This window comes from Camelus bactrianus, chromosome 3, assembly GCF_048773025.1.
Source record: "Camelus bactrianus isolate YW-2024 breed Bactrian camel chromosome 3, ASM4877302v1, whole genome shotgun sequence".
NCBI classification, from domain to species: Eukaryota; Metazoa; Chordata; class Mammalia; order Artiodactyla; family Camelidae; genus Camelus; species Camelus bactrianus.
The window spans coordinates 7,423,445-7,490,556 of record NC_133541.1 but is presented as its reverse complement, the minus strand read 5'-3'; the positions used below and the strand labels follow the sequence as shown (position 1 = coordinate 7,490,556).

At 42.5% G+C, this 67,112-nt stretch overlaps 1 long non-coding RNA gene across 1 annotated transcript; it reads left to right on the top strand.

Moving 5' to 3' along the window:
• Positions 1–8,508: 8,508 nt before the first annotated feature.
• LOC141575785 (uncharacterized) lies at positions 8,509–25,655 on the top strand. The gene is made up of 4 exons (XR_012503600.1): positions 8,509–8,622; positions 18,233–18,293; positions 18,387–18,622; positions 22,064–25,655. It is a non-coding gene; the product is annotated as an uncharacterized LOC141575785 (long non-coding RNA).
• Positions 25,656–67,112: the final 41,457 nt, after the last annotated feature.

Here is a 67,112-nt window from a genome sequence, read left to right as displayed (position 1 = left end):
GGGAGTTCAAAATTTGTAGATACAGACAGCTATATGTAGAATAGATAAACAAGATTATACTGTATAGCACAGGGAAATATATATAAAATCTTGTGGTGGCTCACAGCAAAATGCAATGAGAAGGTTGATATGATTGGAGGTCTGGGAAATCTTTCTGAGGGAGTCACAGAGACTGGGTGAGAAGTCAGTAGTAAATAGGATTTCAGCAGGCAAAGCGGGAATGGGAAGACATTTTCAGTAGGAGGAACGGCACGTGTAAATGCCCTGCACCTGGCACACTGAGAACCCCAGAGAGCCCAGGAAGCAGGGACCTGGAGAAGGACATCAGGCGATGCCCTGGGGCCTCTTTAGGGATTTTTGTCTTTATTCCAAGAATATTGAGAGAGAGTGGAAGTATCTTAGAAAAAGATGTAACACGAGTGTTTAGAGAGGACAGCAGAGAGATTAAGAGCAAGCACTTTGTAGGCACATATACCTGGTGGGTATCCGATCAGATACAACGCTTGACAAGTTCACCACCTTTAGCCTCAGTTTTCTCATTTGTTTAATAATACCAATGGTACCTCCCTCATTTGGTTGTTAATGAAAGGAAAACAATTTGTGTATAGTTCTAAAACAGTGCTGATCACAGTAAGCACCTGATAAACATTAACAAAATTATTATTTCCAGAAAAGGTCCCCCACTAAGTATAAATCCAGTGCTCGTATGGCATAGACACAAGGCTGCTTTCTTTCTGTGTAGACCCTAAGATAGCTAAGAATAGTTTAAATCTCCCATTTCTATCTGGTATAGAAATAGTTGATAGCAAACCAAATACTCTTAACGTATTCCTTCTTTTAAATCAGAATTAAAATAAATTTACCATATTATGGTAAGCAATCAATCTTATCCCATCACTTCACTGTAACTGGTTGATTTGAAATATGTTGGCTAAAATCAAAACAAACAACAAAGATTCTTGCTGTGGATGAGACATGTCAAGTTGGACCTTGTGATGGCCGTGTGCCTGAGAAAAGCCACATCATAACTCCTGAACCATGAGCTCAGTAGTTGGCAAAGACGAGTTGGCAAACAAACTGGATTTTTTGCTCAGTTTTATCACATAAAAAAGAATGTAATATTTGGGGTGAGTAGGTACTTTAAGTATTAGGGGACTATCTGCTAATATATTTGTGTTCTTTGTCTATACATTTTTATTTGCTTAATTTTGGTATCTCAGAGGAATTCTAACTTGAATAAAATTACCCAAAGTATTTTTCAACCTAATAATAAATGACTCACTTCAATTCCAGCTTATATTCTTGAGTAATGAACAAAGAATAACTTATAATAATTCATAATTAATTACATACATGTTGGAGTAGAAGTTTTAGCTTTTTAAAATACTCACCTATTATTGAACATATTCCCAATTTAAAGGCAACTGTTTTATCTTTACTCCCTCACACTTTCCACTTTCTGACTTATAACACTTTTACACCTCTGTCCCCTGGATCGAATCTTAAGGAAAGTGTGGACAGGAGATGTTGCCTGCCATTCCAGTAAATACAGAACTTGCCGTCATCCCAGTTCTAATAAAGATCAAGCCATTAGCCACTGCAGCCTCCCACCAATGGTGAGCCCTGAGGGGAATTCAGGATGGAGAAAAAAGGAAGTAGTCTCTGCTTTAGATACTCAGCCCTGGGTAGCTAACATGCATACTAAGGAATCATTTCAATGAACCCAGATCCTTGCATCCTCCCATGTATAGAAAAGCACTAAAATCATTACCTTGAGATATCTGTTCTTTGTGATTAGCAGTAGTCTTTTGTTGTTCAACTACATGTTTGTTTGATTTTTTTCCCCAGCAAAAAAACTCCTATATATCCTGGCTCCTCCCTTAACCTCTTTGAAGCAGTTTCTTAGAGTTATCTGAGAGGCTGTCTGCCAGGCTATAGTCTGCAGTGAGATCTTTGAAAAAAACTAACTCTCAGGTTTAAGTTGTGTATTTTTCTTCAGTCAACAAATGCATCGTAGTCTCATTGACCATTCTTGTCTGTTGCAGTGTTACCCCAAAAGGAGGAAGGACAAGACCCCAGTTCTTGTCATATCCGAAAGATAAGAATTCAGACGGGAGACAGAGCGTTGTGTAGTGAAAGAGTTTAAAGGATTTATTAGCAAGGGGAAAGCACAACTCCAAGAGCGGAGGCGGGCTGAGCCAAGGGAGGAGAGCAGTGGTCTTTGTTTGCCCTTGTCTCACACCCTTGCTTGGAGGGGGTCTTTTGATTGATCGATGGCTCTTGCCCCTGGAGGGCTTAGTCATTTTTGTCCCTTTTGCACATGTCCTTACCCATGACACACACAGAAAAACCCATGGCAGAGTGCTAAACTGCAATGCTAATTATATTACAATGAGCATTGGGTCATGTCCAGTTTATTCCTTTCTGTTACTGCGCAGTTGCGGCCATCAGGTTCTAACTGGTTTCTTGCTGGCGCTCATTTAGAGGAAGTAAAGCCCCTTAATGCTGAAGGTGGGCATACCAACATCTTGCAGACCATCCTCCCTCTCCTCCACCTTATCTGCCCGGTTTCCCCACTTATTACCTACCTAACAATGGTATTTATTTTTAATGGCAAATAAAAAAATAAACTTTTTTTGTCCTTTGACTTATTCACAAAACTACTGTAATGATAATATTCCAGAATTTTAAGTGTAGAATGTCGTGTGTTTGCCTCAAGTCTTTCCTTTGAGTCACCTTATGGGACTCTGTTAAAATTAAAATGTCAGCATAGATATTCATAGATGTTACTCTAGAGGCATCCGTCTTTGACTTTCTTTGTTGTCCTTTTTATATAACACCATGTTCTGTGATTTGAGCAAAGTCACAAACTGCTTCAGTCAAGGGCAAGAGTCTGATAGACGTGAAAAAGGACCAAAACTTTGAGTCTGGAACATTTATTAATTCAGTACCATCAATAAGCACTCGAAGTGAGATAAGATATACTTTTATTTTTTAAAATCTCATTTAAGAAAATCTTTATGGAAAATAGCTACAATATATGGCTCTATTGCATAAGCACAGTGCTGTGCGCATGACGTAAACTTAGTAACTATTTGATAAACATTTAATAAACATTGGCGTGGCAGAGAGCTAAAGTGCTCACATTACTGAACCGAACTTGGGTCCACTCACCAGCCATGCAGCAAAGCCGATCTTCTGACACCGGGTTGTGGCGAAGGGAAGTACAGCCCCATACAAGGAGTATGCAAGGGCAGCTTGTGCTCAAAAGATCTGAACTCCTCAGTGGTTTTCCGGGAAGGATTGTTAAAGCAACATTTGGGGTGAGGGTTGCAGGGTTCATGACTTTCTTCTGATTGGTTGGTGATGAGGTAACAGGTGATGTTTCAGGGATCTTAATCATCAGCCTTCTGGTTCCAACCAGTCTGGAGCCTACGTGCTTGTGCTCAGCATGTAGTCACCATCGTCCACATGGGTGGGGGTCTTAGTTCCTGCAGAACACCTCAGAGACGTGTGTCAGAATGTTATGTACATTCCTAGGGCTCTGTTTTATCGCTGAACTGTTGTTATTACTTTCCATCTTTCACTGCTTTTGCTTTGTTTCTGCACCCTCCCACTTCCCTAATTAGTAACTGCTTGTGTCTGCTCTCTGGAACTCAGCAAAGGCCTAGGAGTCAAATAAGAAATGGGGACAGTAAAGGGATTTTGTTATCAGGAGGACCCCACAGGGTCCTGCTTCATTTCAGTCCCCCCCCCATTTCTCTGATACTCATAAATCTTGAAGGAAACAAGGAGAGAAAAAGAAAGGGAATAAAGTTTTGGATAGAGAGATTAATCATAAACTTGCAGGGGAACCTGGTTTTGGGGGGACTTGGTTCCAACCACAGGAAGGAGGGGTAAGTAGAGAATGTTCTATGTAAGGCAGCATCAGAGCTGAGCCCCGCCAGGAGAGAGTGTTGGTGTTTTCCTACCTAGAGCTGGGCACAGGGATGTTTCAGAAAGAGGAAGGGATGGCATCCATCAAACATTCTTTCATTACTGATTGTCCCATGGATCCATTCAATCAAGCATATTAGTTACTTGGCTACTATGTCCTAAATACTGTGCTTGAGTTGGGGAAACAGAGTCCTGTGAAATGACCCCAGGCCTCATGTTGCAAATTAACTGGCTCAAGTGGTCTACGGCCATTCCACTAACTTCCCTGATCGCACCTGGCCCACCCATGGGCGGTGATTGGACGACGGGCAGCAGGCCCGGGTGCCAAGGAGAGACTGGAAGCAGCAGGTGCAGGGAGTGGCTTGGCTTGCACTCTTCGCCCTGGTTCTCCAATAAGTCTGATCGTATTGCCTTTTAAACGTTACCCAAAAAAAAGCTCAAAAATTCTCAGCACCTTACAGCCTCATTTCTTATTTTCCCCAGTATGGTTGTGAATTTTACACACACACACCCCTTATCATCTCAGTGGCATTTTGTGTAGGAAGAGCCATGTTTCCCACCTACTAGCTTGAACTAGAAGGAAACTATTGATTTTGGAATGTGTTTTGAAGTCTTCTGTCTCACTCAGTTCACTTCTTGTCTGCAATAGTTTTACATTTAAATATTTTGCTTATTTCAGATTACCAAAATATTATGTGTATACACTAATAACCTCACTATATTTCTTCCAATATAATACTTCAAGATGTGTTTTATTTTTAATCATATTGGCTAACATTTCCAGAGAAGCATATTAGTGATGTTAGTTTGAGAGGGAAACTTAAAATCCTAGTAAGATCTCATTCTATTCTGATTTTGCATAAAAACAGAAAACAGAAATGGATATCAAGTCTCCAAGTGGACTTTGTAGATGATCTCTTAGATTTGCTCCTTTTCCCTGATAAAATGTTATTATACCATTATATTCCTGGAATAGACACTAGTTAGGTGTTGTAAATTATTGTTCGCTGTATATACAAGTTCATTTGCTAGAATTTTATTTAACATTCTTATCTCTGTTAATAAATGAGATTGTAAGTTTATTTTGTGCTATCTTTGCAAAATTTTTATTGCATTTATTGTAGTTAAAAGAATTAACTAATGTTATGATTTATGTTATAATGCCAGATACCTCCTTATAGATGAAAACTGGAGAAGAATGGAGAGAAAAGGCATTCTTAGGAGTCCACGAATTTCACTCATGTGGGCAACGCCATGAACAGGCTGATAAAACTGCTCACTGCAGCTCACTGCGACCACACACTATCTTTTATAAGAAAGAAGGCTTATTCACGAGGCAGAACCAAGAACACAAAAAGCAGGGCTCAGGTTCACAGAGCAATAGTCCCAGGCTTTGAAACCTAATCAAGAAACTGCTGACATTTGCCTGCCTGGGTTTCAGACCTGCTGTAGCCTGGTGGTTGCCTTAACCTCCCGTTTGCCCTGTGGGAATTGTCCTGTCTGTAACAGCGTAGGACTGTTGCCCTAAACTCTTCCCACTACCGCAGTTCACAGGTCCACGCAGGGGGAGGGGCTTTGCCCCAGGAGCTGTATTTAGCACATTATATATTAAAACATTGTTTTAAAGCAACTGACTCATTCACTTATGAGGTCTTCTGGCTTTGATGGATGGATGCAAAAGCTGCTGTAATTTCAATACATTTAGACCGTGCAGACCAGTGCTGAGTGGAGGCTCCCGGATGCCAGAGCACTGTGTCCCCTCTAGAAAAGCATCTCTTACCCTCTAGGTATTTAAAGAAAAGAACTCCCTGGTTTTATTTCAACTAGTGTTTTTCTTTCTTTATGGTATAATTTAAGGTGAAGTCAGGAAAGATTACTTTACTGGAAATAACATGCTATGGAAAACAAACAAAACATTTAGTTACATTGAAGCATCAGACACAAAGCCACAGTTCATGACATTTCAGGCTTATTAGGGTTTGAAGAACCGTCTGTACAGATGCCTCCCTCTGCATTGCGGTCATTCAGTAATATAGCTGGAAGATACTGCCCAGAGGGGAAGGATCAGCCTTTTTATTAAAAACTACTTTTTCTCCAGCCACATATGATCACTGCATTTGTCAAGAGAATATGTCATCATAAAGATATACCTCAAAGGGTAAACATTTGAATTGCAAATCCTTAAAGCAAAAAAGTCTAGATTCTGCATGACATTTCAAACATTTTGGTGAGCAGCCAGTGACTTTAACTAACAAATGATTCCCAAAAGTGTTGATGAGCAATCGTTGAGAAAAAAATAAAGGTGTCCATTTTAAAATCAGATCACTTTATGTTTGAAAGAGTTTCATGGAAAAAAAATTTACTTTAAGACAAGTGTTTTTAACTGCAAAGAAAAAAGTGAGTGATGGTACTGAGTATGTTTAGTGGCTTAATCATTTTACGTTGGGTGATTAGCACTTCGTAATCAATTTCTGTCACTTAGGTGTTAGTTGTTGGGTTAATTGCGGTTTATATTTACATGACATGTGTATTACTTAAAACTTGACATGTAAACATTTATATAATTTAAAATACCATTCTAGATTATTGCAATCCCACACTAACCCTTTGTGGTGGCCCAGGGGTACCTTGCTCAGATCTCACTCCTTGACAGCAAGCTCTAAGGAGCACGGTTGGCAGATGTAGCCTCCAGCTTCTAAACCGTGAGAGGCACCACTGAGCTCACACCGAGGCCTCACTCCCTCAGGCTGCTCCTGGCTAGTAAGCGTGGTGGGGCTCCTAGGACAGGGCCCCTGCTGCCTGATGAGGGACTGCTGTCAGCTGTAATCCCTTCTTTCCAATTTTTAAAAAATTTTGTTTGTATGTGTGTATATATATATATCAAATTGCAGAGCCCCGTGATTGAAGCTTCATAGGGGAACTTCAAGACTGGGTTTACTGGAAAATAAATTTTTAAAAAGAGGAGAAAGGGACGACTTAAATTATTCCCATTACTAGAGAGAAAAAAGATGCTCCTAGTTCTACGAGGGAGGGGTGGAAATCAAAGATTTTCCTGGACCTGAATTATCGATAAAGCTTCTCCCCTGATACTTTACTCAGCGGTGTAGCAGTCATCATCGCTGTTACCAGTATCCTAAGTTCTCCTCCTTCTAAAAAGAGTCGCCCTCCTTTCTGGGACCAGGAACTGGGTGTCACTTGCTTTGAGCAGCCAAACGTGAGCAGAAGTGGCCTGCCACCCCTACGAGCAAGCCTCCGGTTGTCAGGGCTTATTCCAGCTCCCGTGGTGGAGGCTTCGTCAGCTGCAGGGCGTGAGGACAGCAGAGGTCAGGGAACTCACCTAACACACAGTGGTCCACTCCAAACAAAAGATAAACTACTGTGGTTTTAGGACACTTAGATTTGAACATTGTTGACTACAGCAGCCTAGCCAGATTTCTCCTGACCGACACAAGGTTCCTGAATAAGGTCAGAGCAATCTTACCTGCACTAACATTTGTCCTAAACAACGCTGTCTGCACTGACATTGGCCAGAAATAACTCTTTCTGAACTGATCCTAGCTAGTAAGGTAAAAACCCTAATAAATATTATATGCTGTCTCTTAATAGCATCATTTGATAACTGAGAGCCTATCTTTGCCACGTTACTTAGGGAAAGAGACTTTTTTAAAAAAGAAGGTAATTTAATTCAGGTACATATGATTTTGTTACTTGTCTTGACTGATTGGTAGAGTGACAATATGTAAGCAGTTAGGCAGACTGCTTACCCTATCTTCATAAAAATTACTTAATTAAGTCAGGTTTTGACATGTGTTTAATAGCACAGACCAAGACTGTCATAGACAAGAAGTACTCATTTTCTGTTCTAAAAGTCTCAAAAGGACAGTGCCCTGTGAATTTTATTTATGTGTAGGCATATGTGTTCTTTACATTGATGATATTCAGAGATGGACAGAGCCAGGAAATTTTCATATCATCCCTGAATTATACTTGTTTTTATGATTCTCGTCAAGTAAGCACTTCGTAGTTTACATTTGAACTGAAATACTTTATCAGAAGAAGAGATTAAAGGAAGTGTCTGCAAAGCAAATTATGAATAAGGCTTTAGATATTTGAAGGTAGGACAGGAAACCAATTACTGTTGAATCTTAACTAGATCCTGAAGTCATGTGGCGTAGTGAATACAAGGGATAATCACCAGCCACGCAAGGTAAGCACATTGTAGTCCGTCTGGAGCACCTATTATTTGTTTCTGAGGGTTTAGGATTCCTCCCCAGGGCTAACCTTCCTCATGTAGTAACTGCCACAGGTAAATGGAAGGAAAAGATCTAATTTCTGAATTGCACTGGAGCAATTTCTTCTATATTTAACTCCACTCAATTTGCATCCAAATCACTGTGTCAGGCTTTGAAAAATGGATCCTGTTCATTTCAGAGCTATAACCATATGCATTATGTGACATTTTCTAACATTACAAAGCACACTCTTTAAGGTAAAGAATAGCTAGCCAAGATAATAGGATTCTCAACGGTGATTTCTGTTTCGTGTTACTTTTAACCTGTTTGTTTTCTCACTAGTTATGTTTTCATCAGACCATCCCTTGTGTATATTTACAGAACGGTAAAGAAAGTCATCCATCTTAAAATACTGCCAAAGAGGCCTGGATTATTTTCCACAATTTTCAGCACTGTAAGTGATGTATTCACAGCTATAGTACTTGTGTGAGTTGATTTTATTGTACTTTTTTTATACGCATTACTTTTCAGCTGATAAAATCACTAGGTGAAAATTTCCCCGATTTGACATGCCATGAAGTTTGTTGAGTGTCTTGACGTTCTACACTTTGCAGATCGTACAATCTACACATTAGGTAAATTTTCAAAAACCCCTGGTAAAGAAATGGGTCCTGAAAATGTATGTATAGACATGTGTGACACACTGAAGATTCTTGGAAGAAAAACATTACATAAATCCATTTTCTTAACTATACTGTATGTAAACTTTAGTGGTTGAACTATGTTATTTTAAGGATTTTTATTGGATAAAATAAGAGAAAATGCAAGCATATTTGAAGTAAAAGGAATATTATGTAACTAGTACACTTTTCTAATAGGCTTGAAAAGTTTCGAGTATATTATGCTCTTAAAACTGGCCAAATCATAAAGTCTATCTAAGTATATTATTTTTATGGAAAACAAGGTAAAAAGATAAACCAAAGCTTTATAAATGGAAAAAAAATTACATATTATCCTACACTATGAGTTGATGGGAAAAAAAAAACTTTTTAAAGCCTCTTGCAGTAAGTAATATGTGAGCAAGCTTATTAAAATTTAAGGCGCACACACTCCACGCATGAAATATATCACTCTTTCAGGAATATGATTAAATTCTGTCTCCTGGATCATTGGGAATTGAGGGTATGAATCTTTCAGTAGCATACAGGTGGATGATCTTTTGTTTCCTGGATTCTTATTCCTCTTCAAGTTAAAATTTGGCACAAGAGTCATAGAAGTTGTCTCTCTTTTATAAGTTTACCTAACTTCCAGGACATAACAAAGCTGTCCTCCTAAATCATCACAAATAAAATTCAGTCGTAGAGAAGTTAATAGTCAAGTTTAATGTGCAAGGTTATAGAGTATTAAACTCTGACTTTTCACTTCTAATACAGTTTTTGACCAAATCAGCAGATTATAAAGGGAGATATCTGGAACATAATGTAAACTTCCAGGGAGGTGACACTCAGACATCATTAAAGTTTGGAGGTGACCACCTGATGTTCCAGTCCCTACACACAGCTCCACTAGATGCAAAGAGCGGAGCACGTGGCACTGAAGGCATGTATGTAACAAAGATGTAGGTCAAGACATACTCATGAACTTGACTCTTCTCATTTGAAAAAGTGCCCCTAAATTTATTTTCATCCTGTTTTTGTATGCCTTTTTATGAAGGCTACCATATTTTAGTAAAATACATGTGTTTCTTCCTTTTGGAGAAATGGCACACCCCCCAGGAAAACAGTCCAGACCTTGAAGTTTCAGCTGAAGCCCAGATGATTGGAAAGCAAAGAGGAGCTCAGAAACGCTTCTTTGTGGAGTCAGGCTATTAAGTATTCTTCTCTTAAGTATTCCAAATTATTTTTTGGTGACATTACTTTAGAATATTTATAAATATCTGAAAAAGTAAGGCCCAGTCATTTTTAGAGAGAATTATCTTTGCACTTGTTTTTTGGCAATGATTTTTGCCAGATTTGAAATGAATAATTTTTTCACTTCTTTTAAATTTGACAAATGTGTTTGCTTTTAGATTTTTTGTAATTCCATTGAAACTGGAATTGCCTCAAGCTATTTTTAGAACCTCCTCTTGGAAAGAATCTCAGGTCCCAATTCTAAAGCATATGGATTTTTTAACTGATTGATAAAGTAATTTATCCTGTTATCCGTTTTGGCAATTAGTGGGTCACTAACAAAAAAAGAAAACCCTTTATCTTTTAGACCCAAGGGTGTTTATTATTGACATTATTTTAAATGCATTAAGATCCAATCAAACAGTTCCATTTTGATATAGGAAAGCCTAACATTGGAGATGAGACAACACAAAAGATCATTTGTCTTATAAAATATAGCAATATTTGTATTCTAATGCTGAGAAAAGTGCAATTATTGCTGGCAGACGTAACCAGTGTCCAGGTTCTTGTCCCATCCCAGAAAGAATTCAGAGAAAAGACACAGAGGTTAAGAAAGTAAAGTGAGGATTTATTAAGGGTTGGATGGTACACTCTCAAGGGGAGGTGGTCAGGCTCAGGTGAGCAGCTGCCCTGAGTTCCTTTGGCAAGTAGGTTGCATAGGGTGTAAAAATGAATGGACAGAATATTCACTGGGGAGGGGAGGGTTTAGGGTCATATTCGCTGATTTTCATCCCAGCTCCACCTTCCCGAGGGGAGGAGGGACTTTTGTCCTTATTTAGTCTTGATTTGGCCTCAGTAAATGATGGGTACTTCCAATCTGCAAGGCTAATTTTATTGAAATGAGGGCATAATGTGCAAGAGGTTACATTTGGACACTGGATTCCTGCCTTTTCCCATCTTTCTTTGTCTGCCTCCAGGCCTCTCATCACCCCAAAAGGTGTGACCCCTTATCAGACCAGAGGTTCCTGCTTTTCTTTCTCTGCCCAGGGACCCCTGGTGCTTACATGATCTATGGTTTTCCTGCATTTGGCCTGAGCCCCTCCTTTCTGTCCAATGTCTGCTGCTTGGCCTGCATCCCCCTTTCTCTGCTCATATCTAGCTATCTGCCTGCTCTAACAAGATCAACTACCCATTATAAGTTGGTATTTATTTGACCTTTAAAAATGTATTAAAATTAAAACTGTTTCAATAGAAATTGATATATCCCTTTGGGAGATAAACTACTGGTTCTTTAGTCTTTTTCTTTTCTTTCCTTCTGCTTTAGATTTTTTTCTTTTGTTTGTTTATTGTATTTTCTCTGTGGGCAGTGGGAATGTTGAGAAAAGGAGGCTTTCCCTTGACCAATCTGATTGGTCTTCCGCGTTTTCCCTGGGGTCCTGTCCTCAGGGACTGCTCAGCAGAGCAGAAAGAACAGGAGCCGAGAGGCCAGCTTCAGCCCACTCCAAATCTAAGCTTGACCACTGCAGGACACTTGTTTGGGCCACTTATCCTTTATGCTCAGATTTGTGCCTATGAAATGTCTGTGATAATGACTCCCTGGCAAGTTGTTTTAAGGAACAAGCTGAAACTCTGTGCAAAGATATTAAACCCAGTGTTTGAAGCAAACTAAGTCTTAGTAAATGGTGGCTCTCATTTCTATGGTTGGTACCAGCTAACTCAGTTCTGCTGGACCATTGAGAACTCCCAGCTACACAAATGAAGGCAAGACTTTTGATAAGATCTGGAGCCTCTGACTAGACCACCGTTTCCATGGCCTGCTTAAAAACCTTTGCAAATATTTTGTGCTTCTGAAAAATGTCCATTCAGAATAGAAAGACCTGATTTTTCCTTTCTGCATTTTTTGACTTGCTGTGTTGAGATCACATGATTTAAAGAAAAATTTTAAAAGAACACTTGCCTTGAGAATAGAGAGTAGTCTTCTGACAAACTGAACCAGGTCTGAGATTGACCAAGGCCAGGCACTTGAGAATGCCACTAGAGCTGGGGAATTACTATCATGACCATCATCAATAACGGGGAGTGAAATGCCTTCTGGAGCCTAAGAAAGCCCACCCGTGCGCAGACGGCACTGGGGCCACCGCTGCCAAGCTTGCTTCTGTCCAGGCTCTTCTCATCTGCGACCATGTCATTCGCGCCTGAGAGCACAGACATTGTGGGAGGGGAAGAAGCGACAGTGGTGGCTGCTACAGGGGTAAAGTGTCACAGTGTGTTCTGATGGAAAGAAAGATGTCAGGGGGTGTTTTTGGTTGGTACACCCCATGAGTGCTCTGCAGGATTTTGTTGGTAATTCCTCCTTTTTTCACAAGGCCAACGGGAGCAGAGTGTCTCGAAGCCCCTTGGGTCATTCCTCCCCCAGCCACTGGTAGTGGGGACACATTAAGGAAGGAGGGAGAACAGGTGGAAGGACTGTGATCATCTTGACTGTGTTCCAAACAGTGATTTAATAGCTGCACTGAGTTGTGATGATTGACCCGTCGCAAGGCTGACAGTCTCTACGTGCTCAGAAGTAAGAAGCCTGAAGTGGGACGGAAAGTAGCGGAGTGGGAGTGCGGAAATGGCGGGTGCTTTTTATTCAATGGAAAAAATGGGACCTGTCGCTATTGGAGGGTTCTTACTGGCCGTAGTCCAGTATCTGTGGCCCCGATACATCTACCTCTGACCTCTATCAATTCCATTCATGGATTTCCTCTGCCTGTCCACCTCTTGATTAGGGCTAGATTAGGACTAAGGCAAATTTTAATTTTGAAATAAATGTGTTCGTAGTGGCTTCATTTCATTTAAAAAAGGGGGGAATAATTTTTCAACAAAAATTTTCTACAATATTTCTTGATACAAAGAAGTTTTACTCTTAAAAATTGGTTTCTTACCACAATATAAAACTAGGATAATGCAGAAATTGCTTTAAGTCATTCAAGTGTGTCTTAACAAGGCAATTGGTTCCATTGTTTGACATTTACATTTTCATAACTTTTCTATTTCCTTTTACCACTGTGATCGAGTAGTGGAATTTCTCATGTGTTCTGAAAGATTCTGATATCCCGATAGACGTCAGCCTCGCACATTTAATTGTGTGAAAAGCCTCTTCATATTGACTGATATTTTTGTGTAAAGTGAATACTACATATGATGGATGGCACATAAAAATATCAATAACCCAACCGTGAAGCACATTTTAATGACTGCAATTAGGGAGGAAGGAGTGTACAAGGTTGCTCCCAGTGTGTTCTTAAAACACTCTGGGCTCTAGGCTAAGATTTTAAATCTCTTGCGTCTGGTTGTCTACCTGCTGCCGCCCACCCAGTTTTGAAAAATAGAGAGGCTAATTCCTTACAGGGTGTTGTGCTGTTACTCACGTAATGTTGCTACCATCCCTTTTCCTGGCCTGTAGTCAAGTGCACCCTAGAAATCAGAATTCAAAACATCGACACCTTGGGACTTAATCAACTGAGGAACAACATTTTAAAGAGGGCAAGTGAAGTTTCTGGGAGTGTGTCAGAGGATGAGTCAGGGAGAAAAAGTTGGGAAAATAAAGAATAAAATGACTGCTTTTAGGAATCCCTGTCCTTTACGTTCCCTCAGCTGTGATCCTCCAGGGGGCCCCCCACTTGTGAGCGCACCGGCCCCCTCCCCTAGCCTGACATCGCCGCTCCAGCTCGTTGAGGTCAGCACGTTGAAAGTGCATTTCAAACACGCCTGAGCAATGTGCCCAGATGGTTAACGCCATCGGAAGTGAATTTGTATGTGGACTGAAGCTTCAGGGGAAGAGAAATTCTCATGCATGATTATGAAACTGTACACAGACTTCCTTGTCTCAGGGATGGGTAATTATACATATAGCATGATGTGTGCCACTCAGATCTGGTTTTCAACTCAGCAGCTACTGCAGTCATGCATCAATCCAGTGAAAATAAGGGAGACTCAAAGAAAGAAGGAGAAGCATGTGAAGAAGGCTGCACCTTCCCTGTGGCTCCTCTGCCTGCTGGTCAGCCTCACCCTCCATGGTTCCAACGTCGACTACGTGGTCTCCATAAGGTGGTTCTCGCTTTCGGGTTCTGGATACTCCTCTCCTCCCCTTTCCTCTGTCAGCCCCACGAATGGCAGCAGCTCTCAAGTATTTATCAACACCTGGGTTGCCTTTCATTTGGCTTCTCACTCTCCCATCTCACATATAATAAATCCCTGTATTGAATTTCCTCATTTGAAATTTCTGCAGTGGTTTCTATTGCTTGTCTGACAGATATAGATAAAGCCTATTGGGGCTCACGTAAGTCACTCAAGTGGAGGAGGCAAAGAGCAGTAAACTGGGCCAGTCACTCTGAATAATGTTAAGGCTAGAAAACCTCAAATTACGCATTGCAAACCTCAGTGACCGAGAACACTGATGTGCTCCAAACTGCAGTTTGACCAGAGCTCAGTGGGGACAGCTGCACTCTGCTCCACACGGCGTCAGTTGAGTGGCCCAGCTAGGGTTAGACGTTCCATTTCCAAAATGGCCTCAGTCCTGTGGCTCACTCCTGGCTGCTGGCTAGGAGTCCAGCGGAGGTTGTGGGTCAGGCCCTTGATTCTGCCCCATGTGGTGTCTTCATATGGCTACGTTGGTCTTCTCCTAATAGGACCATCTTAGTTTAGTCCAATTTTTACATGATGGTCAACTTCCTAAAGAATACAAAAGGAGGAGTTTCCAGGTCTGCTTAAAGCCTGAGCTCAGATGCCCCAGATTACGGCTTACATCACTGTCAGTTATTCAAATAATCACAGAGTAACCAGCTTGGAGGCAAGAGGAATTTGACCTCATCTCTACAGGAGAGGTGGCAAGATAACATTACAAAAAAGCATGTGGGACTGGAGATATTTTTCTACCATCTTTGGAAATGTGATCTTCTACGCCTAGTCAGTTGGATTTCATGCAGTTATTCGTCCTAGTTTCCTTACCAGTAGGGCAACACTGCATCAGATTCAGCTCAGCCAGGACACAGGAACTTATTCTCCACCTGCACCCAGATTCTTTCTAATTCTTTCTTCCACCATGCATGTGAACATTTTTCCAACATGTCTTTCTTATATCCTTTTCTCTTCCCTCCACCATTTGTGTTTAGTCATCATTGTCTTTTCTATCTATGCACTGAAATGTCGGCTTTTTATAACTTAACATGCATCTGTAATATTACTTCTCCCCTCTCAGTTGTAGGGGAGAACTTCCTCATCCTCTTTGATACATTCCTCCCTTTCTTTTTGCTGAGGCTTACTTCTCCTTTCCTGATTCATGCCTCAAGTATTTCCCTTCTAAAAGGAGATTCCTTCTTTATACTGTACAAATACTGTATTTACTCTAAAGCCAAATATTAAATGTTGTTTTGGGTGCAGGGAAAGTAATGGGCTAAGGTCTCTACAATATTGTGTGCATTATTTAATGAAGCTAAAAGTCATCAATTAGAATGTTTGCAAACACCATCAAAATGTCTTCAGGCTCAACCATAATCCCAAGATTACAACCAACTTCATTAACTCACCTTCATATGAGTTGACAAAGATAATCATGGTGTCTGCTTACATCCAAGCTCCCTCAAATATTTCCTACACACACAAATTGTGTTCACTGTTGTATGTATCCCAACCATAATTTGAAAGAAAATATATACACCCAGTGATTCCTTTCTCCTTATTGGGAACGGTGATATCTGTTGGCACTTGGGCAGAGGTTTCAAACTCTTTTGGTTCACAGTACATGTAGTACCTCAATTATTTGTTCATGGGACCCACAGGCTAAAAGAAATGCCTTGTGTGAACTTACACAACAGAAGGGGGTGTTCTAAGAAAATTCCCGGTACTGGTGATAGCACCACTTTTAACCCCATTCTAAGTGACTTCATTGTCACTCTGGTTTCTCTCCACACCTGGAGAATGTATTCGTTCGGGAGGACTTCGGGGTGACTTCGGGGTGCGCTCGTGGAACTGCCGTTTTCCGGAGACCCCACAAAGCTGGAGAAAAGCTCTGCCTGCTTGGCCACCTCTTGGCCTGCAGACCTTCCTCTGTGGTCTTCTCGGGCCTTCCAGTCAGCATCAGCTGCCTGCGCTGTGGTTCTGGTTTTCAACGCCGTTGTGGTGATGGAACCCTGTCCCGACAGCGCGGTTTGCCTGGAAGCAGCGTCTGGGAAGGAAAAAGGCCCGGACCTGCTGTGGGAGCTACGGGGAGCCGCGCTCACAGATGTGTCCCTAGGCGTGCTCTTCCTGCCCTGCGAGCGCAGGCCCTTTGAGAAAAGGCCCCACTCACAGGCGAGCCGCCTGCCAAGTCAGCTTTGGTGAAGCAGCCGGTTTGCCTCTCACGCCTGGCTGGCGGTGTGGAGGCTGGTCTCTACCGGGGATGCATCCGCAGCCAGCCGCCGGTGCACAGAGCCATGGCCTCCATGACCCTCCGAGGCGGGTCCCGACTCACTGGCCGGGCCTGGATTCCAAACTTTTTGATCAGAAGTTTTGGGTTCTGTCCTCCCTTCTCCACCTCCAACTCGTTTTGTCCTTGGATTTTCAAGTCACAGAAGTAAATCATTTTGATGCAAATTCACTGACTGCATTTTGGCGTGCTTTCATTTAGCCACTTCATAGGCTGTGAAACTTCACATTCCTTCTGGTCCTTGAGACCATCTCCCAGGCACACGCTTAGGGCGGGGCAAGCTCCTGAAGCCTGGCCCTGTGAGTTAGCGCGCTGCCTTCCTGCCTTCCCCAGTTCTCCAAGCTGCTCTTTGACTCTCTGTCACCTAGCTTCCTCCCAGCGCTCCCTTTAATCTTCATGCTAACTGAACTACATGCCCCCTTTCTCCCATAAAAAGAAACGTAAGAGTCCAAGGGACTCCCTGGAAAATTCCATTCTCTACCCCAGCTACGGATGAACTCTCTTCCCGCCCCCTAGGTGTCTGATGAAGCACTAATCCTGAGTCTGTAGTCCCCCAGATAGGTTGCACGAGGGTATAGCTTTAATGTGGTCTCACATTGCCTTGTATGAGAATGGAAATGTGTCTATTGAGGGACTTTTTTCATGTCTTTGGGGACTGGTAGTTGAAATGATCTTTGGAGTGGAAGACTCCGCAATTGCTTTCAGACAGCCCGCGGGCGGGGGAGTCCACAGTCAGTCACGTGGTAAGGAGGCAGGCGTGTAAACCTGGGACACACGGCGGAGTTCAGTAGATGGATTAGAGACTACAGCTTCTGCCAGCAGCCCCTCTGGTGATTTTTCTTTTCAGCCTTCATTTCTTGACAATTAATTAATCAACTATCATGCACTTATTAAGCTCTCGTTATTAAATATCTATTATATTTCTATCTGTGTGAGGGTTCCATAGAAAACAGAAGATCTACTGATTAGAAATATAATCATGATTACAAAATACTCACCGCCTCCTTTTATTAATTACCCCCACGTGCTATGAAGGGGTCCAGTGCTCACACATGTCATCTTCAGTTCTCACGAAGACACTACACAGCGGGAATGCCAGCCCGATTTTAAATATGAAGAAGTCAAGGCTTAAAGTAGTCAAACTTACCCAAAGCTTTTAGATAAATAGTGAGGGAATAAGACAATATCACTATGACATAAATTATGATAATGATATTATAGTGATCTCTCATTATCTGTGGTGGATTGGTTCCAGGACCCCTACGGATACTAGAATTCAAGGATGATCAAGTCCCTTATGTAAAAATGGTTTAGTCTCTGCGTATAGCCTACACATATCCTCCTGTACACTTTAAATCATCTCTAGATCACTTTTAATACCGAATGCAGTGTAAATGCTACGTAGAGACAGCTGACCCTTGAACAACACAGGTTTGAACTTAGCGGGCCCACTTACAGTGAATTTTTTTCACTAAACACATAGCACAGTACTACCTGGTCTGCAGTTAGTTGAATCCAGGGATGTGGAGTCCTGGAGACAGAGGGCTGACTGTAAAGTTATACTGGGATTTGCCACTGTATGGGGGTTAGGGAACTTCATTGTTCAAGGGTCAATTTGTAGTTGTAAATGCAATGTAAATGTTATGTAAATAGTTACCAGTGGGTGGCAAATTCAAGTTTTGCCTTTTGGAATTCTCCAGAATTTTTTTTTTTTTTCCTATCTGCAGTTGGTTGAATCCTAGGATGCAGAACATATGGACGCGGAGGACAGACTGTAATTACCATCAGGTAAGTAATAAGGGCCTATTATGTGCGAGACAGACCTTATGCCATTAAATGCTTAGAAAACTTAAAGTGTAAGATTCGATCTTTGTCCTCCAGGGAATCAAACTCATCATCAGTTGGAATCACAAAGTATGCATATTCTCAGGCCCCATCTTCAGTTTAATAATGGTCTCCAGCACGAGGGGCACATGAGACTGTGAGGAGACAAGGATGACCCTAAAAGGCCAACTCTGTGGAGACTGCCCTGGACTGGTTAAAAGAGCTCTGCCCAAGCACACAGGCCTCCGTTCCAGATGCTCTTACTGGATGTGGGGCTGAATGCGGGTCCTCAGGTAAGTGCTTTCGCCTCTGTGAGCCTCGGCCTCCCTGTCTGTGAGTGGGGAGGGGCAGGCTCTGCCTCCCTCCCAAATCTGAACGACTCGGTAATATCCAGTGTGTTCTGAGGCTGCAGATGTTAGGCCTGTGCTGTGTATAGCAGTTCTGGGAGCATCTGGTGTTCAACTGTGTCATTTAGAAGAAAGCCAACTGGGTTGCCTTCTGGTTTTTGAGCTCTGCCTCTTGCTGGTGCCCAGGGACATTGGGCTGCAAAGGACTAACGCATGCCTCCTAAGTGAACGCATCCTCAGAGGACAGCAGAATGCCTGTCTGCGCCTCTTGGGGCCACATGATTCCTGTGCAGCCTGGAAACTGTGTCTCGTACTCACTCAGCATGTTTTCTCTTTATTCAGGCTGCGTGAGAAACAGTATCATAGCCAGAAGCTATTCGCTGATACAATAGAGGGTCACAATAGTCAGTTTATTAGACTTTTAAAAGATCTCTTACACGGGCAGGTCTGTTTGAGAATAAGTGTGTCTACTGAGTTGGCATTAGAATAAAGAGACTTAGTTGTCTTGAAAAGTTCAATCTTCTAGGCCAAGATGGAGTGGTTTTACCATCAGGACCCGAAATTTAGAAATTTTTATCTAACTGCATGAGGAACGGCCTTGGTAGTGACATTGAATCCCCAAAATTCCAATGGCTGTTTTCCTCCTAAACTGAATGAGAATGTCCAATTTTCCGCTCTGGAATTTTTCCTTTTTTTCTTGTGTTATTAGGATAGTTCTACTTTTTTTGAGTTATTGACTTAAGAATAAACACTCTGGATGACAGTTGTAGGACACCCACCAGAAGTACAAACTCAGGCAAGGTATTTATCCTTTTAAAGCTCAATGTCCTCACTTGCCGAAAGGGGGAAGTCATACCTAATCTGTATCATCATTGTGAAAATAAAAAAGACAATATATGTAAATCATTAAGTGCCACTTTTGGAACAAAGGCAATGTAATAATTAGTAGATATTAGCTTTGGATGGGAAAATTAGTTTTTGGTTAATTGCCGTCAAAAAGGCCAACCATATTATGTCATATCACTTTTTCTTAATCCTAATCTACTTTTAGTGAGCCTAAACTGTTTAGAAATTTCCTGAGTTATAAACTATTGCTGGTTTTGAAGATTTTTTTCTTAGGTTAGCTAATGGAATACTATTCACCCTAAGGAGTTCTCGGCAAATAGATATGCCACACGCATAGCTAAAACATGAAAAAGAGCGTGAGACTTTTTCATGAGGCTTAAGTCCCCAAATAAAATTTAAACCATGCTCTAAACTTGACTTTCAAATAGGATTCTTTTCATATTAGAAATACTTATCAAACCCTTTAGGGGAAAAAATTGAATGAAATCTTTGAATTCCTTCATCTCTTTCTACATCTACCTTGAGGATGAAAGTGACAAAGACCCTAATCAAAGCTTTGTACCTTGGTTATAGCCTGGGGATAGAAACCGTGAATACTGACACTAAGACAGCCTGCAATCAGAGCTCTCTCGCGTGTACATTTAGTCAGGCACAAGGTCCCACTTGAATAGAATTAGATTCAGAGAGTAACTGGACTTCCAGTGCTATTTGGGAATAAAATCCAACTTAATGGTACAACGGTACAAATGTGCATGATAACTCAGATGCAAAACATTTTAAAAATGACTTTTCAATGACACCTCTTTTGTCTAAAATTTCTATATACTCCAGACTAATCTGCTTGAGCTATGTGACTAGTTTGTTATGTTGAAAAAGTTTTTTAAGGTCATTGAAATATTCTGTACAGATTCCAGTGAAGGCAGAGAGTTTTCCCCTTTCAGCCAGTACTCCTCTCCCACCCAGAAATGGAAGCCTTTTGTTGCAGTTGGTAATGACAGTGCCGTTCCATGCTGAATGGGGAACTGCAATGGGGATGTCTTTTTGCTATTTGTTATGTGTAGTAGGGAATGTTAACTAAATAACTAACCTGATCAAGATATAAATAAAAGTTGCTGGTTTCAGTCTTTGCCCTCCAGGGCCTCAAACCGTCCGCAGCAGCACCATCTAGAGTAATTAGAAAATCTTCTTATTCCCCAATCCCACCCTGGTTTGAGTAATGGAGAGACGCACCTGATGGCTTTGGTTGGTTACTTCTTGGAGGAAAGCTACCTGATCTGACCCTCTTCTTCCTTTTGAGATCCCTTGGTTTCTCCCTTTCCAGTGCTCTAAGGAGCTTAGACTCTGAGAAACTGACTTAACCTCATTAAATATACATAAGAGCAGGTGGACAGTAATCGGAACATTCTCACTGCAATGGATTTAGCATTTATTTATTTTTATTCTTTGGTAACACTCTTTCTCTGTTTTGCAATAAACTCCTCTGATATCAATGAACTTAAAAATTGAAAGCATATGCTCAATAAGAAATTCAGTATTGAGTATTCATATCTCAAGAAAACTGATAATGAACATACAGCTTGCACAAAATATTTCCCCATGCGTTGGGAGTCCTTGCTGTCATATTCCTGACCATTGAAACTGAGAAGGTGCAAATCACTGAAGATGTATCAACATCTTCTCCAATGTCCTTAAGTGTTTTAAGAAGCATGTGCCCAAAACATGCTTGTGACACGTGTGGCTGTAATGGTTAGGCTTACACACCACTCTCCTTGAGATTATTTTTGTATCAAAACCTGTAAATTTATACTTTGTCTTTCTAACTACTGCGGATCATGCATTGATAGCCAGCTAGGTTATTTCCAGTTATTCTGCTGTTTCAAGTGAAGTTTCCACACCCATCCTTGCAAATGTCTTTTTTGCACACAAATGTACATTTCTCTAGGGGGGGCTGTGCATTTTAGATTTAACAGGGATAGCTGGATTACCTTCTTTAAAATCTATACCAACTGGGAATTGCACAAGTGGAACACTAGCTTACCATGCACACTGCACCCTCAACAACACTATGGATTAGCAATTTCTGCCAATCTGAAGGGAAAACTGTATACCATTTGTTTAATTTGCATTTTTCTAATTTTGTATATTAACTATTGCATATGCTTTGCATAGTTTTCTGTTATTATCCTTTCTTATTTCTTTGTGAGAACCTTTTGTCTATTAGACATTATCACTTGTCTTTTGACTGTTTTGTTGTATTTTTTGTGATATAGAGGAGTTTACAAGACGTCAGCTCTATCAATAATTTTTGTATGGCTTCTAAACTTTGTGTAGCAAGCAGAACTTCCCTAAATTATTACACATATATTTAATTATATATATTAATTAAATAGATATATGTCTACATATATATGTATATTATATATGTTAATATATCAATTATATATTCACTATATATTTATATATTTGTGCATATATATATATTAAATGTATATATTATTTCATTTACATGTCAATTCACTTTAAATTTATTTTTGCTTTTAGGATTTGTGTCTTCATGAAACAATTCTAACTCTGACTAGAAAATGAACGTCTATATAATCTTCCAATACATTGATTATTTTTATTTATATTTTCAATCCATATAAACTAATTATGGTTCTTGACATGTGGCAGGTATATACCTTTTTGTTTATCTGCTTGGTAGGTTTTTCCTAATGACATTTATACTTTCATTACTGATTTGAAATGCTGTCTTTTTATGTATTTTAAACATTTTATGTGGCCCTTATGCTGAGTTCTCTTCTATTTCATTGTTTCACTCCTTTTTTCTGAGTTAATACAATTACGGTCATTGCAATTTCAGAGTATTTTGATATTTCACAGGATATAGTCTCTCTTTGTTCTCTCTCAAAAAGAAAAAATAATCTTGGAAAGTCTCAAGCATTTTCTCCTGCCCATATTTCATTTAAAATGTCTCTGTTTTCTATAATTGAGAGGTTGGTTAATTCTCATACATTTTGTCCCTATAAGTATAAAGACTGAGAATTACTGGGGAGAAAAGGAAATATTTAGTCCATGACCTTGGAATGTTAAATGTTCACAAATGGAGTAATAATACACAATACCTTGGCTGATGGTTTTGCAATTTTTCCAAGAATAAATCTCTCTTCCATAATAGGGATTATAACTGAAATTCCAATTCTGTGAAAACATCTTTATTTATGTGAATATGAATGTTAGATGAGGGAGAGGCAGGCTGCTCCAGAACACGTACTCCACATGGGTGTTGAGGCTCATAACCAAAACCTGGGTAAGAGCTTTGTGTCTCTGATGAGAGTAGGGCACGGGAAGCTGCAGCTTCCACCATACTTTGAAATAAGGAGAGAACAGAGACCAAGAAGGGACAACTGAAACCAAGAGGAAGGCAAGGCCAGATGTCTGTACTGTACAGCCCTATGTGACCATGAAGACACCAGTGGCTTTATTCATTTCACTAGTGCATGAACCAGAAGCAGCAATTATCAACAGAGGGGACACCCCCACTGGTCCTCTTGTTCCCACATAGATGCAGGTAGCCATGTGAGTGGATTCCAACCCAAGTGTCACTGTGTAAAAGGCAGTAAAAAAGGGTAATGGTCCTAAAATGTAATGAAATAATTAACCAAAACAAATAAAAGACTTAATTAACTGGAGCAGATATAGGATAAAACTAATGTTTATGGGGGGATACCAAGATACTACTGATCAGCAATTTTCTTCTCTCTGATGACATGGGTTATGAGAACCCCACCCCCAGAATTTCTTATTCAGTAGGTGTGGGGCTGACACCCCTGAATTAGCATTTCTAACCAGTTCTCAAGTGACAATGCTGCGGTCCCTGGTACCCCATTGTAATAAGGTAACGTCGACATTCCCACAGCCTGACCTCAGCTAATAAAATCTCTAGCCATGAGTTCCCTGTGGACCAGTCACAGAACTATATTCCAGGAAAAAGGAACTGTATTCACAGTTTTGTCATTGATTTTTCTCTGGGTCCTGTGCAAATCACTGGTCCTGCGCAAATACACAACTTCATCTTTCAGCAAAATGCTGACCTAACTGTTTTGGGATATAAAATATTACAATCAATTTTGGATCTTCAAAATTGTATTGAAGTGCTCAGCAATTACTGCCTTATGATATAATATTGATCACAATCCAGCTATCTTATTGACTCAACACATTAATTATTGATGGAAATTGTCTGCCTGATTCTAATTCAATTAAATGTTGCTGCCATCACCCTCACAGTAAGGTTGCATTCATCATCTGAACTCTTCACTATGAGACAGTTTGAATGTCCTACCCAGTGATGCTCTGGGAGTGGGTTACTGTGTAGCTAAAAACGAGCCAGAAAGTGATGAGTGTGATGTGTATTGGGAACTGAATCACGTCTCTAATGCTTCACTAGATTTGTCCTATTGACTCAAAGTCCCAGTTCCTAGATTGGGACATAGATAGAAGTTTTATGTATTAAAGTGCCTTTTTCCAATTACTAATGAAAAAAAACCCCTTCTGTGAACATAGGTCTATTTTGTTGTGTTTACTGGCACATATTTCTTCTGTCTGAAAGAGAGTATTGTCACTTAAATGCTGAATTACAGTTTCAAACTGGGTGATCTGGACCACCTGATTCCATTTGTGTCCAGCAGTGGTAGCAGAAACAAGTGTCAAATCATTGCTATCATGTAAGAAAGCTCTGTGACTTCTGAGAACACATCTACATCTATTTGTAAAGAAATACGCTCATGTCGATGAACTCTCCCATGCTCCATCACATGCAGAGTAAAACTCTCTGTGCCTGTGGATGTACAAGCTGTATCCGTTCAGTGAGATACCACACTCTCTGCATGTAAGTTTTTGAGGTGACTGGCCAGTGGATTTAAGGTAATGAAGAAAGATAAACCATTGGCAGGAATGATCACCAAGAAAAATCCTCATCTTTATTGGACAGAGGCTGCTTATCCAGATGGGTTCCTGATTTGGGAGTGATGGACCAGGATTCCACGTGGACCATGAGTGCAGAATACTACCTTGTAATGAGTTGCCCCTCACTCTTACAGTCTCCAAACCAGAACCTCCTCAGAAGATCTGTGCTTGCTTCACCAGGTCTTGGAGCAAAATCTTACTCAGCCCTCCCGGAGATTCCCGCTGCTCAGATCCTTCAGATTGATGGTGTGCGCAACTGATGCTTTGAATCATAATAATGAATGTCTTCCCCAGGAGCCGTGGCTTCCTCTGGTGAACTGGGGATTTAGGGTGAACTTGAAGGAAGAAGCCCAAGTGAGCTTCTCTCACGTCCTTGTGAAATCAGAGGTCACCACAGCAGAGTATGAAGTCTACACAAAACCACTGAAGAGGATGCTGTGACCCGATTCTATACATATAACAGAATGCATCCACGAAGCACATTAGGATATCCGCTTCTTCAGGACCCTGTGTTGCTTTGCACACCAGCAGGAGACCATCTGTTAGAGGATTCCCTTGTCTGCATCCCAGCCCTTCTTGAGTCAAGGTTGACATCTTGCTTTGCAGATCACAAGTTATTTAATAGGTGTGTGTGTGTGTGTAGGGGTATGTGTGGCTATATGAATGCAGATGTGTGTCGGCATTTGTGTGTGTGTGTGTGTGTGCTTCAGAGAGAGAGATGTGTGATGTGCTTCCTCTCAGGTCATACCAGGCAAGACAAATATTTGCAGGAAAGGGCAGTTTGAAGCTATTTCCTAAATAATTATGTTGAAAACCAGAAGAGAAAAAGTGAAACATCTATATGCAGATGTCCATAAATTTGAATTTTTCTATATTAGATTCTTGACAGTGTCTTGGCAATGGGAACCTATTTCCTGTTGGCTTACTTGGTTTTCTCCTTAATGTTCAAATACAGTTGTCTCAATTCATACTGATATTTCCTTGTCTTAATCAATCTTTTCTCAAACCCTTAAACTCCAGGATTTAAAAAGTTATAATAGATCAATTGTGATAATTAGGTAAGCACTAAGCATACATAAACACACCTATCCCCACAGGTGCAAATACACACCCACACAAATATGCAGTACCACATACACAGTAAGCGCCTATCTATTGCTGAACGAATGACCGAACAATAAGACTAAGAGATTACAGCCGCAGTACTGATTTTTGACTGGGGACTGCCCTGTAGCCTTGCTTCACTGGTAGTCACATTTGTGCCCTTAAGTGCCCCGTCCCACGCGAGCGTCTCTTCAGTCCTTGCTGTCTTTGTGGACTCTCAGCTCTGTTCTGCTTCAGCATGGCTCCCTGTTCCCGTGGCCATCCTGGAGCCACCGTATTACCCAGAATACCTTCCCTTGGAGAAGCTAGTTTCCATCGGCACCTCTCCAGCTGCAGGGGGCAGGGTGGTTGTCAGATAGTAAGTCAGATACTGGGGTAGGTCCGGGTTTGTGGAGCCCTTATGGATTTCTGGAGCCCTCTTAAAAAATACTACACAATGAAGAACTGAAAATTTGAAGTAACAAATTACAAATATTAAAATACTAATAAATACCAAAGATGCTGTAAGATCTACAACAATATCAATAACATAAAGTTTTATTTATAATCACTCAGCCTAAATTCACAATATTTTTCCTGTCATCTTTGGCTGCATACTCTTTAATCACCTCTTCATGTGGCAATTCTATAACATTTTCTCTGGCAACTTTGGAAAAATAATTCAGTATTTTCTCTAGCATGGATGATCAAAATTTAACGTCATATTATTGATAGTTTAAAATTTTATTTTATCTTCACATCTCACTGGTAATGTCAGGTCAATTTTGTGGTTTTGTCAAATTTAGGAAAACCTCTACCAAGCTTTTTTCAAATAGCAGTTGTTAAAGACATACCAGCTGTTTGTATAAAACTATATACTTTGTGCTATAGAAAAATATAGAGGTTTTGATCAATTCTAGTTTGTACAATTTCAATTATAAGGGGAAAATATTTATGGTGTATTTACTATTCTGTATGTTGTGTCATTGGAATTTACTCCTGAGAAGAAAGAAATTCCCCTTTGAATAGACATAAGTGAGACCCATATCCTCTGCTTAAAATATTTTACATCTAATTGTAAGACTGTCCCTCAGACTGGCTTCCAGTCTGTATAACTCAGGCCTTCTTTCCTTGTCAACACTCACATACTTCTGAATCTTGGAGCTGTTGGGCCAATTCTTATCATTATATGGCCTCTGGCCCTACATGTCATGGCTCCAGGGGAACTCTTTCTACACAGCCATGGGTAGCGATAACTTAACTATGCACAGACGTGACCAAGAATCGCATAAACATGACAGATAGGCTGGTGGAGAAGTGTGATAGAGAGGAAGACAAGTGGAAGGTGTCTGCTGTTTTAACCAATCGGAGTCATAATATCTTTAGCTACAAATTTTACTTAAACATATGTTACTGCATGAACACACTGTGTGGAGGTGGCTGTGCATGTGTGGGAGCCTTAAGCTAAAGCTTCATGATAAGCTGAGCTCTGTCAGGCTTCGTGAAGACTGGAGTTGGGGGCAGTTGTCTGCACTTCATCCATTTGCCTCTGCTTATCTGAAGACCTTCCTCCCCATCACTTTTCCTCCATCATCTTTTGTCCTAAGACAGCACTGTGTAACCTTTCAGCTCAAGCACCTATCACTGACTAACTGCTAGCTGTGACTCAGCCAGTCTTGGGAAGGGCATAAATGAGCAAGGTCCAGCCGATAGTCAGTGGGCTGGCCTGTGACTGGGGAGGTTAGGGTCCTGTCACCTACTGCCATTCTGCAGGAACTGTGGACAGATCTAAATCCTCACAGCTGCCTCTGAAGCTTACTAAACATATCCAGTGGACTCTTGAACTCTACTAGTAGCCACACTTGCCTATATGTCCAGCTCTTCCACCAACTTATTTCTAAATTCATTGAAATGCCCCGTCTCTACTTTCTCTCTTCAGTCTCCTCCTGTCTTTACTTGTCCCCTACGCATTTCATTGACTATTCTTACCTTATCTCTATATCATCTCTCTGAACTCCATGGGTTTCCAACACCTCTCCACCAAGAAACTCCAGTCTCTCTAAACCTTCCCCCTGCAGTGTCAGGTTGCTGAGTATCATTGAAGGGTATCATATATACTTGCAGATGGGGGTCCCTAAAAATTCGTGGTCTCCAACGGTTTCCTCATTGCCACCCGGCAATCGCACTGTGTGTCCTGGTGGCCAGTCTCTCTGATTTCCCATTAAAAAGGGTTCAAAAATTTTATCCCTATCCTGTAATTCCTCTCTCTTTTTTATTGAACTATGCTTGACTTATAATATTATGTTAATTTCAGGAGTACAGCATTGTGGTTCAGTATTTTTACAGACTACATTCCATTAAAATTTATGACAAGATAATGACTGTAATTCCCTGTGCTAAACAGTATATCCTTGTTGCTCATGTATTTTATGCACAGTAATTTGTATCTCTTAGTCACATACCCCCAGTTGCCCTTCCCCCACTCCCTCTTCCCTTTGGTAACCACTTGTTTGTTTTCTCTGTCTATGAGATTTTCTCAGCTTTTCATGTTTATTTGTTTGTGTTTTTTAATATTCTACATATGTTATATTATACGGTATTTATCTCGCTGTGTCTGACATATTTCACTAAGCATAATATTCTTTAGGTGCATCCACGTTACTGCAGATGGCAGAATTTCTTTCATGTTATGGCTGTAATATCCCATTGCATGTATATACCTCATCTTTATCCATTCTTCTGTTGACTATCCCTCATCCTTAAACTCTACTTGACATCTGGTTCAGAAAGTTTTCTCACTTATAATTTCACAAAGAAAATAGGGGAAAATAAGGGAATTAGTAAAAGCTTCTCCAATTCTGGATCCCCTACCCCCCAGCCCCATCAGCTTCACACTGACGGCTCTCATTGTTCCTTTCCCCTTGCTCAGGGAGCAGGCTCTCCTCCAGCCCAAGGACTGGCCTCCAGGTTGGCCCAAGGAGTGGCCTCCACACTCCTTCTGCCTCCTTAGGAAACAAATCCTAGGAACTGTCCCCACTCTGCATGAATCTCCATCCCTCTCCTATCTTCTTACTGGTCTACTTCAGCCTATCCGTAGTTCCTTGTGAGTTCTCCATCTCAGAGGCATCTTCCTTCAGTCCAACTTGTCTCTGCTACCTATTGCCCAAAGTGTTTGCTTTAATCTTCAGGTGCTGTGATCTGTAAGTGTCTTGGCCACCTCATCACTCATACTTACCAGGATCTCCATGAACCTGTTCCTTCTAATATCACTAGTGACCACTGGGTTATCAGATGCCCCTGGACTTCATTCCTGATTTCACATGAACCCACAGCAAGATTCGACCATAATGACCTCCCCTCCTTCTCAAAGACTTTTGTCCTCTGACACCTCTCTTTGGTCTTCCTTTTGTTTCTCTGACTACCCTTCCCAGACCACTTTGACAACTCCTATTCCTTCACCTTTATTACTACAGTTCCTGCCTGTTTCGTCCTAGATTCTCTTCTCTTCTCACTCTTCATACTTCTAATAAATGATCTCATAACCCTTCCTTCAAACCCCCACACTGCTGGTTCCAGATTGAAACATCTTTCCCATTATTCACAGTTTTAAATGGATGTCCCATAAAAGGCTGACCATGGACTTGTCTAAAACTAAGCTCACATCCTCTTTCCTGCATCCTTCATCCCACACCCTCTGTGCTACACCCATACAATGACCCCTTCCATTCCTCACCACCCACACATGGTGACACCCTTCTCTGCCCTGCCCATCTTAGTATATGACACCATCCAAACACCCAGTCTAGGGACCCGCCCATCACCGCTGACTCCTCCACTTCTTCATTCACCTCCCAAATCAGATCAGCCTCTAATTCCTGATGATTCAACCTCCTATATGTCACTCAAAGCTACCCCTTCCTCTATTTTCACCATCACAGCCTTGTTTCTGTCCTTTACCATATCTTGCATTTATAACAGTAGCTCTTTTACTGGTCTCACTGCCTCCTTTTGTGACCTTGTTAATCCATGTCTACTGACCCTTTGACAATGTAAATAAGATCCTGGTTTTTCTTAAATTATAAATATTAACATAGCACAACCCTCTTCTCTCTCCATTCTGCTTCTTTAAGCCCTCATTCCCAGTTATATCAAAGCTAGAAGATTCCCTAAGAGTTCAGACTTTCTCTTTCTGCAGCCTTGGCACACACTGTGCTTCCGCATGGGAAGTTTTTCCTTGTCTGATCTTCACCTTAACCCCCTATATTCTCATTTTCTGATGCACCTCAGGTAGCACTTCCTAAAGGAAGCCTCCTCTAGCCCTGCCAGCCAGAGCCTGTCTGTGTCTTGTAATTACTAGTTTACTTGGTCAGCATGGATGCTGCCACCAGCAGCGTATCCCCAGTATGTAGCTCAAGTCCCAGCACAGACTAGACACTAGATGTTTGATTGATGAATGAATTAATGAATGAATGATTGGAATGTTCACCAATAATATGTCATCATATTGACATGGGTTCATTGTGTGAATAATTTCTAAATATGTTTACAAACACATTTGTACTTGTGGTCATTTGTGCAAGAAAGCAATGAAAACCAAAAAAAAGGCCATATGTGCAATACCAATTAAAGGGAAGGTTGGCCACAGAATCCATGAACATACCATCCGACCATCACTGCTAATGGTCAAAACGGTCATGACTTCACAAATCCCCAAAGTCTGTGTGTGTCTGTGTGCGTGTGCGTGTGTGTGTGTGTGTAATGGTACACATAACTAATGATATACATAACTTCCCTCTCCTATTCCTTCACCCCCACAGAAGTGGACATTTTTTAATCTGATATTTTATTGATGTCCTGGGCCAGAGAGTCACACATAATTTGTTTTAAATGCGGCTTCAGGGTGAGCTTAATCAAGATTTTCTTTAACTTGATATATTTGGAGACACAGACCTTTTAGGATTTCTGATGTTTTGATTTACTGCACTGAAAATAGAGCACGTGGCAGCGTGTGGGGCTTGGTGTGGCGCAGGTGGCACAGGGGCCGTGAGAGGTCTGTGCCCCTTTCGTCTGTGTGGGACACAAGACTGGAGTCAAAGTTAGACTGGCATTTCAGAATTTGTTTTCTATTTTAACCCTCATAAACTTCCCTGCTTCCCTTCACAGAGGTATGCTTTGCATGACATGACTTCCTCTTCTAGTTGACCGGTTCCTTTTTATTATTCCCAAGTATAATTTATCAGCTAACTTTTTCATTCTAGTTTGTTTTTACAGCACTGATACTCAGTGTTTAGAGCAACTAATCTTAAACGCTTATGCCTTCTGAGAAAACAATATAAAATATTATAAAGATAGAACTTGACGTCCCACCTACACATCATCAGAACTGGCTAAGGGCAGTTTCATTTGGGGGAAGGTATCTCCTAAAGATACATAAGGGCTCATATTTCAATAGTTTCCATCTTTTTACTATCTCTTTATAGAAACTGGAGACATTTATTTCTCTCCAGGTTTCTTGCATCATGTTCTCTCCAGGGTTATTGCAAATTCTTACAGTATCATTAAAGCAACTTTCAACCTTCTATTTTTTATGTAATTACTTATTTCAGAGATTTTAGCGTTCTTAGAACTAAATTTTTTCCACCATTTTCTCAACCTTTTATTAATCCATATAAAGAATTTAAAGCTACTGACTTGTCGTATTGTTTTTTGATCCAGAGTTGTCTTAAGGTTTTCCTAACAAATAGTTGACAAGGATGATACATTTTGTACCTATAAAGGGAGGGAACAAAGGACAAGAATCATTATTCATAAGAGAAAGTGGAATATAATCATTGGGATGGCACCAAAGGAAGTCCAAGTATATTTACCATGCTTATTTCAATTAATCCAAGTACAAGTATTGTTGAGAGAAGAATTTTTCACACTATCTCATAGATCTTGAAATGAAATATGAGAATTTCAATGGCTTTTTCCCACAAAATTCTGTATTTGTCTCATCTTGCTTTTGTAGGATACTGGCTCATTTACTGGTTTATATTAATTTGGGGTGATACATTCACATACATACATATATGTACACACACACAGTGAAAACTTCCTTTTCATAGTTCATGGTATTCCAACTCATGTTAAGTTTACTTAACTAATTCTTCACTGACGAACACTTAGGATGTTTCAAATATTTTTCCGTGACAAACAATGCTGTAGAGGTAACTGTCATTTCTCAGGTATTTAAGAATCTCAGCAAAATGTTCTCAGAACTGAAATTATGCAATCAAAAGCTATATGCATTCATAAATTTGATGTATTTCCAATTACCCTCCAAAGAAATAGAATATAATTTTTGGAAATATAAATTTATATATAGAGAGAGCTACATCACACATCTCCATCAGCAATCACAGACTGATTGGGCTTTTTAAAGCACTTTTGATCTTCGAAGTCAAGAGTCTCCACCATTCCTCACTTCCTGGGCCCACCCGCAGACTCTGTGGTCTTCAGAGAAAAGTCAGTGAGAGGAGAAGAGAGTGAGGTCCCATGTGCAGAAATAGAGTCACGGAGTTTGAATTGTTTTTCATCTTACAGCGTGCTCCTGACTATATTTAACTTGATGTGTTGAGTTTGGTCTACATATGACGAGTTGCATGCACTAAAATAATACTGAGTATTTTCCCATGGGATTTATATTTTAATTAAACTTTTAATTTTGAAACAGTTTTAGACTTACAGAAAAATTCCAACTTTACAAAAATTGCACAGATGTTACAGAGAGCTCCCATGTATCCTCCATCAATTTCCCCTATTATTAACATTCTGCAGTAATATGTACATTTGTTAAAATTTAAATTTGTTAAAATTGTATGAACCAAATTACTACATTATTATTAACTAAAGGCCATACATTTTAAAGATTTTCTTAGTTTTTACTTTTTGTTCTTTTTCTGTTGCAGGGTCTCCATCCAAGATATCACATCCCTCTCCACCCTGTTCCTTCTCTAGTACTATTATGTCTGTCAACTTTTGGTTCTTAACTCTGAAATCTTATTGTTCACTGAGAACCCGCTTCTCAGATGGAAGGTGCTATGTTCTGAGTGCTTGTGTCTCCCCAAAATTCATATGTTGAAAATCTAATGCTCAAGATGATAGCATTAGGAGGTAAGGGGTTTGGGGAAGTGATTAGGTCACGAAGGTGGAGCTCTTTTGAATGGGATTAGCATCCTTATAAGAGGTCCCAGAGAGCTAGCTAGCTCCTCTACCATATATGACAGCATAAGAAATGGGGCCCTCAGCAAACCATGCTGGTGCCCTGATCTTAGACCTCCATCCAGCACACAGAACTATGAGAAATACAATTATGTTGTTATAAGCCACCCAGTCTGCGGCATTTTGATTGGCTGCCTAAACACGCTACGACAGAGGATTACTTTTCCCTCAAACCCAGTATACCTAAGAGTCAGGATAAAGGGTTAAGTTCCTCCTTGCCTCCCTGTGCTGCCTCCTGACCATCACTTCACCTCCAACCCTCAAAAACCCTTCTCCCACTAGACTAGCACTATTATAATCTACCCTAGCTCCTCTTCAGTGTTGCCATGTCCTCCTGGTCGCTTCCTTCTTTCATTGAAAATCTGAACCCCTGAATCACTGATTTCGTTCACATTTCTTCATCTACATTCTACCTACATTCCTGCAAATTACTGGATTCCAATATCCACACAGGTGTACCACCCATAATCATTGTGTATGCACCGTCCACATATTGACCTTGAAGCTCTACGCCTCCTCAGCTTCAGTGACCTTCCCTTCAGTGCGCCTTCTCCCAGGGTCCTACCTTAGAAAACATACGCCTCTCAGATACCAAATTCTGACATTTCATTTGCCAGCCACAAGCTTCTACCTACCAAGACATTTGGTCAAAGAGTCTGATATTTAATGGTCAAAGATTCTGATGCTTAATGTAATTTTTAGCTCATTGATTTCTTTTCATTTCCTCACACTCCTTTTGATCTTCCTTTCCTTTATTGTACAATTTAAAGTCATCATTAAAATCCCTCATTTTCAATCCATTCCCTTCCTTCTTTTTTTCTTGCTTGGTACTTGGATGACAACCCTCCAGGCTGAATGAAATTTCCCGGCCACTCTCTCCGGCCTTCACTGAACCAACTGGACACGGCTGGGGAAACAGCACGTGCTGTCAGCGAGGCATCCGTGTGATGGCTTTATCTCAAGTGTCACGTGGGCAAGATTACCTTGTAAATCTACTTGCATCCGTTCTCCTTGGTTTTCTCTTCTCCCAGATGGCAATCTCATAAATTTTCCTTCCTCAGACGCTTAGTGGAGAACCTTGCCTCAGAATTCATAGAATGACTAGAAGGCACCAGATAGGAAACCTCTTACTGCTCCCTCCCAACCCACAAATCTGCTCATGTCTGCACTCCTCTTCTCCTTTCCTCCTATTATCACTGATTAAATGCTTCTTCTTTTATCAGCACCCAGTCCCTCTAAACGAGCTATAGGTCTCATCTCCTCTTGACATCACGATGCTCCCTCTACAAGCCTCTCATTCCTTTAACGTGAATCTCCACATTTTCCTGGATTTTGCCTGACAGCATGTAAACCAGATCACCAACATTCTCCTTGATGCTGTACAACGATCATTGTTGGTTTTGATCTCACTGCGATTCTTGCAAAAAAACACATCCTTTTCTTTTGGCTTTTGTGACCTCAACTCCTCTTGGTTCTTTTTTGGCTGCCCTGCCCTCCAGGCTCCTCTTCGTCCACTCCGCCCACAGTGGTGAAGTTGAAGGGCCAAGTTCTGGACTGTCTACTCTTCTCCCTTGAAATTCCTTTCCTAGATGACAGCCTCCATTCATGAGGGTCTGTCATAGCCGTATGACTCTGACTTTCCTTTACTCTCACTGAAGTTTTTCCCAATAAATATTTTGCATGTCTACTCCCATCTTGAAGACTGCTTCTTAGAGATGTGAGGGGCTATTTATTTGTTCTCAACAAAGATAGTGCTACTCAAACCTCAAGAAAATACCACTGGGATCTTAGCAAAAGAATGGATGTTAAGGAGGTGACCCTTCCACATGGTGGAGGTTCGGTGGGCAGGGCAGGCTGCTGTTCCTGACTGAAATGACAGGGGCAAAGCAATTCCCATTATATTTACATGCTCTTGCCTGCAGCGACCTCAGCAGACACCAATGAGCCACCCAGAGTCTAGTGAGCAGGTATAATCGAGGCAAGAGTGCAGTTAGAGGGAATATATAATTCTTCCATTTACTCACTTTTAAGGCATTGGTGGGAAGAACACATGTGCCTTCAACAATGCAAGGCGGCTGGATTCTGGGTGCAACAGAGAGCACAGGTAGTTAGTGGGGCTCTAGGTTTAAAATGTTGATGCCAAACTTGGCTAGCCAGTGACAGGGGAAATGGAAACAAATATTCGTAATGGAAAAGAGATACATCAGATAAGACCGAGCAGTTCGGGCTGCCGCCATAGCAAATCCCTGCACTTTCCCAAAGGCAGCAAAATCCCTGGATAGCAGACTGAGTGGAGTAAGAAATGAGAATCTAATTCCTTTGAACGTGTAACTTGCAAGGGAGAAATGCTTGAAACTTAATCTAAAGAAATTAACTTTCAAGAGGATTTAATTCTTGAACTCTAATGTCTGTGAAAATTGTAATACTGGGAGGGGCTTAACATTCAAAGTTGCAATTGGAATTTACCATGAAAATGTCTTTATATAGTTTGTTATCGTAGTTTCTTAATGTTGTACTTGGATCTCTTTGCCGAATCACTGATGGGCTATTTTGAACAACATGACATTAGAATGGGAAGTAGAATAAGAAGTGATTTTTATTTTGGATCAGAATAGCTGTTCAGTTGTTCTAATTATTATATTCCTCCTTCCCATTTCAGGGCCCCATGAGGGACAGGTCCGTGCTGTCCCCCAGTGTTTCCAGTAGACTACCTAGCGGAGTTCCCTTAAGAAGCAGGGTTGACGTCAGGGAGATGGGCTCACGAAGGAGGGAGTAGGACTGTGCTGGTGCGCTGTTCCTCCCCTCGCCCAGGAAAGAGAACCGCACCTGAGTCCAGGCGGGCGCTTGTACTACCCTCCATAAGCTGAGAGAAGAGGAGGCTGGAGAACACTGTGGGGGCAGGTAGACATGGGAGGGGTGAACATTCAACACCCACCCTTGGTGTTTGCTCTCATGTGAAGGTAGATTTTGGAGTAAGACTCCTCTTTTGTCTCCATCGCCTTCATCACTTGCTCTCCATGGGCGAGTAGAAGTGACCTTTCGGATAAGTGAGAGCAAAACCCAGTCAGATCCGCCGTCTTGCCTTTCTCTGGGACCCGTCTGCCTGCACGGAACACCTCTTCTCCTCTGCCGCCCCTTACTCCCAGCCCCTCTCCCCCGGGAGAGGCCTGGGGCCCCTCAGCTCTGGCCGCGCCCCGGCGGGAGTCCTCCCTGAGCCGGGGGTCCACGCTTGGCCGGCACGTTGGGCCCCCACATCTAGGGCGCCTTCATCAACGCCCCAGCCCGGGCTTCCTGCAGGGAACTGCCCCAGGAAAGTGAGAGCCCACAGTTTTCTTACTCCTTGTGGTAACAGGGTGCCCCCGCCTTGCCCTCTCTGGTGGGAAGGGCTACAGAATTGGGGGGTATAATCACAGAGCACCAACAGTTTGCTCAACAGAGATTCATACTCTCTAGCTCCATGTCCCACCCATCGTGCAGGATAATTAATCTACAATGAGCCCCGCGTGTGTCTGGGCTTTGAGAACTGGTACAATTCCTGGGATACTGAGTGAGTCATTCTAGGGGGCCCTGTGGCTTCACGTAAGAGGGAACCGTAACTAATGTCATTATGTAGAAAAACATGACAGTTCAAATACGGCAATGCTTTCTTATTACATTTTATTTAAATAACAGCCTTGCAAGAGCTCAGATGGCACCTGCCAGGAGGAGTGAAAGGGATTTCTGGTGGCGGTTCAAAACAAGACTTCCTGTTTTATGTTACTTAATTTCCTTAACGTACAAAAAAAAGGATCAAATCCCATTTTGGGAGAGTTGCTGTGGAATTTGGTAATAGAGGGGTTTTGTTTCACTGAATTGCTGGAAGCTATTTTGAGATAATTTTTTGGTAGCATTGTCAGAAGTCACCGGCAATCAGACTAAGAAGACGAAGGCCCCATTTGATGGCAGGTTACGGGACTGCCCTGGAAGGTGGCCACATCGTCACACGATTGCTTTGGTCTGTGGGGTTGTGAGGATACAGGTCGGTGTGGCTACATTTGCCTCAGAATGTGGAGACGGGATCATTTCAGTAAATCATCACCAGCTGCCCACTTGCTCGCGTTTCCTTGGCCATAGTAGCAATAGCAATGTAATATTCTTACTCTCTGGACTTTCAAAATCAACCAGTATGTAGCAACTACTCCACCTGTTGGTATGCACGGTTATAATTCCAGCGTAGCAATTCTGACACACACCCTAACTGTCACCAGTTTGTTTTCTAATCTCCAAGAGGATTGAAATTTAAATAATTCAATAAAGCCGGTCTCAAACTTCCCAGCTTCTCTCCTGAACTGGCCCTCGGGAACCCCACCAGTGCTGCGAATCCTTTCTTTAACAGGCACTACACAGGATCACCCAGGGATCTTTGGAAAAGCCTTAAACCTCACAGTCATTGAAGCCACCCTGGATCTGAGAGGCACCGTCTCCCCAGGCACAGAGAGATTGACCCCATGTGGGATCTGCACAAAGACATCTGAGCTCTGAGGTGGCTCAGGACCCTTGGGAGTTTAATGCCAGTGACATTTCTAGATCATGAGGGTTTTTCTTGAAATGAAGGCTGCCTCTCTCCATCATTCTCCGGATGTTGCATTCCTTAACCAATGCCTTAGGATAAACTAAAACAAGACTTCTCCATCTTCATCAACCACACATTCTGTATGAATAAGGATGGATCTGACATCCCAGAGGTTATAGGTTTATTGCTTCTGCTTATGAAAAACATTTTTAAAGAAGGAAGATGCTAAGCGTAGTTGCAGGCTTCTGATGTGCATTGCCGTGGGAGAAAAGTCTGCACAGATTTATTTCCTTTAATTTAAAAACAGTATATAGCTTTAAGTAAGAGAACGTCAGAGTATTTTAATTAGGCTTTGCAAGTTAACAAAATGAAATAGGCCATTTTTAATGTACATCCCCTTCAGTGATGGCCCTCAGTGCCCCCCCTCCACTAGCACACATCATGTGCTGTGCTCACCGTGGAAATCTGGCTAAGGTTGAATTACGTTGTAGGGTTCACTCTCATTTATGCTCTTATAGAAATGTGCCTAAAGAAGCTTGTATATGTCCATTAGTTTCAGGTCAACACTGAATTGTGTAAGGACTGACTAGAAATATTACAAAATGGGTAAAAAGAAAACTGTCCACCTTGTGCTGTCTGTGCATGGCCAGTTAGCTCGGGGGGTCAGAGCCCACAGTAAGAGGGCTCTGAAATTTGGATCCCATAGGGGTCACCTAACTTCTCAGAGATGCCGATACTATGCATGTCCCAGAAGGCATCGCAGATCCAGGCAGTCCTTCCCAGAGATGCCTCCTCAGAGCCGCTGAGCTGGAGAAGGCTGACCCACCACCATTTCCTTATAAGAAGCCAAGCTAGAAGCCTGTGGATCAATTTGCTGGTAGCATCATATTTTTCTTCTGTTGAAATTTACTTGGCCCTTTCACAATGGAAACGTGTCTGAGAGATGGAGGAGCATGGCACCCAGCTTTTTCATTCTCTCTGACTCTTGGTTCTGATGAGATTCTGGGAAAAGGCTGTATTCCACCTGGGATTGCTCAGGGTTTCCTACTAGGCTAGATGTGGATGTTCTGGCTACTTTGAGAGAGGTTTTTCGGTTTTGGTTTTTTTAAGTGGCATAAAAATCATGTCCTTATTTTTGAGCAATGGAACAAATAATGATTATGTCAAGGACGACATCTTCTCTGTGGTCTGAAGTTGCCCTCTTGAAAATAAGGAAGGTCTCAGGGAGAAAAAGTCCACACAAAGCTCAGACCTCAGCTCCACGGCCTCGCCGTCTCTGAGTGCTGCTGGGGCTGCACCACCCTCCCTCACTCCAGTGGCCAGACTCTGCCCTGCAGCATCTAGCTGCCAGGGTGGGAGGGCTGCTCCCTCTGGTCCTGAGGGATGGACAGAACCTGAGCGCAGCCCCCTCACCTGACAGCTCTCCTGGGCCCTTGCCGCCCATACACTTGTCTCTCCCTCAGCAGGATCTTAGGCCAGTTGGCCCTTTACCTTAAAATAGTAACAGTTATTGTATGTTTACTACATTCCAGACTGTGTCGTAATACTATTCCACATTTTATTTACTCTACATAAAAGTTACATTTATCTTCATTTTATAGATGAGCAAATTTCAGATCCTGTAGGCAATAAGCGGCAGATCTGAGGCTTGAACCTTGTCAGGTAGAGGCCATACAGATAGAGACAGGAAACATTTCTCCGTATTTTCCGTAACTTGTTTTTATGAATTAAGAATCTCTGTGTTTCAAAAATAAATACAGCAAACTTAATAATAGCATTGATTTTTGTATGTGATTGTTAGTTTATTTTTGTCAGCCTTCATATTGATGTGTCCTATGGGCCGAATTATAATTCAGTTAGATTTCTGTGAATGGAGTATTCATTCAACAAACGTCTTTTCTTTAGGACAAGAGAGGCAAATCGGTGTCTAAAAGCAACAAACAGACGCTTATAATAAAAGGATGCCTTGATGTCTGATGTTAGCACCACTCCCGGTGGACGGCACCTCCTTGGAACGTTGGGCATCGCACGTTCCTTGACACCAGCCAGGGCTCCGCTCTGCACGCATACTAGCGGGTGTAGACAGACCTCCAGGTCTGAGCACAAGCCCCAAGTTTCTTCATTGGCTTGAAATACACGGGGCCCTAACTGACCAAACAGGAGCGCAGACACACCCGAGGCCGCGCTGAGTCTCCGTCAACGGCCGGCTGCGGGCGGCGGCGCGGCCCCCGCGGTTCCGCGAGAGCGCGCGCCCCTGGCGGACGCCGGGCGCCTCCGGACCCGGCCCTGGAGGGGGAACGGAGTCGGTACGGCTTCCAGGGGCGGGATGGGCTCCCTGGGCCGTTCGACGCATTTGTGCGGAGAAAGCTGGGCCGCGGGGTCGGATGAGGCCCTGGACCCCGTGGCCGAGCCTCCCGGGGCCCTGGTGCCCGCGGCCCCGCCGACAGGGGCGGGAGAGGCCCGGAGCCTGGCCGCCCGCGCCGCCGCCCCCCGGGCCCCGGGCGCCCGCGCCGCCCGGTCCACCGCAGCGCCGCAGCCGCGCCGAGCGCCGGGCCGGCGACGGGTTTTAGCTGCATCCGCCTTTACAGGCAGTAGCTTCGCCGGAGAGAGTTGACTTTTTTTTTTTTTTCTATAAAGTTCATTTGTGAAATTCATTACAATCTCGAATTCTTAAAGTAGACTTTTTTATGGCCTCGTGGTTGTTTTTTTCCTCCTATCTTTTGAAAGGAGGGAAGTCCTTTCTGTGCAGCTAGAAAGTCCCAGCGGGATGACCGTGGTCAGAGCCGCCTCTGCTGGGCGAGGTGGCTGAACAGCGTGGAGGTCTGTCTGTCCTGTGCGCCAGGCGGGTCCTAGTCCCCGGGCTTCTGGGTTGAATGACAGGAATGGGACGTGTTACCTCACACCGCAGACAGTCCGCATTTGGAAATCGAGTGTTAGAAGCTGCAAGAGATGCGGCTGTTCCTGCTGGTGTCATTACCATAACTGTGTACGGTGGGCAACCCAACAGCCCTAGCCAGCAGAGGTTTATTCAGACCTAAAATATTAAAAGACTGAATTTAGAAACAATGGCACGCATCAGATCATTCCCTAAATATTGACTGAACACTTGTGATGTGCCATTGCGCATCCTTGGGCTAGAAACAAGGCCCCCTCTTATTTCTCCGTTTCCTCCCCTGACGGTTTACCCACGCCCACAGCATCCCGGGTTCCAGCTGGTTCCTGACCCCAGCAGGGGCCACCTCAGTCCTGCGGGCCTGACTGGTGGGTAGACCCTCTCCTCCTCCTACGTCAGCGACTGGGGCTGGCCCAGCTCCTCCCACAGCCCCGGGTCTGCCAATCACATCGTCATTTCCTCCACTCGTGTTAGGGGTTTGCACGTTCCGAGCGTTTGCCTTCACTGGAGTCACTTTTGATTCAGTATTCCCCTGCATTCCCCATCTCCACGTCTGGAGAATTCTTCATGTTCTCTGTTCCTTCTGTCATTTCTACTCTTCCTACCAACACGTGCCACCCACCCTGATACCTGGATCATTGCAACTGTTCCTTAACTAACCCCGATTTCATTACTATCCCTGCAGCTTCCCTCCCAGCCTCCCAGCCTCCTCCTCCCTTTCCCTAACACACATCTATCCAACCTGCTGCAGCCAATTCAGAATTCCACTGTGATCACCACATGCCCCCCAGGTTCACAAAACAGTAAGTACTCATTATTTCCTCATGAAAACCCTGACATTCACCATCAGGGACTTAGGACCTTTTACAATATTATTTCCACCTTTCTAACTTTCCCCTCCATCAGCTCTCTGCCTCAGGCTCATTGATTAGTCTGTGGCCCTTCAAATATGCCAGGTCTCCACTTTCCTAGAACAGTGATGGAAAGGAGGTGGGTGGAGGTCCTGCCCTGCTTGTATCATGAAGCTGATGTACATGGAGCTGGGAGCACGCCGGGCGCCACTTCTCAGAGAATTAGGAAGTTGTATATGTAGTGTGTATATGTCTACAGGTTGGCTGTGCTGGTCTGGACTTGTGCTGGGTGTGGGAGCCCCAGATCGAGCTGCACATGTTTCCCTGCTCCTCAGAGGGTCCTGGCCTCACAGTAGAACCAGGGTTCGCAGCTGGGGAGGGGACAGAGCAGCGAGTGTCCACAGGCAGTTTATGTCCTCTTGTGATGCGACCCACGGCCATCACCCACAGGCCTGTAAACAAGTGTGCCACCGGCCGAGAAGGGGGACTTTCAGAACGAGTCTGGTGTAAATTGCGTGCTGTCTCTTCTCCTATCATTGTTTTTTTTAATTACCTGAGAAATTTAGGCTGTGGGCACAATACGTGCCCAGGGATTTCTAGTTTTTGTAGTAACCCAGCCTGTGTTAAATACTCTAAAACTTTAAATCCACTATTTAAATAAATCAGGTCGTATTCAGAGCCCTGCCAAAGCAAGGTGAGCTTCACCAGCATAAACTAAACATCTTTGTCTCTCAAGAGTTTGTCATCATTTTAGGAACAAGCTTTCAGTGGATTGAAGAGTGATGTTACTTTTGGCCATGTTTCTGAGCCAATATGGAGTTTGGATTACACTCTGTGAATCTTAATATTGATCTTTTCTGGGTCAGAAATCCGAATTGGCCTTCTTCATATATTTTGAACGTGAAAGTAACACTGTCTAACGCGTGTAAAGATAAACAGGGATATTAAAAAGCCGTGACTTTTAGGCTGAGAACACAATGATTTCTAGTTTCTGTAGAAGATTTTTAATTTAGTTTAAAATTTTTATATTAAATGCTCAAAAATATAAACAATTTATGATTTAAATACATCAACAAATAACTGGTCCCATATTCTATGGAAAGGCAAGATGAACTCATCAGTATAAATGAAGCATCTCTGTCAGGAGTTTTTTACCACTTTAGGAACCAGAGTTCTGTAGGTTTAAACAGTAAATTTACTCTTCTCTTATTTCTGAAACTACATGGAACTTTTTATTACAGTACGTTTATTTATATTTATATACATTTATATGCACATATATATATGCATTTATATTTATACTTATATAATTATGTACATTTATAGTATGCATACTTTTGTGTAGTATGTATATTTGTATGTTAATCACTAGTGTAGGAGAAATAATTGCCCTCTTACATATTTTAATGTTAATAATTACTGTTGAAACCATTTAAAGATGAGAAACCAGAATTTCACGAAGTAGCGTTTCTTTGTTCTCTGCCATGAGTCTGTTTGCTCAACCACAAGCTGTGGGTTACAGTGCTTTTTTCCGAAGGTTGTTGTGATTCATTAAAAACACAACACATACGAAAGCATCCAGCACTCTTCTGGGTACTGACCAGTCCTTTGTTTCTTCCTCCTACATTTTTTCTTTCTTTTTCCTCCTTTTTCTTTCCTTCCTTTCTTTTCTGTAAGATGGTAGGTAATGAAGCAGCGTCGAGAGCACACTGCGAGCTGTTTCCTAAACCGCCGGGACCACGGCACACAGGACCTGCTCCCCTCGCGGCTGTCCCGCCCCGGCTCCCCACTGTGTCCTCCCACGTCTGCTCTGCCTTTGATTTTCCTGCTTCCCGGTTTCTCTGGTCCGAGTAGGGGACTGGGGTTTGCAGTGTGTGTGTGATGTGGGTGTAACTCCTGGGCAGAGCAGGGTGAACACCTAGAGGCTGCCTGCCCGCCCGCCCGCCCCCACAATCAGCCGGTCCACTGGGGACTCAGAGGACCAGATCTGCCACCATCTGAACCAACTGGAGCCTGTTTTGAGCAGAAGCAGCTGAGAAATGCTTGAGATGGGAGAATTGTGTGGGAAGTTGCTTCCTGAGCTGTGAGAGCTCTGACAGGATGCTTCTTCTTTCCACAGAAGTCCTGGGTTTTCCAGGTTGATCATGTGTTAAAGGCAAAAGGGAATTTGCAAAAGTGAAGGGCATGATGCAACATGGGCATGTACCAGTCAGGTTTCAACAAAGGTCTCTGCCTGCTTGATGAGTAAAGTGGAAACGTGATTCAGGAAGTGCATCCCGTGAGGCACTGCTTCCATTTGGATGTACCCTTCTTTGTCAGGCATTTTTCTAGCTAAGCCACCATTAAAACCAAGGATCAAAATAAGCTGAGCCAAGACTTTAAAAATAAGAGAGCATTTCAATCACACTACTCGCAATAAAAATATCAGTATACTTGTATTCACTTATAATGATGTAACGTTGTTTCTGATGAAAGTAACGATTAATATAAATATAAAGTATCTTTAAACAAAAAAGCAGGGCCAGGAGGAAAGAGATCGAGAAAGAGAGAGAGAGAGAGAAGGAGGAAGGATTTCCAGTTTCTAAAAGACAGACTCCTTCTCCCCTTGATACAGGGGTGGCTGCTCCCTGTCCCTGGTCACCGCCCTCCCTTCACCTGGACAGCCCCTCCTCACCCTTCAGATACATCAACATAGAACTCAGAGAGCTGTCCCTGACCACGGCAGACTTAGACGAGGTCACCCATGTTCTACCACTGCACTGTCTGCATATGACACCATCACATGGTCCCAGTGACGTGAAAACCTGTTTACCGGTCTGTCCCCTTCTGTGGATGGTGGCCAACTCCTCCCAGGAGACCTTGTTTTATTTACCTTTGAAGGTGCATAGACTCACTCTATCACAGACCCTCAGTCAGTGTTTGATCTGTGAGTCAAGATAGAAATAAGAAAATTTTAAAAAAAGGGCTGGCAACAAAATGAGCTTCCAGATAAAGAAACACTGAGGGCTGATGCCTGATACCTGAGAATGTTCCAGCAGGAGTTTTCAAGTCCGTTCCTCGCTTGTAGCAATACCAGCCCACTAGCCCTCCGCCTGGAAACAGTAACACAGAAACCACGAGGTGAGCAGAAGGACCCAAGCCACCTCTCAGGCGACAGGGTGGCCGATTTCGCAGGTTACCCAGGTTAGGAAACTCTTGCTGGCTCTTCATATGACAGGAATGTCACGGTCTAAGTGAAGTCTAACTTTATTCAGTTTGTTTTTTTAATTTATTCAATTTTAATTGTTTTTAACTGAGGTACAGTTGATTCACACTGTTGTGTCCGTTTCTGGCGTACAGCGTAGTGACTCAGTTATACACACATATATATGTATATTCTTTTCATATCCTTTTTCATTATAGGTTATTACAAGATATTGTAGTTCCCTGTGCTATAGAGAAGCCTTTATTTGGTTTTAACCAGTTCTCTTACAAGTAGTCACACGTGTTTAGTTTAAAAGATGTTTATAAAAGTTCTTATCTATTCTATGCACCATAAGTTGCCATTAAATAGGCCATTTTGCCGTAATAGAACAGGTTTCAGGTAATTGGCCTCAAATCAGCTGGTCCCTGTGCACCAACCAGGCAAGACGTTCCCACCCATTCGGGTCGCAGTGGCTCCTCTTCACACATGCCTGCTCCTGGGTGTGCGGCGGCCAGGGACTGAGGAGGGCAGGGGAGGAGGAGGGCAGGTAATTTACACTCACAGATCTTTTCCCGGCTTCTGTCGGCCTCCTGCCTGTTTCCAACCTCTCCCACCTCTTGTACTGTCTGTTCAGCTCGATGCTCTGGACTCCTTCCCTGTCTCCCGTCTGCAGCCTCCTCAGCCTGGCTCTCCCTCTCACATGTCCCCTCAGAGTTAAGGTTCATCTAATCATCCTAATTCTAGGAAAACAGATCTCTGAGCTCCCATTTAGGGGTGGGAAACCTGAGGCATGAGACGTGAGGCGTTTCAAGCGGCTTTTCCTAAGCTCATGCAGCTACTTAGTGATGGAACGATGTCCTGGCTTGGGATGCAGGCTGTGCCTCCAGATAAATCAAGGGTTCCTCCACGAAGGCCGTGAACTCGAAGCTCCCCAGGATGGAGCCCCTGTTCTAACACAGAATAGATGCGTAGCATCACCAATTCTCCAAAGTCACTGAGGCGCCATTCACTGTCCTGTAATATCCAGAACCGGCTTCAGCTTCTGGTATAATATGAACAACGACTAACTAAGATCACATGGGAATATTAAGCAGCAGCGAACGTCTCCATGGGGGGAGAGGGTCCGTGTACCGACAGGGCCCCCACTCTGTTCCGCTTCAGCTTCTGTGACTGAGCCTTTCAAATCCACTGAACTGAATGCTTAGTTCGTTTTGCGTTTATACCCCTTAATACGTGGTTTGATCAGCTGTCAGTTACTTGCTCAGCAAGGATTTCATTCATTCAGTAACCAATTTGCTATAACCTTTTGATCAGGGCCAGCTTTAAGCAGCCAGGTGGTTTGAGCTGTGTGTCTTTGAGGACATGGACCAAGATTGTACTCACTGCAAAGACCAAAGAACTGGGGAGTGAAACTTAAAATCAACCTCATGCCCAAGGCAAGCCTTCTGCACGCTTGCCTAACATTATGTAACATGACAACATGACCTCGGCTGGCCCGCCTTCGTCTGGGACCCTTTTACTCTGCTGTGTCTATCAGCCCCTTAGAGGAATAACGGAAGTTACTCTCTTTACTTTCTCGCCCTCTTTAACCTCACTTCTTAATATGCTTTACATTGAAAAAGAATCAAAGCTAAGGCTGCCCGTGGGAAATCTCTCTCCAGATTTGTGCATTTATTGATAGAGCAGGTCAACTGGAAATTTAATCTAATATGTATTTAAATGGAAGTAATAAGAATAGGGATTTTTATTTCTCTATATCACAGGAATTGTATTCCAGCTAAACTCATTTATTTTGAGATTGCTGCTACATACAGCACATTTAAAAAAAAAAGGGAGTATTAGGTAAAATTGAATCAGCATAATAACTTAATATTTCTGCTCATATGCTGCTTAATTCTAATCTACTACATAACCCGCTGCAATTACGTAATGGAATTACATAAAGTGATTTGGATTGCCTGGATCTATTTTTATTTGCCCCCAAGATGTTATCTGACAAATGCTGAGTATAAATTGCTAGAGAGCAAAGGATTTCCTTTCTCAGCCAAGGGCATTTTGTAATTTAAATTCATTATCAAGGAATGTAAGATCACATTAAATATATGAGAAAATAATCTTCCTGTTTAGGAACAGCTGAATTTTCACAGCCAGAATACATCGAATCTCCGCCATGTAGCAGTTTCCTTACCATGGGTCATAGATGAACGTTAGTGTTCCTACAAAAGTGCACCCTTGTATTTACTAGATCGTAACATCAATCCTAGTTTTGTCTAAATAAATTTAGCCTTAAAACCAGTAAATCAGACCCTATGGTTTCCTCTTTTCACTTCATGGGACCAGCCACTCAGCTCTTCCTTCTTCTCACCCCTCTATTTTGTAGGAACACAAACAACCCAGGGACCATTTTATACTCTGACTTTAAAATTTCCTAGGTGGACAGAGTTCCATTTATGACCTAGCCTTTAGAGTCTATAAAAAGAGATCTCTTAAATCCATCTACTCCTACATGTATCAGAACAGAAAGCTGAAACTAAAGATAGCCAATGAGTTTCTCACGTGCAGAAATACAGTAGCCGTCACTGTTTGGTGTAAATTTCTTTCTTCAGTTTTCTTTTTTATGGCCATTACCTCTGTAACATGGATAACCAGCCCAGACCTTCGCCCCTGGAGGCTGCCTGCCCTGGGGGAGACCTTTGCGACCTCAAAGGGCTGTGACCAGTGACCCAGGAGTGGTCCTCAGCAGCAGTGTGCTTGGGGCCAGCCTTCTCCACGATGCTGCAGACTCAGCTCATTCTGTGGTCTCCCCGCCAGGAACACTTCCCATCACCCGCTACTGACTCACCGCTAATCCTGGTGACACTTCCAACATGAGGCTCACAGGAGCATCTTGCCAAGCCCCCTACTGACACCTGCAGAATCACAACCTTCTTTCGAAAATCAAGTCTCCTTGAAGGAACGCACTCAAAACTCTCTTCAACTGAACACACGAGCGAGACAAGCACAACAGGCCCTCATCACTTTTCTTTCTGGAAACCTTTACAGAATAACAGAGTCCCTGCCTCACGGCAGCAAGGGGAGGGGGCAGGTCACAAACAAGTAAACAGAGAGCAAACTGTTTTTGCAGGTGTGGGGAGATTTCTGAAGGAAACAGACAAAAAAAGAGTGACTGAGAAAGTCCTAATCACAGAGGTCTTGGCTCTGAGGAGGGGGCATTAAAGCTGGTCTGAAAGGTGAAGTCAGCTATGTAAAAAGCTGAGGGAAAAGTCTTCCAGTTCAGGAACAGAAAATGCAAACGTTGACTATTGTACTGCAGTCAGTCCTATCCCAAGGGATTAAAACGATGGTAACACATTGCTAAGAGCCGAGCCCACTCCAAAACGACATGACCTTCAAAGATTTGGAAAGGCCCTCCTAGGCCCTGGGTACATTCAGTGATAATTCCAGGGTAATTATCAGCACATGAAATGTTTTGATGCCAACAGCAAAAAATAAAAAATAAAAAACAAGAACAAAAGCAAAACAGAAAACATGGTTTACTTGGCACTTTCCTCACAGATGGAAAGCTTCGAGCCTTTGAAAATACCAATTACAGAAAAGTAGTCATCAGGAAGTGCAAAAAGAACCCTGGACTTGGAGTTATAAAGTATGTCCTTGGCTGGGCTCTGGCTCTAGGAAGCCTGGGGACACTGAGAACACAGAGGACGGCCCTTGGCCTTCCAAGATCCTGATGGATAAATTTCACCTTTGATCACCAGGCACTGCTCTCAACAGGTGTTTATATTAGGCTCATGTATCTTTGTTCTATACAGTGGCTCATTGTCTATTATGATAACTATTTTGATGCTCAAATTTTCACAGATTGGACCCAAGGCAACTCTTCCAGCTTGTTCCTGGCTGCCTTTCATATGTTCTTATGACTCTTTTAAGGACTTGTTTACCTTCTGGTTTAAGAAGATGTTCCAGACTCAGCTTGTGCTTTTCCTGGAATCAGCCGTCTATCCGAGGAGCCCTGGTTTCTTTTAGCAGAGATTTACCAGAGATTAATTTTTAGAAACCAGTATCTTGATGCTAGGCTGTACATACACTACATTCTTCACCACGTTCATAGAAAAGACCAGAAGCTCACTCAATCAATATTTGAAAAGGTATAGTGTGGTTAAGAGGAGCAAAATTTGAAACTTGGCATTTCAGAACACCTGGATTGTGGTACTGTATTCATGTAATACTTGCATAAGTATTTCTGTGCAGAGTGAATGGGTTTACCTTTGTCTTTGAAATTGCTTGGTATTAATGCCAATGATATATGTTTCTTCATCATTTGTTCCAAACTTAAATATGAGTAGGAGGACTGAATAAATTGGCCAAAGTGGTATGTCTGCACCATAGAAAAACATATTACGTCACACAGTACTTCCACAGGCTTCTTTAAAGTTACACATAACCCATTGCACGTAATTACACTTTCTTGTTCTAGTCCCACAACTACTTGAAAGAAAATTATTTCTGTAGATATTGTACTTTTTATTCTCTGTTCAACTTTACTATGAGGTTAAAAATGCACTTAGAAGCTTGCCGAATTCACTGTCATAAGAAGAGTAACAGTCTTTAGAATCACAAGAATTTTCAAGTAAGTTTCTCAGATCTCATTATATTTGAAAATGTAGCTAACATATTTCACATTTTCTCCTCTTCCAGTACAATATCATTATCAGTTCTGAAATTAGTTATTCTTGGTCATAACCATCAAACGGAATTTCTAATAAAATTTTTATTTCATAGTGGGCATCTGTCTGCTTACATCTTTAGAGTACTGTCAGGCAGAAATTCCTGTACAGACTCTGCTAATAATTTTGGTTCTATCTACCACTTAGGAAGTGTCTTGTTTGTGACAAATGCTTTATATACATCATCTCCGTTGCGGGACTGTGTTTTACTCTCCCCATTTCAGTGTGTTTCGGAAGGCAGCTGGAGCGCCAGTGTCTAAGGTCTTAGTCTAGAACTGGATCTCCGTTCTCCCACGCTGGTCCTTCCCAACCACAGTCCACAGTGGCTTCACTTTACATACTGCTCAATATTCATGCTGGGTAAACACTGCCTCCTTGCTTTAAACTAGATAATGTGTGTGAAGCACCGACATTGTGCCTGTGTGTGGAATTCCAGTTTCGTGTTGCTTCTCTTCCTTAACGTGATTGATATGTTTCAGAATATGCCGTCTCCAGCCTAATTTTCGTGTGTCAGTAAAGAAAAAGAAATCTCTGGGGTTCTCCTCTTTGGCATTGTGTCAGATCAGATAATTAATAATTTTTCAGCCAAAACATGTGTTTCCTTGGGGAGTTCATTTATTTAAAGGCGCATTCTGCAAATTCCTTATTTGGCTCACCCCTGGGGAGGGGCCTCTATACACTGATTTTGCTAACTGTGTACATACATTTCTCTAATATTTGGCATGGATAGGTGTTGATTATCATCATGAAAAGTGCAAACCTGAAATCCCATTTGAAATACTGTGAATGTGACTGCATAGAAAAAAAATTAGGATTGCTTGTATCTAGGAGGTGGAATCAGGGTAGTTCTTACTTTCTATTTATGATGCTCTGAAAGGAAGCAAGTATGCCAAATCTACTCTTTGAGGAACTTAGCCACCAGAAGTTCTAATTGTAAAGTACACTGCAGTGTCACCCTGGAAAAGAATCCATGAGCAATTTCTATCTTAGAGAACACAGGGTGTGAGTAAACACAGATCTAAACAAACGTTGTTAGTGAAAAAACAAAGATACAAACTGTCTATAAATCGGATGTTGAAACAGCCTTGTGCATGGCAAGTGTTCCGTTAAGGAACCATTGTGGGTAAGATCCATTAACTAGATGAATTATATTAATGAATTTTTCCAATTGTGAGCTATCTCTGCATCGTAATCCCATCATTCTCATTAATTACATCAGACTCTCAAATTAGATCTGACAGTATTTTATTTATGAATTGGGAATCTGTAGTCACAAGTGATATTGATAACCTCTGAAATTCCTTCCAGGGCTACTGAGAAGTCATTCAGACTTTCACAGAATTGAATGAGTGTGTGTGTGTGTGTGTGTGTGTGTGTTTGTGTATAATGTGTGCATATTCGTGGTATAGGTATGTCTGTGTATGTAATTTAATGTGTATTTAAGTCCCTATAAAATGCATTTCTTAGAGATTTTCAGATTCGTTACAAGAAGTACTGAATTTTGTTCTCTTTAACTATTTTGTTCCCGTTTTGTTCTTACAACTTTTAATGGTATTGCTTTCTCTTTTTTAATAGCGACTTAAATTAGGGAAATCTCCATAATCTGATTCCTCAGCATCCTCCTTTGGAAAATGGAATTGGTGACACCTACGCCATAAGGTGGTGAGAGTCCATGCACATAAAATGTTCATCATGGTGCGTGGTCTGTAGCAAACCAGAGGTAACCGCCAGGCCCCCTTCTTGGGCTCTGGCCAGTTCTCGCCCTGAGAGGTCTCTTTATGCCATGCCTTTCCTGTGATGAGCACGGCAAGGTTGTCTGGGGGCTGGAAGCCCTCAGAGATTGTGATGAGTGGACCCAGGGCCCTCCCTTCTGTCTCGCTGCTGCGGAGCAGGCTCTGGGGTCATCGGGACGTGGTCCCTCCCACCCTGAGCACCATGCCCAGGGCCTGGTTTGAGGTGGGGTCATCGTGCTTCCTTCCCTAGAGCTACCACATGGACATACCCTGGTTTGTCCCACTGCATGTGCGGACAGGTCACCAGAGACCAGCACTTCCTCCCACAAGCCACTGTCCCCCAGAGGGATGGAGCTGCCTCCTACGAGCTCTGCTGGGGACTCAGCCCAGGAGAACAGCTTCTGTCTTTCTGGTTGGGAGAAGTTTGATTTCTGGTGTTCCCACAGCGGCTTACTGGAGTTACACGGTGTGCTGTCAGTCTCTTTTTCTGGATGTAAATTATCTTCAAAGAAATTTACCCTACATACTTCAATAATATTTACTACAGCTTTGAAAGTAAGTAAACTCTTATGCCTAGATCAAGCCTGCAGGAGTGACAAGGAACCACGTACAGAAGTTTGAGTGGGGTTAAAACCGCTTCTTAACTGCAAATCTTCTCTTATTCCCTCACTTAGCACAGAGCAGCTCTCAGCACAGGTCCAAAGATTTTATTTTATTTTTGAATCGTATAAGTGGTCTATGCACTTTGCACCCTCCTTAACGCCACGCTGACCCCACTGACTGGGCTGCCCAACAGCAGTGGGCACGTCGGCCGGGCCTCCATCTCCACAGGGCACGCCCCCGCCTCCGCTCTTATGGTCCCACACCTGCGGGAGGGAACGGCGCTGCCCGCAGGTAGACCTGGACGTCAGACCACCTCTTTCCAGTCTCAGGCCTGCAGCAAAGCCTTTCATTCTTTTAAGCCTAGGTTCCTACATTTGCACAATAATGCAGCTATTGATAATAACACAACTGTATTCAACACGCACGGCCACACGTGAGGCACCTGAGCCCGCGAGAGGGAACCAAACGTCTGACCCATCAGAGCTGGGCTTGCGTCCAGGTCCAACTCATAAGCTAGGAGACCATCACGGCCACTTTCCCAGTCCAGACCAGACTGGGAATCAGCCTTCAGTCCCTTATGGGAAACTGTGTGCACACCGAGTGGGTAGTCCCTGGGGCATCATTCATATTTTATGAAAGAATGCTGACGGATTTGACTGATTCCTCTTGAGAAACTGCATACCCAAATGGACCATGGCCAGTCCATGCTGGAAAGCAGAACCCGGCCTCAGACCTCCGCAGCCACCAGCCCAGGGCAGTCAGGACTGTGTCAATAACTGGCAGCTTCTCTAATTTTTAACTCCCTGCTTCCAACTCGGGATCAACCAAGGAAGCCATATGTGTTCCCCATCACGTCGGACGGCCCGCTTCTAGCTCGCTGGCCTCAGCTTCCCCGGATCAGGGCACATCTGAAGCCTCTCCGTTCTTACTGTAAAGCTTTTACTCTGTCCTGCCTGCCTCGGAGTCTCTGCCAGTCACAGTGACAGCGGCCGACTCTCCTCGTGTCTGTTCTGGTTTGGGGTGGGGGGTCTTCACCTACTTCCCCGCTTGTGAAGACCCAGATGTAACGTTGGAAGGATGATCCTTCTCTGGTTGGGCTGCCCTCGACGTCACAACAAACCAGACCCTCGGGTGTCAGTTTTCCCCCATCGTGTCTCCACACGAGCAGAGCAACTGTTCGTGCTGAAGGCGTAGCTGCAGTCACTACGCGAGAGCGCATGCTCAGCCAGCTGGGGCTTTCCTACGACATCAGTGAATAGATGCTTCCCATTTTCACTCAGCCCTGGGCCTCCCGGCAGCTCATGCTTCGGAAATACGTTTTCAAATTCCTTAGATGCTTCCTACCAGTTAAATGATTCCTGGCTGTGCTGTGTGGTCCCGCAAACCGTCTCCTGCAAGTGGCCCTTTGCCGGCCGTGGTTCCTCTAGACTTGCTGTCATCCACGCAGATGAGCGGTGGGTTGGCTTGGATTATTTTACAGTTGATTTGCATTATTTGCTAATTGGTTTTTGAGTCTTATCACTAAAACCACACCAAAACTCTCTCTAGAAGCTTGAAGAGCGTGAGGGAAAATTACCATCTTCAATTAGGAAAAGATAAGCAAACCGTGACAACTTTGTCGCCATGCCCTGGTCACCCAGGAAAGGAGAGCAATCAGACCTCAGAAGGACAAGAGCCAGAGACCAGAGAGGTCCTGCGAGGTGAGACGCAATGAGCAGTGCATTCGGGGTGCAGAGTTCCATGTGTTTTTACCTTTGACTCTGTCTCCCAATCAGAAGTCAAGTTCCAGGAGAGGGAGATTGTGATTAGCCCAGTTTGGGTTACATGCTGCCCTCTGAATCGGGGAGGATGGAGCAATCTGATGAATTTTCTTGTTATACATCGTCTGGGGGAAGGAGAATCACCGACTCTTCCTGATGCGCCTGCAGCTTCCTAATTTTATCACCAAAAGGTTTGCATCCTGGGAAACTCCCATGAAAAGTGGGGACAGCTGATCACCCTAAGAAAGGCTTGTTTCTCATACAAAAACTGAAGCATTTTACCAGACAAAGGCGGAATGAAAATCAGGCTGGACAGAAAATAAATCCTCATGACATAGCTCTCTTAAGATTCAGGTGATGGTGTATCATTTTCTAACGTCTACAGATGTTTGGGGAAACTGGAAGAGGATTCTAGTGTTTTAACTTGAGTTGCAGTCTTTGTCTGAGAAGCCCCAGACTCCTGTGTGTTAAGGGGGATGATTAATTACTCAGGAATGTCTTCACACTGTCTTCTCCTCTACATGGGAGAGAATTCATTTTCACTACAACAGAGACATGGTGATTCTTTCCACTCTGATCTTTCCTTGGATCCTCTACTCTGATTTTCTCTGATTCCAAAACTAATTTCAAAGCGTGGGTTTGAAGGGCAGTATGCACACGTCCCATACTGGCCACACTATGTCACTAACAAACTGAGGTTATACCAGCTCTAACTGAGCATTTATTTACTAGCAGGCACTGACAATTCTCTGGAGCTGTGAACGTGATTGAAACCGAGACTCGGCCTATGAGGGGCGTGCTAGCAAGCGGTTTAGGTCATGGGACCGGTTTCCCCTGGACTCACTTAACCCTGCTGAGCTCCACGGCCACAGCCTCCACCTGCCACCTCCTGCGAACCCTCCTCCGGTGAGTCTCAGGAGCTCAGGGGAAGGCGTTTCCGCGGGTCATCGAAAATCTTCCGCCTCTCCTATGAATTTTGTAGACCATTCTCGCTCCCTGCGGACAGTCAGGGAATGTGGAGTGCTCCATCATATCATGCATAATTAAATGTAATTTCTGCACCGTGATTAAAATTCCCTGGTGACTAACACTTAATGGTATATCCACCTCACATTTCGTCAGAATCCCTTCTTACCTTTATGTCCTATTTTATTAGAAAACGTACGCTAGACTGCACATCAAAGCAGTCAAAGCGCGGACTTCTGGAAACGCACATTTGCTAAAGCCAAACACGATCCCTGTCCAATGAGCATTTGTTAATCATGTCATCAGGGAAAAAAAATCCTCCCTTGAAAATTACCTTATGCTGCTTCTACTCTGAGGAGGTGGTTTGGGAATAGAGAGCTAGGCCTTTCTGTTTTAGACGTAAGAGAATTTACTCACTTTTGCTTGAAGTGTGGCCTGGATTTTTGTTTGTTTGGTTAGTCGGTTGGTTGGTTTGGTTTGATTTTTGGTTAGCCTAACCCTGATGCTTCAAAATTGCTGAAAAATACAGCTTTATATTTTATAATAATGTTATAATCTGAATTCTAAAGCCTTATCCATCTCAAATTTTCAGGAGATATTCCACCTTAATTTTTTCATTTTCTTAATCAACAAAATGAATCAGGTATTATAATGATCGACATTCAAAATACGCCTCGTGGAGATCCTCTTGCATCTGGAAATGGCACAAGGTTGATCTGTTGAGTAACTGTCCGCACTCTTGCTTTGGGACATGAGATGATGTATGACATATTTCACTCTTAAGAAACCGAGACAGGAGCACCGGGCTTCTCTACCTGGAAGCACAAGTAGAGCGTGATGAGCAGCTGGAAAGTGGATGATATATACTGTGTCTTCTTTGCACATCAGTGAGCAAAAATCATAATTTAAGAAAAATGTACAAATCCAGCAATTGGCCATCGCATTTCCTGCGAGCCATGTAGGTGTTCGGTACTTTCCTGGATGCAGAGGAGGTACAACAAAGGTATGAAGCACAATGCTTCGTCCTCAAGCACCGCCGTCACACAGAGATCTGTGCATCACCCGCCCAGCCCTGCACCAGGCCCTGGGCTATTCCTGGGCATGTGAAAGGTGCATAAACGTGGCTGCTTTTCTGGAGAAGCAGGTACACTTTTTGGCTGTTCTGGCACAGCTGGATTTGATAGTAGATAGAGTCTCTAAGAGGCACGGGCTTGCTGGCCCACCAGAATGGTTTGCTTCCAAATAACGTTTGAGTTGTAAATCTCTTCTGGGGGCTAAAGAGTATTTCATAAAGATCTAGATTTATAATGATAAAAGCCATTAGGAGACCGCTGTGCAAACTCAAATTTTAAGCTCTGACATTCGTGTTCATGGAAGGACCATTTCTATGGGCTGGTAGATTAAGATGGGGATTCTGACTCACTGTCTTTGTACAGGCCACTTTGAAATCTCCCCAGAGAGAGACGCCCTCTGTGCGCTTCACTGCATATGTCTGGTCTCAAGTCTGTATTTCTTAATTAAGTCCTCCTCTCCCTCCTCCTCCCCCTCCTCCTCCTCCCCCTCCTCCTCCTCCTTCTTCTTCTGCTGCTGCTGCTGCTGCTGCTTCCTCTTCTTATCCTCCTTTCTCCTTCTTTTTAGTGAGAATTCTTAAGATCTAGTCTCTCAGCAACGTTCAACTACACACATAACACTGATTTTGTGTTACTAACTATAGACACCGTGCTGCACGTTAGAGCCTCAGGACTTACTCTTATGACTGAAAATGTGTATCTTGTGACCTGCATCACTTCATTTTCCCCTCCTCCCGGTCCCTGCTAGAACCACCATTCCGTTACAGCAGTCTCTGTGTCTATAAAATCAGCTTTTTTAAAATTTCCACATATAAATGATACCATTTAGTATTTGTTTTTCTCTGCCTGGCTTATTTCACTTAGCATAATGCCCCCCAGGTTCATCCGTGTCATCACAAATGGCAAGATTTCCTTCTTTTTATGGCTGAATAATATTCCATTGTGTGTATTTCCTTTATGTCCACTGAAGGACATTTAAGTTGTGTCCATACCTTGACTAATGACACTGCAATGAGCACGGGCATGCAGACACTTCTTCAAGATCCTGATTTTGATTCCCTGGGATATAGACCCAGAGGTGGACTTCCTGGCTTATATGGTAGTTCCATTTTTATTTTTTTGAGGAATTGCCATTCAGTTTTCCATAGTGGCTTCAACAATTTACATTCCCACCAGCAGTGCACAAGGGTTCCCTTTTCTCCACATTTTCGCCAACATATTTTATCTCTTGTCTTTTTGATAATAGCTTGATTGTAATTGTTCTTGAGCCTTTACAAGAGCTTTGTGGAATTACATCACTTTCAAATAATGAGTGTTTGATCTCAGGAAGTCTTCAGTTGCCACTGGTTGGTCTGAGATGTCTGCATTTTAAATTATGTGCAAAGCAAAATTACCACCTACTCTCCAAGGCTTTTATTTAATTCCAAGTATCAGTATGTTTAATTGGAAAGAGATTTTAAAGATAAATCAAACAGTGTAAGGCTTAAGAGATTCTGGCACTTTAGGGATTGTTTTAAAATTAGTGCATCAACCCTTTTTTTATTTTTTTTTTCCACTGGGGTTAGGACTAGTAGACCACAAATGAATCTGTCATTCTCCCATGTACTCTCATCATTTATTATTATCACTGCCCTGGGGGCTTGGAGATTAATCAAAAATTTCCTCAAGGTGTGTTACAAGTAAAGGGAGGTTAGCCAGCTTTCCCACCTCATTTTATGCTAACATATTAAATTATGGGCGCTGAAGAAATTAGCAAGGATGTGAGATCAAATACTGTCTCATTCTTTGAGCAAATTAAAATGTAATAAATGTTACAGATACTCTGTAACCATCAGGTATTAAATGCCTTTCCTCTTTGTCTTTTTTTTCCCTTTTAACATAACCAAGTCTATAAAATCTAAATGAAATCTCATATCTAGTTCAACCTCTTCCATTAGAAAAGAAAAGCATTAGGTCCAGAGGAGTTAATGTCATTCTGTCTCAATGACAGAACTCATATGTGTGTGTGTTACTGTGTGTTCGTGTGTGTACCATATATACGTACATATGGGCATACATGTATGTGTGTACACACCATATATATAACATATATTCACATGAATATCATAAAAGTATCATTCCTTCTTAAACAAACCTATATTTATTTGGTGTGACACGTGGTATGGAGTGTAATGAAGTCTGAAAGATGATATATAGTTTCCCAAAGACTAATATGAGAAAAGTTATAAGATTTCCATCAGAAAAAAATAATACTTTCATGTCTCTAATTAAATGCACACTTTAAAAAAGTGAATGGTATTTAATATTAACTAAATAATATCAAATCTGTGGTGCCATTACGCTGCTAATAACAATCAAGTTTTACACAAAATCCTGCTGAGTTTATAGACAGCTGATAAATTCAAAGTTCTGACATGGGAGTTGGAGCAGGTGCCAAACAGGGTGGTAACACCGATCCCCGGGGTCCCACTGCCAGGCACCGTCTGCCCCAAACACATGGACTGTCGAATTCTGGCTTGTGCCTCGTGGCATTTGGTGTCAGTGGCACTCAACAGTCAGTGACTTTAAAGGAGCCATTTCAATTCTCACTTCTTCCAATCCTGACTGGGTCACAGCAGCAATTAGTCAACAGATGCCTTTGGAACATGCAGAACTCAGTATATTCTGTTCGTCTGGTCCCAACTTTGAACATGACTTTGGTTTTTCTGCCAGTAACAATGTTCAAAATGTCTTCAAAGAGCACCTGTGATTAAGTTCTTTCTCGACCCAGTCACTGAAATATTGTAAGTCATGCGTTTCCACGTGACCCAAAAAGACACAAAGACTCAGTGGTGTTACAGACGTACCCAGGCTCTGGTATCCAGGCTCTGGAGTGGCTCTGGGGCCATTTGGTGCCATCTGACACTCATGTGAAGACGCGTTATTACATTATTGTAACATAGGGTGTTGTGGGGTTTTTTCAAAGGTAGTCTGGACCAGTTTTGAGCCCCTGGCAAGAGGCCTGTCAGTTCCTCTTCTCAAGCAGCTGATAAAGTCCACACCCAACCACTTCACTTATGGGACTCTGACAATCCAGCTCACGATGCAGCCGCCCTGCCTGCCCTGGGACAGATAACAATCAACCAAGATCAGCCCTGTGCCCGGGACCCAAGGATTTAGTCAAGTTAACTAATTCACGGACAGCTGTAAAACCAGATTACGCCCATCCTACTCATCATACCAAGCAAGTCTTGACCTCTCCAGGTTGCTGGTATCCTGTCCCCAGGTGCGGCCCCTGTGGATGAAGAATGTTGCCTAGCACATCTGTAAACAAAGGATGCTGCGTGCTCAAACCATCAGTCACACCGCTGCCCCCTGCTGTGCACCCTGAGGGGATTCAGGACGGGAAAGAGCAGGCTACTGGCCCTAGACAATTAAGGTGCACATCAAAGGGATGATTTCAATGTGCTCAGGATCCTGCGTCTTCCCATACATAGAAAAGTGCTAATTTATTAACTTGAGATGACTGGTTTTCTTTAATTAGCAGTAATCTTTCGAAGTTCTGACTACCTGAGTGTTTTTGCAAGAACTCCTATTTGTCCTGGCTCCTCCCTTACCTCTTCAGAACGGTCCCTCAGAGCTATCTGAAAGGCTGCCTCCTGGGCGTAAGTCCTCCAAATGAAACATAATTCTCAGTTTTGAGGTTGTGCTTTTTTGTTTTCTCAGTCAGCACCCCCGTGGCAGCCTCCTCTCATTTGGAGCTGAAAGTAATAAGAATTCTGCCTTTCCTCTCTCCGAGCATCTGTGTGATGTGCTCTACCAACCAAACAACGTGTTGTCCTACGTAACATCTTATAATTATAACACAATCATGTTGATTTGAGTGATTGATATCCTGTTTCTCCAAGTTTCCTTGTTAGGCAGGAGAAGTCTTTTTAAAGCACAGAAACTTACACATTAGTGTTATTCAATATATATTGGTTGTCTGGCTTAAAAATCATAGCCCCGTGGTGCATACAGCAAAATGCATAGCCAGCCAAGTTAACAAGAAAATGCCAGGTGTGTTTCATTTTGATTCTTGTTTATGGAGCTATCAGACCGTGGTGCAGAGAACTCAGTCCTTTTCCACTGGAAGTCACCTCCCGGCGCTCGGCATGTGGTACATACTCACTCATTACGTGGTGTCTTCTGCTAAGTGATAGCTCCACAAACTTCCCTTGCAAACATTTATTGAGTGTCTGTTACAGGTCAGGCCATGTGCGAGTTGCTGGGAATAGAAAGATGAAGGGCAAAGCTTGTCTAAGACAAAAGGGATGCACCCCGCTGAACCTTGGAACACAACCTCTCAAACACATGGAACCACCGCAGAGGCAAGAGGTTCACCTCGCAGCATCTCAGCGCAACCCCACCCCACGCGCTGGGTGGCTGGCCTTCGCGGGTAATGGATTCACCGTGAGCAGTGAAGTCGTTCTTCCCTTACTTTCCTTCAGTACAAGGTACGTTCAATATACTGAATGTGCTAGAAATTTGACTTCATAGAAAATTAAAGTTCTACTGGCTGAATTGCTTTCCTAGCAGGTAAGTTTGTCTTTGACAGCTTGAAATGCAGGGTTTGTATTAATCACACGGGGCTATGAGAAGATTCTTACTTCCCCAGTAGGAGCTGTGACCAAACAGGAGGCTTCTGGGCAGGCAGTGCGGCTGGAGAAGGCTGCCCGGGGGGCCAGCGCCGCTCCTGGAAGGGCCAGTGAATGTCCTCATCAGACGTCCTGCACTCGGCAGGTGGAGTGCAGCTAAGAATTCTCTGCAGAAATGCGTCTGGTGGGGCTCGGAATCTAAAGACACCTGGATCTTAGGTTGCTCATCACATTAAATGGATACCAACAGAAAATACACTCTGTTCTCAAGAGAACGTTGGAGTGTCTCAATAAGAAGTATCTCACCTTGTTCTGTTGAGCATCTTGGTGTGTTGAATCAGCAAGGTTGTGAAGAAAAGATGAAGAGAGAGGAACTATTTGGCGAATCTGGTTGATGAAAAGGAGACGAGTGGGAGGTTTCCCAGAAACCTGAAAAGGAAGAATTCCCTCTGGTTGAGGGGAGATGGGATCACCACATGGGGAAAGGTGAGAGGGAATCGACAGTTTGGAAAAGGAGAGGCCTCGGCTTGAACTCAGTTTCTCTGAATCGCTGCCCCACCATCACCTGTCCTTCCCTCACTGTCCCCTCCCCAAAGCCGCACCTCACTCCATCTTCGCCCCCAGTACAGGAGGTTTCCTCTGCATACAAATAGAGAAAGTGATTGAGGAGGGCTCCTGTTCGTTATTCTGTTTGTTTAATGGGAATTAAACACTCTGATACTTAAGAAACTAAATAAAAATTATTTTCCAAACCCAATCTTCAAGCACTAGAGGATGGTTGGAGAAACATGGGAATAAATAAATGAGGTTGTGTAGCATGGGGCTCAAAGACAGACAGCCCGGCCCTCCACGGATCAGTGGTGTCACCTCAGGTCACTTACTGTCACCCATTGCTGAGTGTAAGTCTGCGAAGCCCCAGCACAGCTACTTGTGCAGCAATTGAAATGCCGATCAGAGGAAAAGCACAGGATGGGAACAGTTCTTCCCAGGACTCTCTGTCGCACACTGGGATCCTAGAAAACCTGGCTCTGATTCCGTTCAGCCGAAGTGTGGCTTTAATCTCAGTTGAGATGCAAGAGTGGTTTGTGTATAGGTGAAGACAGCTGGACTCCACAGACGTACTTAAATTCTCTAAAGCACACACATTTCCACTATCATGCCACCCATATGGGAAAGGCTGTCTGTGATGGCGAGGGTCCTCCAGGCAGCCCGACCCCCCGCGAGGGGGCTCCTGAACCGGGAGCATCGGCCTTGCCTGTCATTTGCTGGGAAGCTGGGCTGAAGGAATGGGCTCTCCGAAGCTGGGTGGGGACAAGTGCAGAGAGTTCCCATAACTGGTGCTGTCAGCCACAGGGTTGTCTCAACAAGCCAGGCGGAGCCAGCAAAGGGGCCTCTCCTGCAGCTTCTGAATGTCCAGTTTCCTCACAGACTTGTAGCCACAGGGGAAAGGAGGAGACTCGGACACGAATGGAGGGCAAGGGATGTGGTCCTCATGGGGAACATGTCCCAGGGGCCCCCAGAGCAAAGTGCTGCCTCCACTCAGGTTATGGGCTTGCTTTGCTTGGAAGATCAATCAGGCTTACCAGGCCAACCATCTTGGACTCAGCTCTGGACGTGAGCATCAGTTGCCCCAAGTCCTCAACAGGGTTGCATTTCTTCTGTTTCCGGAATCATAAGTTGACGATAACACGGCCTGTTTCTAATGGTTGTTGGAGAGAGAAAAGGATAATTAACTTGAAGTCTCTAGCCCTGTGTTCCCACATGAGAATGTCTTTGTGAGTGTTTTTTCTCTTCCTTTCTGCCTCTTTGTAAGTGTGTTTTTCTTCCTTTCTTCCCTCCTGTAGAGGGGCTGCAGGAACCTTCTAGAAGGTGTGGATAAGAGCCTTTCCTTTTGTTAACCTTCTGTACTGCAACTGGTACATCTTAACACGAGTCCCTTTCTTTGACTTTCTCAGAAATAGGAACTTTTGAGCACCAGGAAAAAAACCCAAGAAATTATTATACTCAGCATTTTTCAGGATATAAACAGTTCTCTTAACTTCGATTCCTGTTTTTTGGGGTTTTTTCCTGCCTCTTATTTCAGTTTTTGTGTTGGTTTCAGTCTGACTGGTAAACTCGCACCTCCCCTCAGGGCCGTTAGGGTGGCTCATTCGGCCAGTGAGCTCCTGAGTCAGGCTCCACTGACGGACCTGGAGAGAAGTTACGTTTTATTCCTTCAGGGGACTCATCCCCACGAGAAGCATTTCCTTCACTGAGTTTTCTGTCATTTTCATTCTCTCATAATCCCTCAGGTTTTTTGTTTTCCATCTATTTCAGTTTCACCTAATTAAGTCAGGGAAACAATTTAGAACCGTTATAGCTGATATTATTACAACTTCCTTTTTTTCTGATTATATATAAAGCCATTTCCCTTATTTTCAAATATCACTATACATGGTATTAGGTATTAATTTTTCATAAAGGTGAATGTATTGTAATAGATGATTTTAGCAACCTTCAACCCAACCCAAGGGATTCTAAAATGACAATCAAAGATGTCAAAAATACCAAACGAAGCCTTAGCCTATATGCCCTAATGTTCTTCATTGATAACGGTAAGAAAAGAGAGATTTCTGTGTATGATTCCACAGTCTGGCACTTTGTAGCAGTATTTCAGATAATCTTGGCCTTGCCTTACTCAACAGTGAAGAATAAAAGATTGTTCACATTCTCACCTCATATGCTTAAGAACGAGACCCAAAGAAGCTATTAATTCCCATTCACCTTCATGTATTAAACATTCTTAATGGGATATTTTAAAATAATTTACTTTAAGGAAATATACTCCAATACTTTCTAGTAAGATCTAAGTTCTGTTGGTGTAAATGAATTCAGCCCTTGTCTCTGACTTAAAAATACTGTTGTGGTTCACTTTTCTGCTTCAGATCAGAATACTGGTGACGTTTTTAAAGGCAGGAACTCCCTGAGGAGTCGTACTTTAAAACAGCAGCAAGCACAGCTCCTGTTTTGCAACAGCGCTGCATTTCTGACTCTGATGTTGCTGGGTTTATTTCCCCATCCCATTCAAGAGATTAATATAACAAAAAGCAATGTTTAATAAATGCAAGGCTACAGTCAGTCCAAGGTACATTCATTAGAGTATGCATAAAAATATAGGTAGCTTCAAATCAAGAAAACAGCCAGCTCTCTCTCCTTTTCTACTTCTGTGACCTCTGTGTCCTCCAATAGTTCACCTTCACACCTCCCTGCTCTCTCCCACCCCCAACGGTGCTGTTTGGAAAAGACTCCTGAGTTATCTAAGAGTCACCCTACTCAGCTGAACATAGGAACACAAGATGATCCTGCAACCAAGGTTGATACTTTGGGCATCTGGCCTTCAAGATCATTCATATATGGAAACTTTTCCCAATGTCTACTCTGCCAATAAATTTCTCTTCTTTATAGCTGCAGTTGATTATGTGAGTGGGAGTCAAGGACCTGCTAACTGGCCACAACGATGCTTTAAATGCAAGCTCTTTAAGTGCACATCGTATCAATTTCTCAAAGCCCAGTAGAGGAAAAGAGTCCTCCTCCAGGCAAAGCATCTTTGAGGTCCAGAAGGAGCTTAACCATCCAGTCCTATTTTATCTCTTCAAATATGGCCTCTCTTCCATTCTCCTCTTCTTCTGAAACTCAATGACTCACATAGAAAGATGCGTTAGACCTCTTTGTGGTACCTGATGTGTTGCTTAATCTATTATTCATGTTATTTATTTAGTCCCTGTATGCATTTTATTCTGGATGATTTCCTATTGACTGTATACCACACAAGACTCTTTTTACACATGTTCTTTGACTATTTCACTGAGTGTATCTCTCCTAACATTTATTTTTCTAGAAATTCTATTTTGTTCCTTTTCAACATTTTTGTAATAATTTTGACATGTCAGACTTACTGTGGATGTTCTCAAGCTTTGCTTTTACTTTGTTAAACAGAGTAAGTGATGTTGTTTTACAAGCTGCTTGGTAAATCCAATATACCAAGGCTCTGTAGATCTGTGCCTTTTGTCTTATGTCTTCTGGTTCTCATTCATGATGCCAGCTTTCCATGTTACTGATCAAAGTCTTTGAAAAATTGTTTGTGGGGGACACCTAAGACCTGGTATGAAGGTTCCTTCTTCCAGAATAGAATGCTGCTTGAGTCCATGAGCAAAGTGGAAACAACCCAAATCCAGGTCAACCTAAAACCAAATTCAATACTCAAGGGTCCTTGGGTCATGCAACCAGGTGTATCCCACTGTAAATGCATATGACTAAACTGTGGTCATGAATTCTTGTTTCATTTTCCTTTACATTTCCTCTAAAATCTTATTCTGGAGATAGTTTTAGAAGTGTAATCTTATCAGGTCAGTATTTTCAAAAACCCTAGTCAATGTCCAGAAAAGCTTACAAATAAATCCTGAATTCTTTCCCTTTGTTCTGTTGGTTTTGAAGAAATAGCAACTTTCTTACCAGATGTAGAATTGGTATTTGTCACCATACTTTTTTTTTTTTCTTTTTTCTTTAGGTTCTTTAAAAAGATCTAATTCACATGCCACAAATTCACCCACTTTCAGTACTCACAGATGTGAGCAATCCTCATCAGAGTCAAATCTTTCATTACATCCAGGAAAAACCATGCACCCTCTAGTCATTGCCCCTCACAGCTCCCTCAGCCCTAAGCAGCCATTAAACACCTATTTCTATGGATCCAGCCACTCTGTGCACTTCATATAAATGAAATCACATAATATGTGGTATTTCTCAGCTGCCTCTTTCACATAGTACAGTATTTTCAAGGTTAACCCATGCTGTAACATGTGCCAGTATTTCATCCCTTTTCATGGCCAAATAATACTCCTTTGTATGGGTTTTCCACATTTGTTTATCCGTTATTGTTATCAGTTAACAGTTGACGGTCATTTGTTTTTATTTTTCCCACCTTTTGAATATGACTACTATGAACACTCAGGTACAAGTTTTTGTGTGGATATATATTTCATTTATCTTGGGTATATAACCAAAGAGTGGAATTGATGGATTGTATGTTAAATATATGTTTAAACAACTGAGGAACTTCCAGATTTTTTTCCAAAGCAATTGCACTATTTACATCCCCACCAGCTATGTGTGAGTTCTGATCTCTCCACATCTTCCCCAGCACTTGTTACAACCTGACTTTTTGATCATAGTCATCCTGGAGGGTGTGAAACAGTGTGTTATTGCTGTTTTGGTTTGCATTTCCCTGATGAAAATGATATCAAGCATCGTTTCATGTCCTTATTGGCCACTGGTGGGTCTTCTGTGGAGATGTGTCTATTCAGAGCCTTTGCACATTTATAATTGGATTATTTGCCTTTCCATCATCAAGTTTTATGAGTTATTTTTTAATATATTCTAGATACAAGTCTCTCATAAGATACATAGTTTTCAAATATTTTCTCCATTCTACAGACTGACTTTTTAATTTCTTGATGATATCCTTTGAAGTACAAAATTTTTAATTTTGATGACGTCCAATATGTCAATTTTTTCTTTTATTGCTGATGATGCTTTTGGTGTTATACCTGAGAATCTATTGTCAAATCCAAAGCCATGAAGATTTACCCCTGTGTTTTATTCTGAGAGTTTATAGTGTAAGCTTTCACATTTAGGTCATTGATTCATTTGGGGTTAATGTTTGTATGTGGTGTGAAGTAAGGTTCCAACTTCATTCTTTTGAGTGCGGCTAACTGGGTGTCCCAGCACCATTAGTTGAAAAGATTATTCTTTCTCCCACTGAATGGCCTGGGCGCCTTTGTCAAAGTAATTGACATAGGCCTAAATCTTCGTGAATGTATGCTGTATGCTATATGCTATAACATATATTTGCCTGTGCCTCCACATTATTTTAAATGTTTATATATGAGTTATAGGTATGTATATATTTATATGAGATTTTTATCTATAGTTATATATATATATATAACTTACACAAATGAGAAAATTCAAAACTTAATATTTTTGAATACATGACTGTTAATTTTATTTACTTGTGATTATCCCCTCGAGTCCTTGAATTCTCCAAATGGGCAGACAGAAAACCTATCACAGCCAGCCCAACCCCAACGTAAAACTGAAGTGTATTTTTTATATGTGATGGAACCGATTAATTCTTGATTTATCTACTGTTTTAAATGATGTGAGATCACATTTTCTTTTTCATTTCCTTTTTTTAAAAATTAAGGCGTTCTTTGACCCAACATTTCTTACTATTTTTTTTTTTTTGACCATTCATTGGCTTCAGAGCATACACTTAAAAAAAAAAAAAAAAATTCCTGGTGCTCCCAGCCAGTATGTGCCAATCAGGGACAAAATAGTGCTTGGGAAGCTGAGGAGGAGAGGACTGTCCTTGCAGTCAACATGAGAAGCCTGTCTGGGGTCTGAGCTGGCCTTTGGTAAAAAGGACTCCAGAATTTAGGATTAATTTTTGATGTTTAGAATCCAAACAATTCTGAAATATGCTTTTCTCAGAAGAATCTAGAACTCGTGAGACATTCCAGACTGGCTGTTAAGAATTATCATCCCCCTCCCCGAGCCCATCAGTCTTTCAGGAGGGTGAAATGGGTCCCCTGCTCTACCTGCCAGCTGAAGCAGGTGTCCTAATCCTGCAGACCATTTCTAACACCTCCAGGTCACCGTGTCCCTTTTCTGGAACCTTTGCAACAGATTTGCCCGTGGTGTTGGTCACAGACTAAAACTCATCAAGTGCCGTTCTTTATTTGTTTTGCTTACTGTCGTTTTTATTCCATACGATTGTAAGACAGAGAGCACCTGGTTTATCAGAACTCTCACAGCAGCGTGTGTGGTTGGATGCAGTGTTTGATAAGCCAGTTTAGTACAGAAGTGATATCCCAAAGGGAATGCTCAAGCCTGGTCCCTGCACTGCCTTCTAAGGAGGGTGGGTCCCATCAGTTGCCAACACCTGGGGACTGAGAAAGTACGGTGTTTTTCTGTCCAGTCGAGGAGCGGGAAGGCAGAGCAGCCGCACACTCCGTGAAGGCAGAGATAGATGGAGAGTCTGCTACGGGCTGTTGAGGAGAGTTTGGGGAGTATGTGACTGCCTTTCAGGTCTCCTTCAAGGAAAACTCAATGTCCAATGATGGGCTTGTGGCAGGCAGAAGGCTACCAAGATGGGCACCTCCAAGATCCGCCCTAGCTGTGGACAGTCACCTCTCACTCGAGGGCACACCCTAGCCCGGAGCCGCAGCTGGAGACCAGGGGCACCCTGGCCTTGCCAGTGTGACCCAGGATGCCCTGCTGGGCA